General features: G+C 47.4%; 3 protein-coding genes across 7 annotated transcripts; 1 reads left to right on the top strand and 2 right to left on the bottom strand.

The window, feature by feature from the left end:
• Positions 1-17,754: 17,754 nt before the first annotated feature.
• THNSL2 (threonine synthase like 2) lies at positions 17,755-28,218 on the bottom strand. Of its 4 annotated transcripts, none has more exons than XM_051798584.1 (10): positions 28,061-28,218; positions 26,164-26,389; positions 25,364-25,591; positions 24,480-24,674; positions 24,061-24,213; positions 23,156-23,386; positions 22,158-22,306; positions 19,354-19,479; positions 18,346-18,485; positions 17,755-18,238 (listed from the first exon to the last, which is right to left on the bottom strand). In XM_051798584.1, the coding sequence occupies exons 1-10, from the start codon at positions 28,061-28,063 to the stop codon at positions 18,004-18,006; spliced, it is 1,686 nt and encodes a 561-aa protein (XP_051654544.1). In that variant the 5' UTR covers positions 28,064-28,218; the 3' UTR covers positions 17,755-18,003. The 4 variants fall into 4 exon arrangements, with proteins under 4 accessions (XP_051654544.1, XP_051654545.1, XP_051654546.1 ...); XM_051798585.1 differs by having other exon boundaries at positions 25,364-25,588; XM_051798586.1 differs by having other exon boundaries at positions 25,364-25,588; positions 26,279-26,389.
• A 7,822-nt stretch (positions 28,219-36,040) lies between these two features.
• On the top strand, positions 36,041-39,397 carry FABP1 (fatty acid binding protein 1). Its single transcript, XM_051798659.1, has 4 exons — positions 36,041-36,200; positions 37,220-37,392; positions 38,627-38,716; positions 39,279-39,397. The coding sequence occupies exons 1-4, from the start codon at positions 36,134-36,136 to the stop codon at positions 39,327-39,329; spliced, it is 381 nt and encodes a 126-aa protein (XP_051654619.1). The 5' UTR covers positions 36,041-36,133; the 3' UTR covers positions 39,330-39,397.
• Positions 39,398-41,489: 2,092 nt separating this feature from the next.
• SMYD1 (SET and MYND domain containing 1) lies at positions 41,490-66,523 on the bottom strand. 2 transcript variants are annotated; one of them, XM_051798595.1, is made up of 10 exons: positions 66,080-66,523; positions 56,477-56,653; positions 55,591-55,804; positions 53,951-54,081; positions 51,992-52,030; positions 49,129-49,321; positions 45,927-46,019; positions 44,617-44,780; positions 42,942-43,110; positions 41,490-41,881 (listed from the first exon to the last, which is right to left on the bottom strand). In XM_051798595.1, exons 1-10 carry the CDS (start codon positions 66,214-66,216, stop codon positions 41,723-41,725), a joined length of 1,476 nt encoding a protein of 491 aa, XP_051654555.1. In that variant the 5' UTR covers positions 66,217-66,523; the 3' UTR covers positions 41,490-41,722. The 2 variants fall into 2 exon arrangements, with proteins under 2 accessions (XP_051654555.1, XP_051654556.1); XM_051798596.1 differs by lacking the exon at positions 51,992-52,030.
• Positions 66,524-70,306: the final 3,783 nt, after the last annotated feature.

Raw genomic sequence — 70,306 nt, 5'->3', positions numbered from 1 at the left:
TGAGCTGGCAGGGGGGACACCCCCTCCCATCCCAGAGTCCTAGCAAGGGCCCTCCCTCCTCAACCAGAGCCCTGCACTAGAGCTCAAGCCGAAGATGCTGGGGGCAGGGGACTCATTTCCACCCCTTTGCTCTGGGTAAGCTGGAGCAGAAAGGAGCCACCCTGGCTCCTGGGAGCTGGATCCCTTGAGATGCCAATGGGCAGAGCCAGGAGCCCGGCCAGGGGCTGCGTGCTCCAGATGCACAATCCATCCCCTACCCTGGGCTCTGTGTCTGACTCGCCTCCCCCAGTTACAGCATCACCTGCCTGTTTATACGGGAGATTTGAAAGCTGTTACCTCCAACTCTTTTTATACCTTGGTCTAATCTAGATACTGTTAATGATATTTACTTTCAAGACGCTCACCTTAGATTGGCTTTTCAACATCTAAATTAAGCGTTCCATCCCAGTCTTTGATATCATGACGGCACTTCAGCTACCTTTGATCATATCTACTAAGTATTCTCATTAGTAATCAACATTACTTACTTAAAATAAACACATGTTTTCTTGAAGCTTTGTGGTTACGCTTAATCAGCCGCAAAAATTCCCCTTAAGATGGTTTGTATCATTCAAGGGCATTTGCGTCCACAACCCTGTAAATAGTTGTTGTTTTCCGTGAGCTCTCCCAAATGCCGTCTGCCTGAGATCTGACTTCACATTGAAAGGGTTTGATACCTGCAACATGCCCCCTGACTAAACCACTGTTCAATACTTCCATGTAAACTGAATCACAGGGAGAATCGCTGTTGGCGAACTCCGTCTTTCTCATCCCGGACCGCCGGCTTTGGCAGAGGGCAGGAAACGGCTCCCGTGGTGCTGAGCGAGATCCCTGACTTCCCAGCAGCGGCGAAACCACCCAAGTCATGGCAGAGCTTTTAAGAGAGATAACTGGTGGTGCTTTGGATGGCAGGCAGGTGCTGCTGGGTTTGTACGGTGCCTGTGCCCTCAGCCCACAGTGTGGGGTTTAGACAATACAGGTCCTTACAATAAAGGTCCCTCTGACATGCAGAAAACGGTGAGAAGTTTGTACGTTTTGGGTAGGGGGTGTGACTCAGCTGCTATTGCTGCACCCTGGGCACATAAACCCTGCCTGGCTCAGGGTCCTGCATTGACACACTTCATGTTGCTAATGAGCAGCTTGTGCATGAGCAGCCCTGACTCATCCCTGCCTGCATCTGAGGAAGCCTCCAGCAGAGGCAAACAGCTGCCTCCCTTCTTCGCCCACCTCTGAACATGTTATTGTGTCGCCTTCCACCTCCTTCTTCTTGTTCCCACCTTGTTCCTCCCATCCTCCCTTAGGAGCCTCATCCTGGTGTCCCACATCTTGGGGTGGCCCCAGATCCCCCAAACCCATCAGCAGTCACTCATGGTGGAGGATGGCAGAGAAGACAGTTATGGGACTGATGGACTTCCACCAGGATTTCTCCAGCTCAACTGTCTCCAATGGGAGAGGACCATGCCAGCTCCCTGCCCAATAGGCACAGAACGATTAGGGACACAAAACCCCCTGCTGGGCATGGATTTTGCAGGGTCTAAATCTTTCCTGCTGCTGATAACACTTCCTCTGGCTTCATCCCACCCCCTTCACCCTTTGATGTCAACTGGAGGCACCAGGTCTAAAACAGCCACTGCTGTTGATTAGACCTAATTAGTCCTTAATGCCCTCTTAAATCCCATTTTAAAAGGGGGCCATTCAGCACATCCAGGGCTGAGACAGCCCTGGCTGAAGGTAACAGTTAAGGGGTCTGTGATCAAAAGGGGAGAGAGCACTCACCAGGTAATTCAAGACAGATGGATTTGTGGGCTGCTACCAGCTCACACAGACTGGGTAGGAGGGCAGGCAGCATCCCTCACAGCTGGGGGCAACCCAAAACCATGGCTTCTTCTCCATGGAGCAGCCTCTGGTGTTTGGTACCACTTGTGTCTCCACTAAGATGTTGTTTCTGATGGGGGCAGGAGCCATCAGCAAGGTGAGGAAAAGGAAATGGTCTGAATGCTCCAACAGTCCAGAAACAATGTACCTGGTCTGACTCGCAGTTGCAATGTTTTTCTAACCAGATGATTTTCAAGACATGTGTTGAATCAGTTTGTTGAGTCAATGCCCCTTGGGGCCATCCCTTGGCTGGGGAAAGGAGAACATTACCCCCTTCACCCAAGTCATCTCCCAGCAAAACAAGAGGTATGAACACAGCCGGGGCTGAGTGATTAGGGCTTTGGTTTCAAAAGGCACAATGGGGATTAAATCCTGTTTATCATATGCTCCAGTGCCACTAAACTCCACTGCTCCTTGCCACTCCATCCCCATCCCATCTCCTTTGTGAGGCTCAAGAGCTGGAAACGGGATATTCCCCAGCCTGGGCCTTTGCCTCAGCCACACAACCAACCTCCCGCCTTTAGGTCCAACTTTCTCTAGAAACCAGGCCCATGTCCAAATTAATTTTCTGTATGTGTTGTTGGAGTGATTAGATCTGCAAATCAACATAGCCACAAACTGAATAATGCACCAGCGCCGAGCGCTGTCGGGGCAAAGCCCCAAGTTCCTCATCAAGTTCAGTCCTGCAGAGCCTGTAACTAATGATTTTTCTCACTTGGCCGGGAGTCAGAGCTCTGTCTCTCACATGCACACAAACATTGTACGTGTGCCTCGTTAGCATAGCGTGATCTGCAGATAAAGGGAGGGAGAGCCGCGCACCAGCAATGGGACAGTTGCGTGACACCTCACCCTCAGCTGAGAAGCTGAGACCAGGAGAAACAGCAGGATGTTGGGACAAGTACCCCCCCACCCCGTTCCACTTTTGTTGTGTCTCTTTCACCCTCTCTCTTGCTGGGATGGTCTGCAGGTGTCTTTTTTGTCCTGTTATTGAGGGCTGGCCCAAAGCCCACAGATATCAATGAAAGCCAAGGATGAGGTCAGTGGTCTGGCAGGTCCCATGTCTGGACACACCCCCCGGCCACTCAGTCATGGAAGTAGAAGGTGATGGTAGCTCTCAGAAACTCCCCAAGTGTCACCTGGTCGGATCCAGGAAGAAGAAACACAAGGGAGAACCAGCTAAAGATGTCTTCTACGAGCACGCGCTGGTCCCCAAGATTTCTTTGTTGGACCCTGATAGTAGCGTCCTGTCCTGACAAGTTAGGGTTTCCATCCATGTTCACACCCTTCTCCAGGCCACGGGCTTCATCTCTGCAGGTGGGCTGTCCCATGGCCCACAGCCTTGCAGTGCAGAGCTGTAGTCCCATTTGGGACATGCCGGCTCTGCTGGTGGGGCACAGGGATGCCCTGCAGTGGGGAAGCCAGCACACAGCTCTGGGCTCTCTGCCCTGCACTCATCCTTCTGCAGCCATAGAGAGGGGGCCTCATGCATGAGCTCTCCAGCAGCCTAGTGGGGGGTAGTGAGCTTAGGCTAAAGGAAGGGAGGATGCTCCTCTCCAAACTTACCTTCTAGAAGCCATTTCTGACACATCTACGCTTCACAGCAAGGGACAGGATGCCCCAGAGGGCCATCCTGCTCCATCTTCTGAGACGTTTAGGGCAGGTAGGCTGAATTACCCTATGGACATGGGTATTTTTCTCTATTATCTACTGAAGGAGCCCAGAGCCAAGTGCAACTGGGGTGACATTTGCATCACTCACCAGTCAGTCTCTGCAGCACTGACTTGGAGCTGAGCAGGTACTTCAGCTCCCTTTGTAGTCACCAAAGGCCCTCTGGAGGTAAAATTCACCCAGCCTGCTTGCAACTGCTTCAAGACAAGATGAACTGCACCTTCAACTCCCCTGGCTGTGCAGATTTGATCTCCATCAACTATAAAAGGAGAATAGCAAGACCTCTGGGCCTTTTACCTGTCTGCATTTAGTCATGTAGTTCCCACCCTTGGTGACTGAAGCTGGGAGAGATAAGGATTTGCTTTAATGGAGAAAAAAACAGGGTAGGTGGGACCCCCATGGCTAGAACAAGGAGAAAGATCATCAAAATGAACTTGTGGGTGAAGAAATTAGTCTGTCCCAGGGGGTTGTCCCTGCTTGGATGGTATCTGGTGACTGCTGAGGGCAGAGAGGACCTCAGCAGTAGATGCCAGTTCCCAGGACAGAAGTGTTTGTTTAGTATTAACTAAAGCCAAACTACGGGGTAAGTGGCAGTGGCACAGTGAGACAGGTCATCTCTGGCTTCAGCTTGACCCAGCTGACCTACCACTGCACCAACTCAACCCACCCTGCAGGTGCCAGCTCAAGGGAGATGTCATTTGACAGGACTACCACAGCATTTGCTGGAGAAGCATCTCTTGTGAGCAGCCTGGTCTTCCAGCTTGACATCTCTGTGCTCCAGGCACATTATGTTCAACATAAAGTAGAGCAGCAAAACCTTCCCACAGCTTTAGCTGTTATTGCCAGTTGTATTACCCCTTCTGTTACCCTGTTCATTCAATTTCCTTTTGATAAAACATTCATTTATCCACTTTATTCTTTATTCTTTGTTGTCAGTCAGGTGTGATAACTGTAGAGAAGGTTATTCTTTATGTTACACCTCCTAAAAAGACTAGGATGTCCTAATCTGACACCAGCAGGAGCAGCTCTGCCTCCATTAATCCTTCTTTCCCTCTTTCCATTCCATGACCTGGCTGCCACTGAAAAAGAGACTCTCAGTGCTACTATTTCTACTGTAGCATTTCTAAACACACTCCTTTAAGGTCCTTTCAAAGGATATTAGCATTTGCCTCGAGAAGGAGGTTGTATGTTTAACCCAAGTCCATCCATTCTCTGCTCTATCCATATATCCCTTGCCCCTCTCCTCATGACCAAGCAGTGGCTCATCCAGCTGAACACTAACCTGCAAGGGCTTGGTCCCAGCTGAGTCAAAAAAAGGTCATTTCTACAAGGTTGGGATCTTAGGGGGCAAAAAATGTGATCCATGCACCCATAGAATGTGCCACCTGTGCCAGATGATAGGAGAAGAGCAGCACCACCCTGAGGTGGATCTCCTGAGGTAGACCTCACTCACACCAACAGAAAGGGAAGGGAGACATGCAGGTGTAGCTTGTACCAGCTTGCCAGGCAAAGATCAGTGCAAAAGAATGTACCTACCAGTGTAACTTCATGGATTTACCTTGGGGCCCCTGTCATTGCAGACAATTGCCCCAGCTCACACCCCAAACAGATGTTGCCTCACAGCAAAGGTTTTGGGTGAAGTTACCCTCAGGAGAGGAGAAGGACTTTCACTCCAGCCTGCCCATGAGCTGTACACATGGCCACAGGAGCCACATCCTGGGCTCCCCAGCTAAACAACCAGCAGAGACCATCCACTGCTTCCCAGAGCATCCATCACCACCCACACAGACCATCTACCCATTCCCTGAGCATCCATCGGCCACCATTCTGCTGCAGGAACGTTTTGAGGACTTTTTCCTCTTTCCATGGTTTCCTATGGGAAGCAAAGCTATGGAGTTGGCCAGACAGAAGCAGGACATTCAGGAGCCAAGGAAGGGCACAGCTTGGACCCACTGCTCAGTTTGGGAGCCTTCAGGGACAACAGGTCCAAATAGGTGGGTGTCCTGCCAGTGGCAAATCTTGTAAAGACTTTCTGCAGGAGGCAGAGAGGGATGGTCATCCCTGGCAGACCCCAACTCCTCTCAAGTGTTAAGGATGTGCCCACAAGGCCCCAGTGTGCACCAGGAAGGCATGAGGGCGATGGTCCCCAGCTGGATCCTAACACAAGGGGCTTACTGTGGGAGATGCTGCCCGGGGCTGGTCTCTGCCACCCACTCACAGAGCATCTCCAGGTACCCCACCACACAGCTCCTCCTCACAACGCAGAGAGATCAAAAGGCATCCAACCCACTGATCGCTGGGTTTTGTGTCGAAAGGCTCCCTGATTACCTCACCATTAGCTGCACCCATTAAACAAAATCCTAAAGGTTTTACACAAAGCTGAGGTTTCAGATGAGAGGGCGAAGGAATGACTCAGTGCCTTTAAACGCCAAAGTCTTCTCCTCCGTCCTGTTTGTACAGCACCGAGCACGAGGGGTCCAGGTGCACGCCTAGGGCTCTGAAACACCGCCACAATTAAATAATAAGTGTAATAGCAGCTGTACTCCCACCAGCACGGTTTCGTTTCGTTATTTAAATATTCAGTTACACTGGGTAGCATCTCCTGGAGATAAGTTTACTCCAGTGAGGTGGGTAATGACCCCCCAGCTGGCCACTGGCAACCACGGGGTTGCAGCACCGGTACAGCCAGGAGCCCATCAGCATGTGCTGGCACTCACCTGAGCAGCCCCGGGGGTCGGTGAAATGAAGGATGGGGGAGAAGGCAGCAGCTCCAGGTCCCTGAGAGCCGAGACAGAGCTGGGCTAGGAGTTTTCAGCTGATATTACAAGCTTGGAGGACTGATAAAGGTGCTGAGATTCCCCTTGGGACTTGTCCGACTGAGACCCCCAGCATCTCTCCAGCTGACAGCCTCTGGGGACAGTGGTCATAGCAGTGTCACCTGGAACAGGGTACAGGTGAAGGGGAGCAGGGAGGAGCACAGAAACTGCCTTCTCCTCCCTTTCCACCTGGAGAATCAGCAACAAACACCGATTTTCAGCCCTAAAAAAAGGAGCTGATAAAAAACAAGCAGCACAGTGGTTTGGCAGCACGGCCTGAGGTTTGGGCTGATGATCACTGACTCGCTGCTGGGAACCGAACCCAGTGGGAAGGCAACCCCCAGGAGGAGAGGTCTCCACGGGGTCCTCGGAAATTCTCTGCCCAGCTCCCGGCATGGGCCGGCCGCCGCCCCCACGGAGCCCACCGCTGCTTCCCAGCGCTGATGGGGCTCCTGGAAAGCGGTTTGCCCTCAGCCCGGTGCTTCTCCTGCCAGGTCCAGCGCACGGCTCAGAGCTGTGGTGGGAACCACCTGCTTCTTTCGCAGAAGAAATAGTGCCATCTGCCGACATTCACAGCTCTGTTCCTCGAAAGCGAGGGGCGGGTGCTTATCTCCCTCGTGTGATGGGCGTTCGGGGTCGTGACAGCCTGAGGAACACCCACACGGGGCCGTTCTGGGAGGGACAACCCCACAGGTGACCCACGCATGGGGCTGGGACATGCAGGCAGCTCGAGACCCCTATGGACATCCAGGGTGGCCCTGTGGTCAAGACAGACTCAATACTAGGGATGCAGACCCTAAGCACCCCTGGGAGAAGAGCTGGAGGGGAAGGTGCTGATCACTGCCACACAACAGGGTTTAATTAACCTCTTATCCCCTTCACTGAACACAGGGAAACCCCTCCAACAGGCTTCTCTTCAAGCCACGTCCCCCACCCCATATAATTCCTTAGTACAGCTTTTTCCTTCCTGATCTCTGATCCTACCACCTCTGATCCTGTGGGGTGCTGGAGTTACTGGGACTTCCAAAGGAATTACTGGAAAACATCCCTTGGCTTGTATGGTGAGGGATGAGATTTTTTTATAATGGTCCTGCCAGGTCTCATGAAATCCTCAGCTCACATATGCATCCCTGGGAGGTAACTATATTCAAAAAAGTCTTTTTAAAAGACCTTTAAAAATCCTTTCCAGCCGGCACTATTCTATGACTCTATGATACATTTATATACACTATATAGATTGGATATGTGCTATGCAGGGACCAGGGCAGTAGATGCCACTGGTCTCAGGCACTGGCAAGAAAAAAGTCACTGCTTGTGTCCAAAACTGCTGGGAGAAACTCTTCCCTGGGAGCATCTTTTCGCACACAGGGAGGCACTGGGCCCCCAGAGGGGGAAACCCTGTGACAGGGAGATGATCCCACCCCACCACCTCCCCAGGCACATGAGCACCATGAGAAACCAGGTGGAAATGAGACAGCATGAGCTGCATCGAGTCACCAAACCTGATGGAGCTCGGCCTGGGAACAGCCTGTGGAAAGCAAAGCTGCTGATTTTCTGATTTTCCAAGCTGACCTACCAATAGCAAAACCATCAAAGTGAGAGACATTCCTGAGGTCTGACCCAGCATGGCAAAGTCAAGGAAAGATTCCCACTGAACTCAACAGACAGTGGACTGCGGCCACAACACTTACATATAGCCAAGATTTATTTAGTATTTTTCCCCATGGTTTTAATCAAGGCTTCATCCCAATGGGGCTCCATCTCATCCTGCAACAAGGAAGTCAAATTTATCCTACAGAGTCATTTTAACACAACAGATAATGAAATATACAAAGCTAGAAACATTACCGTGTATGTATATATATAAAAAACATGTATATATTTTATATACATACAAATAACCTCTTAAATGAGAGGCCAGCGTAAAAAACAATCAGAGTAAACATTGTAATAATTTAAATTATGCAACATATTCTGCCTAACATATTTATTTTTAATGGCAGTCATTTTAATAGCTCTAAGGCCCTGAATTAATCCAATATGTTCTTAACTGCGTTCACTTTAAATACAAATGCTAATGACTTTTCCAGAGGGTCCAGCACTCTGGATGAGCTTGCTGCACACCAGTATATTCTTCTTAACATGTTTACTTTTAATAACAGGCTTAATTATGCACTCGGGGCCTAATAACCACATTTAGTCACAAAGAGAAAAACCAGCTACAAAATACTTTCTCTAAAAACTAGGCTACAGGGGATTGCCGTGCCATTTCAAAGCCACACCATCCTTTAATGTGCCTACCTGTGTTTTGGCTCTGCCTGCATCCAGACTGGGGACCCTGGCCATGGATGAGCAGCCTTGATTGACTTTTGGAGCTGGTTTTGGGGTGACCTGGGGACCCTGTGCAGCAGCCGAGCCATTTGGGGTAAAGGACCACCGTTTAATTTTTCCTCACCTCCTCCCACCCTCAATGCTCAGCAGTGGATCTGGGGAGAAATACAGGGCAAGTTTCAAAGGAAGGTGTTCCTGGGCTTCAGCAGAGGCATCCTGGGCTCTCACTGACATTGCCGGCACAGACGTGCCAAAGGGAACGCGTTTGAAAAGAATCACACCCACCATCCATTAAAAAGAAAACACAACAAAACACCAAAAAAAACCCAAAAACCAACAAACCAATAACAACAACAAAAGCCTAACTCCTACCTTTGCCTTTATGAGAGCTAGAAACACAACCAAATGAAGAGGCAGGCGACCGCCGCTCTCTCCTTTCATGCCCAGATCAACCCATTGCCGTGGGCCTGCAGCCCAGGCGGCCCCACTTGTGCCTCAGCCCTCCTGGCTGGGGCTGGGGGCAGGCGGGACCCCCAGGCACATCCACCCCAGCAGAAAGGTGCTTTCAGCTCCCAAAAAGAGAGATTCACCCAGCGGTGCGGCTGGCAGGGCTTCTCTCCCTGGTTGTGTCCAGACTTGTCCAAGCCCAGACCTGTGTCCAGACCTGTGAAATCTCACGAGCTGGAGAGATGCCCAGGGCTGCCTCCATGACCTGTGGGTGAAGGACCAGCCCAACCCATCCCTTTCCATCCACAGTTTGGAGGGTCACCCCATGGGGTGTCACAGGTGTCCCCAACATGTGGCAGGCTCACAACAGCGTGTGCTGGCAGGGCTGGAGACACCCCAGGGGCAGCACGCTTCTCCCTCCCTGCAGGAGCATCCCGGGGCTGCATCTTGCACCAAAATACCTTATGGTTTATGTCCTAAATATAACCGTGGCAGACTTTGCCAGGCTTCAGCTCCACTTGCATGAAAAGCACTTGCAAGGCTTGAACCATCTCTGGTTTTTCTACCTTCTGCCCCAGGGCCCGAGCGAAACAGGGAGGGTGGAATCCAATAGCATGTTGTGCATAAAAAGATTATGCCAAAGATAACCTTATTGCTAATAATAACCCTGGAATCCGATCCTGTGAATAGGCCCTATTGAATGCTTGAACACAGGCATTCCTCGGTTAGGTTTTTCTGCCTACAAATATTTCGCTTCAGTCTTTAAATACTAATCACAGAATTCAGACGAAGGGTTTTTTATCTTCAAAGTGCTGCAGAAAAAAAAAAATTAAAATTAATTCATTAATCAGGCATAATTAAAGGGCATAAAATATGCCTTTCTCCAGCGCAGGAAAACAACCAACACAGCGTGAAGCCATCGCAGGGACTCCAAGCATCTTTCCCACCGCGAACGTGATTTTCCCGGAGCGGCGCCTGGGCAGTAGCCGTGCTTGTTCCCAGCAGCTCTGCTCAAGCTGTCTTCCTGACATGTGTCAGGCTGTATGTCTGCCACGCAGGAAATAGGGTTTGAAGCTCACAGCCAGGAGCAAAAGCTGAGATTGAGGCTTTAATGAAGCTGGGATTGAGTGGCTAGGGTGGTTCAGTGAAGCAGTAAATGCAAACACATTATCACCTGAGAACTTGCTCCAATTTCACACCAATTAACTAGGAATCAGAGAGGAGGGCTGGGGCTGGCTGCAGAGATGGCTGATAATCCTGTGAATGGGCAGAAATGGCTCGAACACCGACCCGCTTGTGCCAAAACGAGTTTGTTAGATAACGCCGGTCCCGGCAATTTTGTCTTGGGGAGGGAGCATGTCATTACTGGAGCTGCTTTTATTAGCAAATATTAAAAACATTTCCCGAAATGCAGATGCCCGTGAGGGAAGCACGGGTGGAAAAAGTAATAAAGCAATAGATGATTATTTTATTTCTCTGCCAATGCGTCACATCACAGGGGAAGGGAAGGGGCAAAGGGAAAGGGAAGGGGAGAAGAGGGGTGGGATGCAGAGGACTTTTGGGGAAAAGTCGGCAGCTCATGGAGGGGAATATCCCACCCTTCAGGAGACCCTCAAGATGCTCAGCTCTGGATTTGGGGTGGGTTTGATTTTTAATCAACAGCCAGCAGATGTAGGTCCAAACAGGACCCCAAAACTCACCTTGGCAGCAGTGATGGGGCCCATCCCTGTCCCCTCCATCTGCACTCAGGAGCCAGTTCATCTTCACTGCATTTTAATATCTGAGTTATTCCCAATCTTTTTGGCTGTTGGGATTATTTCCATTTTACGAGTTAGGATGGAAAAAAAGACAGCAGCTTAGAGGAAGTTCTATTAAATGGATATCTATGGATTAAATACTAAAACAAATCACATTCTCGGTGGGCCAGGCCCCACATTACCCCTTCAGTAACTGCAGGTTTTGATGTCTGTGAGCAACCAGACTGACCCTCCAAACTGCATCAGCCATGAGACATCCTGTAACCAGCAGGCTGAACCAGAATAATTTCTCGGATTTAGATGAAATCTTGTTTTCATTTTAAAATGCATGAGTAATAAAAAGGTTACTGCAAACGCAAAGGCAAGGACCCCTTGCTGAGTTCATGGTGACACAACAGGCTGGAGAAGACCTCAAGAGAAACCCTGTGTGCATGGTTAACCCTGGGGAGGGCCTGTGCCCCAAGAGGTGTCCTCAGTGCTGCCCCAGCTCTTCCAGCAAGGAAGCTTCCGGGAAGCCGTGTTGTCCCTGAGAGCCATCTGCCCCGCTCTTCAGCAGGGAGCTCCAACAAAATAATTGCAAGAAAGGTGCAAACAGAAGGAAAGAAGTCACTGTCCTCCTCTCACTCAATATTGAATTACTCCAGCCTACAGGAGGGATTGAGACATCTCCCTTTAAAGTGTTTTCACTGGTGATAGAGGATGGATAGGCAGCAAAGGACCAGGACAAGTATGGTTCACCTCACTAAAAGCCAAGGAGAGTGATGGGGCTGGCTGATGACAATGCCTCATTTCTGAGCAAGGAGGGCCCTGGGTGCTCCCTGTCCCAATGTGAGCCTGATTTTCAGAATCCTGTTCACTTCAGGTGTGAATTCCCCTCTGTACAGGCTTGGGAAGGTGGAAAAAGATGTGGCTTAAATGAGCAAGGCCAGCAACTGCCAAGCTGGATGCTGGGGGATTCTTTCCCCTGGGGCAGGTGGACTGGGGTGCAGGGGGACACCTTGTTCCAGCTGTTCCAGCCATGGGAAGTGGGGATTTGTGGTTCTTCCCTTCTTGTGGCATGCAAACCACTCTCCCAAGCAGGAAATCTCCCGTTCTGTACACAACGGTGCACCCAAGCCCTGGTGTAAATCCATAGGCTCTTCCTGTCCACGCTCTCCAGCCTGTAATTATCTTAAAGGCAACAATTAAAACTATTGAAACACATGTGATGGGTTTAGGGAGCATAGCTTGGCTAATCCCCACAAGCATCCCGGAGGAGCGGAAGCGAGGAGTTCCCAGGGTGCTGGTGCTTTGCTGGGCAGGTGAGGACCAAGTGGAGCTGCAGGGGACCAAACTCAGGGTGAGGAGTTGGCAGCAGCCTGGTCCCCAGACAGTGTGGGACACCTGGAGTCATCCACGTGGCAGTAACCAGGCTGGTGCCAGGGGCTGGGTGAGGTGCAGGAGGGTCCCCCAGCTCCTCACCCCATCTCGATGCTCCCCAGGGTCACACGGAAAGTCAGTGAGAGGAAAGACCCCCATCCCCAAAACCTGCTTTTTTGGTTAAAGCTCTGATTGTAAACTTCTGTGGCAAAAATGTCACCTTCCTTTTTCCATGTCGGACCAGGATTTGGACCTATGTCAGACACCAAAATAATACCATGTTCAGACACAGCCCCTTCTGCCTTCCCCATCATTTACTGCAGCATCCCACTGCTGTTTCATATTAATGTGCAAAAGTTTCTGCAAATATCTGTGATGTTCTGCTTATGGAGTCCCAAAGCAAGAGCAAAGAGATGCATAGTGGAAAATCGCACAAAATATCACTGTCCTCCTTTGCTCATCACTTCTTAATTTGTTTGTTTTGCAGGAATCATTCTTTTTGATGCTTTTCTGAAAGCACCATGCTCCTGGAGGGTGATTATATGTGATTTTCTACTCTGCTTTCTTTAAGAAATAGTTCTAACCTGTCCTAGAAATGTTAAAGCAGTTTTGGGAGCCTGAAAATGCAGCAAACTACGGAGCAAAAAAGAGAACACAAACTCTTTGTTCTCAGTATCTTGTGATCTTAAAGTGCTCGAGGTGATCTCAAGGGTGTCAGGGCAAGGACAGAGCCACTCAGGGCAGCCACTGGCTCCTCTCTTTTCCAGCCCTCCTGCTCCAGCGAGGCTTTTTATCACCTTTTTGTGATATGGTGTTCTAAAGATTTCTAAAATTTCCAAAATTTCTAAATTTTCTTCTTTTCCCAAAACTCACACAAAATTTAAACCATTTGGACTAAAAGTGAGTAATTTTGTTTTTGTTTAAGATTCTGCTCAAATTCCCTTTCAATTAAGTATTTAACTTCTGAAGGCTTACTTTCTCCTTTTTCTTTTTTTTTTGGCTTTTCTCTTCATGCTTCTCCTTCCTTTCTCACTTCTAAAATGCAATTAACTGGGGGAAATCCTCTTCTGAGCCACTTCTGGTGCTGCTAACATAGACAGCCCCAAGGATGCTCCCAGCCCTGCGCTCCCCTCACTAGGAAAGGAGCCTGCAGAGTGTCGCAGACCCCCTCCCATGTTCCTGGCTCCCTGTGGGTACCTGTCCAGCTGTATCAAAATCACAGGACAGACACAGTCACTGGGCCAGAAGGGATAGAAAAAAACATGGCAAATCCAGCCTCGGGTTGACAGGACCCCAAAAGGGCCCACAACTCATAAGTTGCACAGCAGATGGCCAATGTCTCTTCATGTATTTCTTGATTAACAGCAGCATTTTAGATAAGTGAAGACCAGTTGCCTTTGAGGGCAGAAATAACGTTGGGCTGAAGTGTCATTCGGCGTCGCGGGCACACGGCAAATTTTATTTGGGGGTTGCTTTCCATCACGTGAGCATCTGACATTTTATTTGCATTTCTAGAGGGCTTTAGCACTGAGTTCCTATTTTAAGCCGGGAAAGGGAGAGGGCAGCAGGGCTGGTGGTAGCTCAGGTTTCCCTGGGAAGCACACCCTGAGCTGGGAGATTAATATTGATGACAGGAGCAGCACACGGGTGGGGATTTACAGCAAGAGTGAAAAAACCTGGGGAAACCAAGAAGCAAGAGGGATGGACTCCTATCTCCAGACTCTCAGATCAAGATGTGCATAAGCCAACAAGTTTCTGGGCACGGTGAACACGGCAGTGTGTTGTTCAGCAGCCTGTGCAGCGCCCAGAGATCAAACAAAGTGATCTCCTCTGCCTTGAAAATGCATGAAGCTGCAAGATCTTAAGGGCAAATAAACTTACTTTGATTGCAGGGCTGGGATCTTGGAAGTTGCACTCCTTTAATTTCCTTGAGCTGGTTGCTTTCCCCGTGAAGGACATGTACAGGGAGGTGAGTTTTCAATGGAAACTGGTTTTGCCTCATTTTCCACCTCTCTCCTGTTACAATGAAAGAAGCGCCGAGCTCCGGAGGCCTGCCTGCCTCTTTCTATGCAGACAGAAAGGGCTGGGTGTCTGTGTTTAATTACAGCCTGAAATAACTGCATTTAAAAGACAACAGCAAGCTATTTAATTAATACTTATCATTAGCACACATACGAATGCCTAGCAGCAAATTGCAACAACAAAGCAAGTCCTTCTTTATTTTTTTTCCTTGCACATGGGATAAATTAATTTAAAAAAAAAAGTAAACAAATTATTTGCACTAGATTTGAAATTACTTTTATGGAGTGAGAGTACGGGGACAGTAGGTATCACTCCAGGAGAGCAGAGATGTCTGAGAGCAGAGATGTCTAAGGGCAGGCTTCTCAATCTCCAGTTTTTCAATCTCCAGCTCTCCTGGCCAAGAAGCTTATCTTCATCCATCCATCTATCTATCTTTCTATCTCAGCATTTACACTGGGCTCATACCCATGTCTGAGCGCCTACCTGTCTTCATACCTGTCCATAAATTACATGGCACCCCCAGGGCCTTATAAATAATAATTCAACTCCCAAACCTTCAGAACAGTGTTTTAAAGCATTGGCTTATAATTCACCACGTTGTGGACTCCTCCTCTTAGCTCATAAATGTGACACTGGAGCAGAGGGACGTGGCAGCCCAGTCAGTGGAGTAATTGCCTCCAAATCTGTTCCCTGGGTGGGAGGAGGGGAAGGGTGGACTGCTCTGCTCACAGGAAATAGCATCCTCACCTGCAGCCCGGGATTTTATATTCCTCTCAATTTTGTTTCAACCAGTGCTGCAGTCAGCCAGTCATCCCATGTACCCCGTTAATGAATAGCACTCTTAATGGCACTATTAATGATTGGAGTGATGAATCACAGCTTGGCTCTGCTCCTGAAGTCTCCATGGGACCCAACACCAGGTGACAACTGCAAGCTCGGAGGCAGATGGCTTAAAGGGTAGACCCCATGAGTATCCAGATAGATCCCAAGACATTACTTTCTCCTCAAGATACGTAGGAGTTAGGAACACATCCCAGCCACGCCCCTCAGTTTGAAGGGTGTCCTGACCTCTGGAGGAACATGGGATTCCTATGGAGTATGGCCACTGGTTCATTGGCATCACTGTCTCCTGGATCACATGTGTCAGATCTCCTTGCGGTGAGGGACCTGAAATTGGAATTTTTGCTGAAGAAAAGTGCGATCAGCTGATGTATGAGGTGAACTATTTGACAAGTCTGTCCTGGATTTGTGATCAGCTCTGGAAGGGGCAGAACTAATATATTGTTAACATTGGGAGCATGTCAGGCTGCCAGAGACTGCAGCCCCCCAGCAGTGTTGGGTGAGGAGAGACCACTTTTCTGCATGACTTTCCTCCCTCCATTTTCCATCTTTCCATCAAACCAACCTGACCTTCCCTCTCAGCCAGAGACCTGAGGATGAGTGAGCAGAGTCGCAAGCTCCTGTTCTAGGGACAGAGTGTGAGATCCCAGTGTGAGCAGCCACAGATGCTGTGGTCTCGAAGCAGGGTGGGACACAGCATGCCCAGGGGGCCAGGTTCATTCCCATATCCCAGGTACTGGCCTGGCACGTGCAGCTGTGCATTTCCCCCTGTGGGAGTGCAGCACCCCCTGCAAGCTGAGCTTGTCTGTGCTCCCTCTGCCTTGGCTCCAGGCATGGAACAGGCTTTTCCTGCTGTGCTTCTGGCCCAGAGATCGCAGAGAGAGTTTTCGTAGTGTCATTCCCCCCAAAAAATCTGATACCCCATAGGGGTATCCTCAGGGATAGTTGAGAATTAAACTCCTTTTCGCCCTTCCTGGGCATTGTCTGCAGCGAGGCCAGACCCTTTACCCATTCTACGGCTTCAGGGCATTGGGATGGGAGCATGGAATGTATTCATCAGGTTTTCTGCTTGCAAAACACACCAGGACCTTGGCAGGCTGTGAGTCCAGCCCCACTCACCCATCCTTCCCTGTGTTCCCCAGTGAGGGGTCCGGGTCTGGCCCCTTGCCCTCCTGTCTCCTCCTCCTACTCCAGTCCTGACCAGACAGCTGGGTTTGCAACCTCTTGCTTGGATGTGGAATTTCAGGCCTCTCCCCTCTCACAGGGTGTCTTAAGCTATGATTAAGAGCTAAATTACAACTGGGCAGCCGTCCCCGGCCGAGAGCCGCAAGATTTGGGGAGGCAGCTATTAAAGGTGGTGGAGTCCACTGAGCACAACATCTGCATCAACCAGAGGGGATCGTGGGGCCGAATGGGACCAGGGGGTTTCTCACTGGCACCCCCAGTGACATGCTGCACCCCCCCACCCTGTGCAAAGCCATCCTTCAGCCTCGTGAGGCTGAGGTTAAGGTGCTGCTTAAATAGGAGGTATTTTGCTGGATTGGCTCTTAAAGAAGGGTGAATGATGGCCTTGTGAAGCATCATTCCTGGACTCCACCACCATTTTCCTCCCAGCTCCTTGATCCATGCAAGTAGAGCCGTTAGCATTAAAAACATCCAAGTGCTGTGATTTTTTGCATAATTTTCAACTAAGCTGTTTCCCTCACCCACGTTAATTGGGATGGGGCAGCCTCAACCCCCCATCCTGGAGAAGGCACAGGTCCCTCCTCTCCTGCAGGGTTTCAGTGGGATGGAAGAAGGTGGCACGGGGCCGGTTGTGCTGGAGGGAGCCAAGGAAAAGTCTTCCTGGGTGCCAGCAAAGCAGCCCAGGCAAAGCTTCCCACTCTTCCCGCACATTCTGCAACATCCCAAGCTGAATCACTTCACAGAACTTACTTTTACCCTGTTAAATGCCACTAAACCTTCAAATTAATCCTCCCATTACAGGACTTCTTTTGATGTCAAAGGGGGAATTTTTTTTGATGGCAGAGGGGGATTTTTTCCCCCCGGTATAATTATTCCTATTTTTCTTTCCCCTTTTTTAGGCACAAGAGATTCCTGCCAGATGCATGACTTGTGGAGGCAGCTCCCACACAAGGTATTTATATATTTATATGTATATGATGGGAACGTGGTATTGAATGACCTGAAGTTTCAGGCAGAGGATAAGGGGAATTTCCCATTTCCTACTCGTTACAGTGGAAGTTGCCCGGGAAGAGTCTGAAGCAGGACTAGGACCAAAAGCCCTGAGATAAAGAACTGCTTTCCAGTGCTGTAAGATAAGCATGTCCAGGGAAAACATCTGCCATTTAACACTATAATTGAGCAAGTTTCAATGCCTGGGAATGATCCCTGCCACTGCCTAAATTACAGGGATGGGTAAGGTGGATTAGCTCCAGTCTTGCATGTGTTTCCCATTGAGCATCTTGGGTATTACTGGGATCACTGGGTTGAACATCCCAGCACGGAGCCAGAATCACTGGATAATGCTCATGAAGCAGTGGGTAGTGCTAACGAAGCTTTCTGTAACAGCCAGTAAAGATGGAACAGGTAGGTCAATCCAGAGTTTCAATCGGATTTTATGAATTATTAGGACAAAGGGGATACAATTGCAGAGGTCTTTACTAAAAGTGTTATGAAATAGTCCATATACTTCAATGGGGAAGTGCATTCTTGCTAATAAATCATCACATGGAGGCTCCCAGCATAACATGGGGCTTTCCTGGGAACAGAGAATGAGCCCTGGGAGGCATTGGCCAGCTGTGCCCAGTAGCTCAGGTCTGTGTGACTACCTGCCCCCCGATCCTCCACTACCCCAGGGGTGCAAACTGACTCCCACCCTCTGCCTCCCACCGCTGTGCCATGGCTCCAATCCACCCCCGGAGCACCTGTGCCCAGTCCTGTCCCCGCTCCAAGGGAGTGGACCTGGTCTCCATTGTTGTCAGGGCAGTGATTTCAGGGGGGATCTGGGGAACCAGGCCAGCTCGGAGCACGGCATCCTGAAATTTGGCTGAGGAGGCTGGAGCTAAGCAACACCGGGGAATGCTGCAAAGGGAAGAAAATCAAGGAAATTGGGATGTAAGCAAGGCCTGGGCTGGAGATACTGAAGGAACAGGGGGATAGTGATGCTCCAGTCCCCAACACTCCCTCACCTGTCTGGCTGAGAGTAGTGGTAGTGAGCAGCCACGGCAGAGTGGGGGCACAGCAGGTACTGGTTTTCCTCCCAGCAGCGCCGCATGGCTCCAACAATATCCTCGTCGGAGGCTGAGCGGGATCGCAGGGTCTCGGAAAGCTGTGGGAATCAGGGAGGCTTGTTTTGCACAGGGCATCAGCCACAAGCACTCAGCAAAGCAATTCAAAATAGGGAGGCTGGAGGATGGAGCTTCCCAAGGACCGAAGGAAGAGGGGTTGCTGCAGCACTGCTGGAAACAACCATGGGGACAGAGTGTGAGCCAGGGTTTTCCATCCACAGGTGCTGCAAGCGTGGGTGGAAAGGAGCTGAGACCCAGCTCAGCTCTTGGCTGCTATTTCCATGCTCTGAGGGACTTGTAAAACCCACCTCAGTGTAACAGCTCTTCTTGCTTTTAATAAAATCATTACTTAGTATTTATCTTGCTGTGCAAGCAGGAGTAGGCACCAGGCAAAGGATCCTCCTCCCTCCTAGTGAGGGACAGTGATTGGGAATTTGGATGGGAAGAGGCAAGGCTTTGCATCTGGCCCTCTCATAGTTCATATCTTCAGTTTTCTCTGGTATCCCTCTCTGTGTTGTGCTCCCATTTGCCATAAGAGTGAGGCTGAATTGCAGCACCCAAGTCATCAGACCCACTCCCAAACACTCAATTTGTGCCAGCATCTGCTGCACGATGCCTCGGTGCATGGCCAAGGATGGGGTGGTTTCAGATCCTAACTAAATAATTGTAGGCATTTATTAATTTAGTTTTGCAAAGAAGAAAGAGCTTTTTTAAAAAAAAAATAAAATTTAAAAGCGGTTTTTAACATCTCAGTGCACACACATTGATATAAAACTTCTGTTCTAGCCTCACACGTAAATTTTTGGTTGGAAGCTCTCCACTATGATTTTTTTATTCTGTAAATGAGTTGAAAATGGTAGTTCTCCTTACACACACACATACATAGCATTGTGTGTGTCAGGAACTGACCTTTCTGTGCAAATCCTCTGGCAGCTTTAGCCTTTTTGATACACTGAATCGCTCCATCAGTGTTTTTATCAGGCTGCTGTCAGAGCCTGAGAGCAGCCACAGGATCCTCTCCACATTGTAAGGCTCCTGGGAAAACAAAGCAATAGGTGAGCAGTGGAAATTCAAGCATTCGTCTCAGGGGAAGAGCACCTGTGTTGATTCTCTGATGTCTCCGTAGGGTTGAGGTCCTACTACTGAGTTTTTCTTGGTGGCAGCTGGTGTGGGCTTTTTGTCTTCCCTTTACTCACCTACATCCCAAGACAAGTCTTTGGGAACATGATGTCTTTTGGACCTTTGACCTGTTTGACAGTGACCATCAGATTAAAACAGAAAATGCAGGGATAACTGATGAATCAACAGTGTGACCACATCTGTACAATCACCGTGATGAACCCAGGCTAATAACACACTGTGCACTGGAGAACCAGAAATATCCAGCTGTTTACTCAGTGTTGCAGATGCTGAGTGACTCACAGTGACACCCAGCTCCCTGCAGGGCTGGCTGATAATCTTTGAGAACTTATAGGGCACATATAGGGCCTGACTGGCCTGTATGACTGCGTAGCAATCAGTGTTGCAACACCACAGCAGAGCTCTGTGCAAGACCATAGAGGAGGGTCACAAACCAATTTCTCTTCTCCCTGTCTCATCCCTGCATGTTTACAAGCACTAAGAAACATTCATCCAGTGGTTTGGCTGAGACACCTTGTAGAGACAGACAGAACAAGGGACACCAACTCACAGAGTACTCATCACATCTCCTGGGTTCAAGTGATGGGTTTGAATGAACTTTTCACATCTTTCTGCCTGTGACCTTTTGTCGCTCCATCCTGTTCTACCTTGGAGAGTCATCAGGTCCTACTCAGACTTTTGTGTCCTCATCTGGGTGTCTTATGGCCCCAGTTCTGTCCTTCATCTTCCCACCATCACCTCCCAGAGCCTCTAATCTTCAGCCTAGTCTGGGTGTTGCCTGCCCTTTGCTTTAGGTTGTCCCCTGTTTTAGGCTGTCCTCTGCTTCTCAACCTGGCTGTCCTGAGAAGCTACATGTCAGTGTGCCCTGGACTTCAACAACCTGCTCCCAGAAGCTCCTCCAGCACCATGCTCCCAACATCCCTTCTCCTGTCCTTCTTTCTGCGGCTCCCACATCCTTCACATATATTTCCCCTTCACCCTCCATTCATGCCAGCCTTTTGGTTTCCACTACAGATGTCTGTGTCGACACCAGTAAGCTGAACTGGGCCAGGACACTGATGCAAGTACTGGCCTTACCATCTAAGTAAGGCTTCTGCTTCTGTCCCAGGCCACCAGAACTGTCCAGGAGAACTTTGGGGTCCAATTTGGAGGACAGATCACACTGGGGACAAAGTTTTGGTGTGTGGACATGAGCTGTGTGGTGCTTCCTGACCTCAGGGCCAGAGAACATCCCCTGGTTGTCTTTAGGTGCTGCAAAGACACAGCACCTGCTGTGATTCTCCTGGGATTGCTCCTTACAAGGCTCATCCACACCAGACTTCCTGCTTCACCTGCAACTCTTTAGGTAGCATCTAATGAGAAAATTTTCTCTGCTGTACTTTAGGCTGCAGAAGAGGCAACCTAAAAAGGCTGTGCACTCTCCATCCTTAAAGGTTTCCAATACCCGAATGGAAAATCCCTGGGTAATTTGGTGTGACCTCAGGGCTGACCCTGCTTTAAACAGGCCCCAACTAGAGACCTCCTGAATTCCCCTCAAGAATGAATAGTCTCTTATGCTGTGGAAAAATTTGCATGGATGCTTCAGATGTGAGCTGAACAAAGATGTCCCACACAGGTGTGGAGAGGGATGTGTAGAGGGATACACCCATCCAGCTCCTCAGCAATCTCAGGATATCACCTTGCCTGACTGCCTGCTGCCATAATCCCAAAGGCTGGCACAAGCCTGGGTACCTCAGCAGAGCAGTACTACTGAAGGGACATGGGCCCAGAAAGGAGCCCAGATACCCCTGGAGCTCTGAGGAGCTCCCCAAGTTCATGGCTTGGGAGGAAAGCCACGCTGCAGAGCACAGCCTGGTGACAGGGGCACAGGGACTTAGTGACTGCAGAGCATGGCAGCCCCTCCAGGCTCCCGGGTGCTCCCAGGGTGTTTGAAAAGCTTTTGAAAAATCCAAGTAGCTTAAGGCCACAGAGACACAACACCAAGGGTTTCCCTCTGATCACTTATTTGGAAGCAGATCCAATCCCTGAGGATCACAGGGTAGGGATGAAACGGGAGGTATTTGCTTCCAGGTGTTTGGTTTCTGTACCTCTACGACTTTTCTTTCTGAGGCCTTTGCCTGCCTGTTGAGACTTGTTTTGCTCTGAGCAAGCTGCAGACAGCCATAAATGAGGCATTTCTTCTGGACTTCCCTACCTTCTTCCTGGTCTCTCCTCTTGCTCTTGGTGGAGCCTTTCAGAAGCATTGACAAAACCCCTGAGACATGGTGGCATTTATAGTTCTGTAGTTGTCACATGTGAAAGTGTCCCTCTCTTGCTAACCTTGCACAGGACAAAACCCCAGAAACACAGCACTTAACAATGAAGATCACAAAGTCAAGCCCTGAAAAGTGAGGAGGAGGGTGTTTGATCTACCTCAGCTCAGCAGTCTGCAGCATAAATGGTTAATAGGAGTCCCACCTCGTAATGCATCACTAAGAGGCGCTGCCAGTGGCAGAATTATGCAGGTAGATTGGAGTAAAAGAAAAAAAATTCAATATTTGCTATTTCCCCATTTTGGCCAAGTCACTACATACCTGAATATCCATGGCTGATGCTAATGTAGCCTTCACGCTCTCTGCCACTGAGAAATCTCCATGTTGGACAGTCCTATGAATTATGTCATTGCTGTTCACCACGGCAACAACTCGAATTGGGAGACCCATTTTCTGGGCAATGCAGCCAGCTGGGAAAAAACAGTGAAAAATAAATGTGTGCTTGGTGAAGAAACATCCAAAGGAAGTTTAGCAAAGGAGTCATTGTACAAATTGATTGAGCAACTGGCTCAGAAGCAGACACAAATGATTTTCCCTGGTGGGCTCTGAGATATCTGTCTCCAGGGGTTTGGTAGAGCACCAGATTATAAAATCCAGGGATGCAATGCTCCACCTGCCATTGAACACTGACCTTTGGGCATTTCCATATTTGATGATGGATGGTTAGGGGATGACAGGTCAGGCAGGTGCTGTGCAAGCAAGAGAGATGAAGATTTTGAGCTTGTTAATGCTGCCTCAGATGGGCAACCTGGAAGTGCAGTGAATATATCAAATCCTTTGTTGCTGTCATAAGACAGTTCTATGCCTATTTTGGGACAGAGGCAATCAAGGGCTCTCATTTAGAAGGTCAGATTATGCAATTATGAGTGGTTCTCTTGACCACACACTACCATGCAAACCAGAGTAGGACTAGGCAGGACTCCACACCTCTGTTAATGTCTCACTTAAGAAATCAGAGCCACAGTATTTTCCCTCTTTTCTTCATCAAACACGTTCTGTCCTCTCCTAATGTTCCCATCCTCAAGATAGCTACACTCATCATCAAAGGGTGGTTTGGGTTTTTCTGCACCTTGTAAATCATTAGTGACACCTAAATTGAGTAATAAGCATACATGAGTAATAAAATAAAAGCGGTTCTGAAGAAATCCTACCAGAGAGTGGGTGTTTTAATAAATAGCAATACCTAGTATCTGTGAAGTGCTTTTGGTCTATAGATCACAGCATTGTCTCTCTTACCTAACCTATCTTTTTCCCTTTACCTGTGATATTTCCTCCTCCTCCTGTTGGCACAACAATTTCCACCACTGGCAATGGGGTGGTATCCAGGGATGGGGCACACTGAAAGTAAGCATAGAAGAAGTGAGCAATCTGCACCATAATCCTAGACCAGTTGATGGAATTCAAGCTCATCAAATTGTATTTTCTGGCGAAATCGTCATCGGCGAACAGTTCCTTGATGGGCTCATCGATTTCATCGCTGTTCCCGTGAGCTGTCAAAAGGAGAAAGGAAAGATTAGATCTGCCAACAGCAGTGCATCAGGCACAAGGTATGTCTGCTCAGAAATAGGGGTTGGTCTCAAGCCCTGGGGTTTGCTGTGGCCCATCTGCCTCAGGGGCTGAGTGGCACCCTGTGGATGTCGGGTGGTTTCTGCAGACGTGGCACTCTGGGTTCCTGCTTATACCAAATATATATTTCCCAAATATGTATTTCCCCTTGTGAGATGCCAAGGTGAGACCTGGCTGAGCAGAAGAGTCCATGAGAACTCAAGCAGCTCAAGCACCCAGTGGTGATGCTGACCCATGGGGATGGCAAGGTGGTAGGGGATGGATCACACAGGAAGGTGAGAAGACAGAGGGCAGAGGTGACTCCAAATCCTTTTAGTGTCAAGAAATGGTGCTGAACTCAGTGTAGCCGAACACCAACCACCTGCATGGAGGCAGCTCTGATCTGTGGCCAGGAGACAAAGAAGCCTTGAACTACTTGGTCACCAAACTGGGTATGTCGTCTCCTGTTAGCAAGATGTCTGGGCATGGTGATGGCAATGACCCGACTGGCTACAGCTGCTAAAGCTGTAAATCCCACTGAGTATCTCCCTGAGACTTTAAGGGTCATGGTTTTGACACAGCAGGGCCATAGAGTGGACAGTCCAACAGCAGTGCCAACCAGCAAAGACGTGGACATTGTCTTCAATGACGGTGGTCATCTGAAGTTCCTGTATCTGAGTGCAGAGCCCCTTGGGCAGCAGAACAAAGATGTCCATGTTCTTCTGCCCTCTCACACTCTCGATGGCCGAGCTCCCTGTGTCCCCTGAAGTTCCTGTTTCAAAGTGAGGAAGCACCAAGAAAAGAAAAAAAATGATGCATCAGTCAAACCTGCATTGCTGCACTTCAAGAAAAGACACAGAGATGCTCCATGAGATGTTTTTGACTAGAGAAGCCACCCTGGCATTGTCTGGAGATCACTCACCAGCCACCCATAAGGCAATACCACCCTGGGGCATCTGTGGGGAGGGCTGTGGGATGGTGGCTCTCAAGGTAAAGGCCTGACCAGAAATGTCACCCCCCACAAAGAGACATACTCACCCACCAGAATAGTGACGTGCTTCTGCTTTTTCTCCAAGAAATATTGCAAAAACTGCCCTGTGCAGGACAAGGACAGATCCTTAAATGCAAAAGTAACCCCGTGCCACAGCTCCAAAACATTCAGCCCGTCTTTCAGCCTGGATAAATGGACAACATCCTTGTGCCTGAACCTGCTGAAGGCCCTGTCGATCAGGTCTAGAGGGAAAATGGTTAAAGGAGCTGTTAGATTGTTTTTCTGACCCATGGCTTCCTGCACCTGTGTTCTTCATGCTCCCGGTATCTTTCTGCACAACCAAAGACTCTCAGTTGCTGGAGCGGTGACAGACATCCAACAAGTTATTAGTAGTTACTAGGAATAAACCAGCCCAGCTTCATGGTGTTTGATAACTATGCCAAGTAACCCCAGGGGATACTCTACACAATCAGAGAAAACTGTGCTAAAATATAAAATACAGGAAACCTGAGTTTTATCACTATGTGCCATTGAGACAGAGGTTGCAGCTGCCCTCTGGTGGAGGTGACAGCTCTTAAATGTTGTAAAACATTCAAAATGTGATCTCAAGGAGAGCGTGGAGCAGCAGGAAGCCCTGGAGGGAGGGTAAGTCTGGAGCTCAGCAGAGCAGCCAGGTGACCCAGCAGCGAGTAGGGTAACAGCATCAGCCATCACTACTGAAGTCAACAGAATCCCTATTTGCACACAGGGAACACCTTTTCCTGCAAGGTGACAGAGGAGATCAGGGTACAGAAAGGAGCAGGCAATAGTGCAGCAGGCTCCATCCTCTGGGGGCCACGAGAGGGTGGGGTGTAGGCAGGCAGGTGCATCTGAACACCCTAAAATCCTCGCGCACATCCCCACGAGCAGCTCCCTGCGTGGCTGCACTCACCACTGAGTGTGTTCCGTGGGACCAGGTCGGCTGGGATGAAGAGGGAGCACAGCTCCTTGACCAGCCCACGGTAGCAGAGGCTACTCCAGCGCCACAGGGTGTCCCTGTCCAGCGAGGGGATGTTCTGGGGCATGAACAGGCCCCCGTCGGGTGCATAGCCGGAGAAAAGGGCTCCCTCGAAGTCAACGGCCCTCGTGCCGCCCCGTGTGCTGATGTACTCCATGGCTGCTGGGAGGGACTGCTGTCACTGCCAGGGACCCAGAGTAGACCCCTCAACTCCCTCAAAAACTTCCCCTATGGACACACAGAGCTCCTCAGGGAACAAACCACCTCCTCTCAGGAAAAGTCACAGAGAGCTGGAGCAGCGGGGGCCAGTGAGGGGCATGCGGCATTTTGCAGGGGATGGAAAGGCCATCTGGGATTTCTGCCAAGGTGGCCGGAGCCTCCTCGTCTTGCTTTCCCTTCACCCTTCCCACCCTGCCCCGGAGACACTTCCCGCCTGAGGAAAAGCCCTGACGGCGCAGAAGCCGCTGCACAAGCACGTCATGTCTCTTGTGGGCTGTTTGCCAAAGCTGCAGCTTTTTTTTTTTTTATTTTGAAGGAAAAAAAAAAGAAATAACTGTTTTTAGAGCAGGCTGATTCTGTTCAAAGGGGTTAAACTAAGGACAGGATTTGACACAGTGCAGGAAGGGCTGAGCTAAATCCTCCGTGTTCACGCAAATCCGACCGAGCAGCCACCGGTGCTGCTGGAAGAGGCCATTTCCCACCCAGATCCCGTGAACTCCCACGACTGTTCCCACCTCGGGCACTTGGGCCGATGCTGCAGCCCCTCGGCAAGGGATGGGCAGCAGGAGAGTGAACAAACAACCTGCTGCCACCGCTTCCAACCCCGTCACCCTTTGCACTTGTGCTCACGGAAAACGTGTCCCCGTTGCAACATGACGATGTTCCCTGCGGAGCAGCCAGCAGAGACAGCCTCCCTGCACCGAGCCTGGGAATGGGAGTATGCTGCAGCTCAGGAGAAACCTAATTAAATATTAGAAGAGGGCTTTTAGCATGAGGGTGATCAAGCACAGGACACAGACGGCTTGTTGTCTCCATTATAACCCCAGCTGAGGAAACACATTGATCTGGTGTAACTGTGAGCTTGGATTTCAATTTGAGATTGAACCTGCTTAAAGCAGGTTTTAGGTCAGAAACATCCTTGCAACGAAGATCAGTCTGTAAGTCAGCTGTGCAAAGGCAAGTGTTCAGCCTCCTAACAACCCTGTCCCACCAATGGGGAAACTGAGGCAGGAAGGGAGAGGGGACACATGTGGGATTGTGAAAAAGAAATCAGTTTTCCTTTGCAGGGAATGGCTGTGCATCCCTTTTCTACTTTTTATTTTAATACAATCAGTGTGTTTTGAAGGGAAAGGTTGACACAGGACCAGTGGCTGCACAAACCCAGGGTGCAGCTCAGTGTGTGCTGCTGGAGCTTGAGTGGGGACTTCAGTCCAGGCAGGTAAGGTGCAGAGGTACAAGGGATGGCTGATAACAGCCTGCCATGACCCAGAGAGCTCATGTCTGCAGCAGGGGACACATTGCCTGCCAAAGCACATATCTAACTCTGGGGAGTAACTGGAGCCATGAGAAAAGTTTCCAGAAGAGGGTTGTCCAGTCCTTGCCCTGAGCACTGACATAGAAACAGGCTTTTCTACACCCAGCATTCCAAAGGGCTGCTTCTGCAAGCTCCTCAGCAGGAGGCAGAAGCAAAACTTCAGGCTGCGGGCAAAGTTGCCCCTGATGGTGTTCTGCAGAGCAGGAAATAAACAGAAGCTTTTAAATAATTTATCTGAGCTCACACAGTGGGCAGAGCAGAGCAAATCTCTAGGAAATCAGCTAGGCAGGGAGCTACTTATCTATAATTATATACATTATATCACCCAACCAGTCCATATCTCTCCACCATCAGGAGACCTCTGTGCTCAACGTTCCCCATGACATTGCAAAAATGAAACCTGCTGTGACCTCCCTGTACCCGCAGACACCACGTCCTCATGCCACACTGGCATGTTGTGGGATGCTGACCCTGCAATGGGGGTCTGTGCACATCCCAGATGTGCATCCAGGTCCTTTCAGAAGGTGCTAGAAAAAAACAGGTACAGGGCTGGACCTTGTTCATCAGGGATGGCTCAAGTTTAAATTGATGGTTAAACCCCCCCAGCATCATCCCTGAAGTCATCGAAAGTTCCCAAGGTCATCTGGCCATCTGATGTCTCCAGACCAGAGCCTCAGCTCCTCATCATGCTCCAGTGATAGCTGACACAAAAACCTGCAAGTAGCACCTCTGGACAAAAACAGTGAAATATTGGAAATAAAGGAAATATTAAAAGCTGCAGGATACATGGTTTGTCTCCTCTACTCTGACCTCTCCCCTCTCCCACAACAGTATGCCAAGGTGAATTTAGGCTTTTCCTTCCTTGCCCACACAGAGACAGAGCACACTTCGAGCTCAGCTCAGATTTAGGCTAGAACAAGGAAAGAATCAAATCCATAGGAAAAGCTGCACAATCTGATAGTTCTTATTTCCAGAGTAATAATTTAATATCACCAATGTGTGTCTGATCATCTCTGCAAGGGTCACCCAGCACATTTCAATGAGACCTCACCTACTCCCACCACCATGCGACATTATGCCCCAGGGCATTTACTTACCATATGTCTAGTTCTTCTAATGTGTGCTTTAGCACAGCCAAAGAGATGACTTCACTGATTCAGCTAATTTTTTTTTTCTAAGTGAAGAGTTTACAATGAGACTGATGATCCCTTCAGCATTACATCCCTCTGAGATGCAGGAACCCTGCAAAAAATGGGTTATACCAGGATACCTGCTGTCTGCATTTGCAGCAGGGCTGTTGCCACAAGCCTGTCTATGCCCTGGGCCTATCAGCAGTGATAACTCTCACTAACAGGGTCAGTGGTTCATGCTGGGATGCAGGGACTGCTGATGTGGCAGCCACAGGCAAACACAGAGGAAGTGCCTGGGACACTCACTGGGATGACAGTAGAATTTAGTGGGAGGGCTTTTCCCATGCTCAGCCCTGAAATTTTCATGCATTCAGGTTTAGAGTGGCATTTCATTTTAGATGGAGCTCTGAGCAATCTGGTCTAGTGAAAGGTAGTTGTAACAAGATGATCTTTAAGTTTGCTCCAACCCAGGCCATTCTATGATTCTGTGATTCATTCTATGATTCTTTAACATTATTTTGAACTTTAGAAGAAAGGAGGAGAAGAGGGTGCCCGTGCACACCAGCCTGTCAGGACTCATCTACCGCAGCAACAGATCAAGGGCTGGAAAATGTAATAGCCTTTAATTAACCTGGTCTTACTCAGTGCCTCCATATTCCTGCTGGTATTAGCACTCCCACTTTGGACCTTGTCTGTTCCTGAGAAGTTCATGCTCTTTGGACTCATATGTCAGGAATCAGCTGTATTTGCAAATCCCAGCTAAGGCTGCTGTCAGACTTTTCCAACCTTTTCTTTTGTAGTGCATCAGTTTTCATCCCTCCAGACAGAATTTTCTCAGCCTCTTCACCTTCCAAAAGCGTGATGAGGACTGAGGAAGCAGAAAGGCACATATAACAGCAAGGAGAAAATTTTTTTCCTGCACAAATTCCCATAAAATTTCAGGTCTCAGGCCCAAGTGTTGCAGCACTCAAAGACAAGCACGGCAACACTCTCAGCTTCGTGTTTGTTGAGCCGCTTTTCCGTCCTCTCCAGCAATGGGGCCCCCTACCTGTCCCAGGCACAAGCAGCGCTTTGGGTTGGGGTGCCCTGTCCATTCCCCCCGCGGAGCATCCCCAGGAGCTCTCAGGAACACGGTGAATCTCATGTCACTAGATGGCGACAATGCCTTGTGTCCACGGAGGAGATGCAGAACTGCTGCCTCCCGAGTCTTTCCCTGTTCCCCACCCAGCCTTTCCCACCCTCCCACACCTGCCTCCACCTTTCGGGCCACGGACATCCAGCAATCCCAAAAACAGCTGGGAAACATCTCCCCAAAGAGCCCTATTTTGGAGCTGAAGAAGAGGAGGCAAGGGTGAAGTTCTGGGGCAGGAGGTCAGGCTATGAAGCTGAGAGGCCTGAGCCAACAGAACAGCTTTTATCACCCTCCTTTCAGCAGGATCTCTCCTACCCCCAGGGAGACATTCAGAAAGAGGAACACAGAAAGGACCCCACCTTTCAACTGGGTCCAGAATGCACCAATTTTTATAAAAAAGCATCTCATAACCCTGAGCAGCACAAAAATCTCCCCATATCTCCCAGTCCTGTCTCTGCCCACAAGCTGTTTGGGGCCTGAAAACCACACACAAATAAAAGCCTTCGGACCTATAAGTGACCCAGGCGACACCAGGCAGGTTCAGTAAGGGGGTGATCAGCATATCTGGGGTTTTGCAATGCCATTTACTACCCCATAGAGAGTACATCCCAGTGGAAAGTGCATTATGTTGGCTGAGAAAAATATATAAGCTCATTACGGGGGCTTGTTGAAGAAGTTGAATGTCCCGTGCTCTCTCAGGCGCAGAAGTGTGAACTTTCACAGAGAAAACAGGGAGATTCTAGATTTAAAAAAAAAAAAAAAAAAAAAAGTAAGGGTTTGGAAGAAACCAAACTATTTCAGCTCTGCCTATCTCAGGAGCAGACACACACGTTGGTCAGCTTTGGAGATCCACGGCATGAGAAGGGGGGCGAAGGAGGTTTGCAGAGTGTCTGCAGCTGCACAGGTAAATGCACACCCAGAATCATTTGTTTGAGCTTCATGTCAAGGAGATGTAAGGCAGAAATGCTCAACTGTAGATGAATTAAAGTGTTCAAAGATGCACCTGATATAAATTGTCAGCATTTCAGCTGCCATGAAGCAGAACTGCCACGTGGGTCACCTCCTCTCATTATCAATGTAAACATAGAGACTTTTCCACGTCCACCTCTGGTGATTTTGCAGGGCAAGGAGCTGCCAACACGGCAGCCCTTTCCCCACAGAGGGGTGCAACTCTTTCCTCAGAGGGAGGTGTTTCACAACCAACTCAAGGACATCTGTGTTGTGGCTTGGATCTTGTAGATCAAAGTGTAGGAGCCGCTCATAAAGACAGAGCAGAAAGGGAGCCCAGGGAATTGTGCAGTGCTGGCTCCTGTGGTGGGGTATTGGAGACGCTGTTACCTGGAAAAGGTTGTGCAATCTGGTCCTACTATACCAAGGTTTACAATATACCCCTGTGCCTAATTTCATCTCAAAATCTGCTGTCCCATAGGATATGGGCCCTGTGACAGCCCTCTAGGGACTTGACAGAAGAGATGCTGTGGAGGCAAAGCAGTCACAGCATGTTTGTTTTATCAGCTTCTCCAGGTGACTTTGGGAAAGTCAGGCAGTCTCTGTCTGTTCTATAATATGAAAAATGGGGATATCTATGCTCAGGGCAGCACTTTGATTACAGCAAACACGACAGGACAAAGCGGGACATGGACAGTAGCAATCCTGGGCTTTGTCCACAGCTCTGGTCTTGCTGGCACTGTGGTTGTTTCCCATGGAGTATCTCTATGGTCCTGAACCTGGTGAAAACTCAGGTGTTCTCAGATCCCATGTAACCTTTCTGCCCTCCTCACTGCAGTGTCCTGCCTCAGCACTGACCCTCTGGCTGGTGCATCATTCTTGTTTTGTTGCTTTCCCCGGCCAAGGAACACCATCTGCTAGGGAAGGTCTTGGGGGTTACTGCTTGAACTTTCCCTTATTTTATATATAAACTGTGGTTATATATTTGCCTCAGAGAGAGACAGGAACAGGCTCCTTCTCATGCCTGTATGGGCCTGAGAAGCTCTCCTTGACTAATTAGCTGCAATCCCCTGTGAGCAGCATTGACTGAGCCACTGAGTTCAACAAATCAGGATGAAGGAGAGCACAGGCCAGCTGGAGAGGTGAGCACTGGCCCACAGCAACAGCCAGGTGTCCCTCCAGGACTGGAATTCATCTGACCACTGGAGGCTGCTGTCCTTTACATCCCAATATCCCAGGTTCCTCCACTTGTGCAGACGAAGATTTACTTATCCCCACCATGTCTCAGGGGCTCTTCATGTGTCTAGATCAGATGGGGACATCTGCACTGCAAACATGGTGGGATGAGATGAATCATCTGCATTGGCTAAATGTTCACTGGCTCTGCCTTAGGGGACTCTTTCAGACCTTCCTCACTCAAGAACATTAACTGCTAACGATGGCTCCATTTATTTCCCAACATTTTCTTTCCTTGCCCTGGCATGAACAAGCTCCATAAGTAAAGAGCACCATTTTCAGTCCATATACTCTGCCTCTGTGAGCTGGACAGTGGGATGGACAATACATGGCCTCTGAGGGCATAAGCAGAGGGGTCCATATGCCCAGAGAGAGGCTGTGGCACTACGCCGCAGATGTTTGAGGCAAGAGAGTGGGAGGTGAATGGCACAGCCAGCAACTTTATTCCTACTCTAAGGCAAGACCCCAGCAGCAACAGCAAGGTCTTCTGTAAGCTCTGCTCCTCAGGTGATCATAGGCAAGCAAAGCTAAGGCTTTGATAGGTCTCAAGCTATCACTGGTAGACCTCCTGTGCCCTTGGAGATGCAATACTAACCCTTTGCTCCCTTTGGTCCCTTTGTAATAAGATGACAAGGGCTGAGGGCTGCCCTTTGCTGAATATCAGCGTCGATGGAAAGGTTTATCAAGCAGCAGTTCTCTCCAATCTACCGCTTTTGTCAGCCTTATCAGGGCTCTGATAGTGGCATATCTAATCTAAACCAATACAAACTGGCGCTTGCATGTCTGCAGCTTGGAAGTTACAGCTCGGAGGCAGGAGACTGTCAAGGCTGTTTCTAAAAGAGAAAAATCTAGGAAAGGTGCTGTATTTCATCTCAGTGCTGTCTTGGTAATGCAGCACAAAGAAAACTTGGTGGAAACCAACAGCGACAGAGAGCTCACAGCAGCAGTGGCATCTTTTCCCATCCCATCCAACCTTTCAAAGCAGTGCAGCTATGTGGCCTGCCAAAGAAACCTTTGTTCCTCAAGGTTTAAAATAATCAGATCAAAGATGTGAAAACTGGGCAGCAGACCAAGTTCCCAAGTTCAAGGGCAGCAGAAATAGGGATTACCTAAGCAATACTATAGGTTGAGACAGAGGGAAGCCCACCTGGGGATCTGTGACTGGCAAGCTTGTGACCAAGCTTCCAAAAAAATGGCTTTTGGGGTGTCCAGCTGGATCTGCACTAGAAGAATCCAGGACTGAATCAACAAAAGCCCCAGCTTGTAGCCTTTCACATTTGGACCAAGAAAATACTAGTGAAGAACTCAGCCCCAGCTTCCCAAAGAACTGAGGGGAAATCAAAGGCTTCACGAAGACTGGGGACTCACTGGTGGGATAGACAAGAGGAGCAAGAGAGGTGATAGAGGTGAGGTGCATGAAGACATTCTCAGACCTCCACAAGGCTGCCAGCTGAGCAAAGTGCCTGTCCCCAGACAGTGCTTTGGCTGTAAAGTCATTTTCATAGTTCAGATCTTAAGTAAGAGTTTAGTTCAAACTGGAGGAGGCAGAGGGAGGTTTTTTCTGTAGGAGCCCTAAAACTCAAAATCCAGTTTCCCAGCATAATGTCCAAATCATCAAGAAGCAGTGCACATAAGAGGGTGATTTCCCACTGCCTTGGCAGACACTGAATGAATGGGAGCCAAGATGAGGAATCCCAGGAAAAGGCTGAGGGAAGGTGGTAAAAGGATGCAACTGCTCCAAGGGCAGCTACAGAGGTGACAGAGCCAAGCTCTTCTTGAGGTTATAACATGAGGCACTGGCCACAAATTGTACTTTGGGAGGTTTGGGTTGAGCACCTTTACTTCAAGAGGTGGGTGTTGCAGGCCCAGGGTGAGTACCCAGAGAGGCAAAAGAGGTGGGTTTTGAGATTTGGCTCAAACCATGGGTTATCCACTGGTCATATTCTTGCTTTAAGCAGGAAGTTGAACCAGAGACCTTCAAAGGTCCCTCCAATGGGCATTTTTCTGGTTCATCACCTTAGGACGCAGAGCATTTGGGTGTCTAAATCGGAGTTTAGACGTTCTGCACATCCATATATTTGATTCAGGTGCAAAAAGCAGAAATGAAACACCTGTGTCCATTTTTCTGACAAGCTTCTAAGATCTGTGCTTTATTTTCAAATCAACTTAAATGTAGAAGTACCTGCTGGCTTCCCCTAACACGTAGCTTCCTCAGTAATTTTTGAAAATGAACCTTTCTACAAACCAGGCTTAGGTTTTAGGGTATGGATTTAGTTTAATCAAATTCTCACATACTTGGCCTTGTGTTAATGCAAATCAGGGGCATTTTCTTGGCCCTGGAAAGTTAAAGTGATATCTTATTTTAAAAGACCCCATATTCTGGTGGGGAGATGTACAAGTATTCTGAACTTTGCTATTGAGATTAGGTTTATCTCACCTGCCGTTTGCTCAGCAGGCCTGGCTAGATAATAATTAGCTTGGCCAAATTTCATTCAATATGCATTCTTCTTTTTTTTATAATAACTTCTGCATTTCTTTGCTAAAAGAAATAATAGAACCCCAGTCCAACAGAATACAAAGAGTTTTTATTTTTGATCAGTGATCAAAAATCAGTTGGTTGCATTTCCAAACTTTCCAGCAGTGATCATAGTTCACATTTATTCAATACACCAGGTCTGGGAGCATAAATGTGTTACAGGTATTTACAGTAAGTAGAAGAGGAGAGGATACCTGCAGAAAACAATATGGGTCCCAAATGGGGCAAATTCTCTCATGAGTTGTCCATTTCTCTGAACTACTCAAACAATTTCTGCCCAATTACCAAGAGAGTCCTGGACAATTATATTCCCCTTTCAACATTTGATGGGCAACATCCAGACCTCAGGAGCTTGGCCTGGGAACTCTGCAGTTTTTTCAAGTCTGAATCTCTCTCCCCATCATGCAGAGAGAGGGGACCTGGAGAAGCAGCCAGAGGTCTAAGGCATGAATGTATGGGAGGCACATATGTGCTTCCAGGTGGCCCATCGCAGGAGGCAGGGAGCTACCAGCTCCAGCTGCTGCCAGGATCTGGCCAGAAAGCTCAGTCACCACTGTCACCACAGAGGAGACACTAAAAAGGGACTTGTGTCAGTGCAGCCCCGTGTGACACTGAGGTATTCACCCAGGCAGGGAAAAAAGTGAAAGGCAATTCCTAAGGTGACGTCATTCCCAAGGGGATAAAAGGGAAAAAAGCCAAAAAAAGCTGTTTGGAGAAATTGCTGAATCAACCCACCTGCCACAAGTGCTCTCTGAATCAGCCTGGCTCCCCCCATGGTGCACAGGGGTGACATCCCCTACAGATTCCTCCACCCAGACAACTTCATCCACCGCCCACCCCACCGGCTGAGCTTTTCCCCCTCTTGCCTTGTCCAGCAGACAATGCCTATACTAATTAACCAGAAACCAAGGCTGATCTGGCCTGGGCAGTGTCACTGAGCACCACTGCAGCACAGAGAGGCCAAGCTGAGCCGGCAGGAGCAGGACAGACAGCTGCAGAAGGCTCTGACAACATCTCCAAATTGCAAAGAGACAGGTCTTTTACATTCTTATACATGACTTCCCTTCAAAAAAGGACAAAGGTGCTGTGAGAAGGCAAAATGGAAGAATTACAAAGAGAAGGCATGTGAGTAAAAAGGGGGAAAATCCCTGGGCTGACTTTGGGAGGGAGATGGAATTCATTGGGGCAGTGGATGAAACAGGAGCAAGAAGCTGAGCCTGGGAGTCCAGACCCAGAGAATGGATGCTCAGATGCCATGCAACAATCTGGGATGCTCAGGTAAAGGGACTGGACTGGAAGAGGAGCCCAGCTCTGATTCCCACTTTAGAGGGAGGAATCTGGCTCAGCTTGGAGGCTGCCACTGGATCTACTTCTGACGTGGTATTTGGGAGAAATGCAGCTTTGAGGGCCACAACACTCCTTCAGTGTAGGAGTGACTGTGGCTCCTCTGGGGAAAGAAGAGGACAGGGTGTTTTAGCACTGGTAGATCACTAATGGCACCGGTGCGTCTATCCATACAAAAACCCTTTCTTGGAGGCAGGGCCATAGTGATGGAGCCTGAATCAAACTGCAGTCTTCAGATGGGCCCATGAAAGCCCAGGAATTCATTTTGAGTTGTGTTTTTTCTCACGGGACAATGATGGTTTTGTGACTACTGATGTATCTGAGGCCTGTGTCTGTGAGTCTGTGAGTAAGGCAGTCCCTGTCAGTGTGCAGCCACTCTTCATGCCTGTGCTAAAGACCCTGTGTGCACACAACAGCAAGAAGAAACCCCCCTGGAGTCAGCTCCAGGGAACACACAATCCTTCACCACTTTCTCCTCCTCCAGGTATGTGCTTCCATACTGCAAGCTCTTTAGATGATTTGGCTCGTTCCTCTGATAATTAATCTCTTTGCACAATTATCATTTTTTTTTATCATTTGTTTATCAATGCCACATCACAACCTCCATAAACTTGATTTGATGGGATTTTCCTGCCCCCACACTGTAAATTGTGGTCTGTAAAATGTAGAGCAATTTATCACTGACCATTGCCCAGTTTTACGTTAATGTTTGAACATGACCATAAAACAATTACATCATCTCACCTCTGGCCAACTTTGAAGGCAAAAGGACCATATAAAACCAGGCTCTGCTTGCAAGCAAGGCACCTTCTCTTGTGTTGGGAGCACAGAGAGCCTTTCCACCATGAGCTTCACTGGAAAGTATGAACTCCAGTCCCAGGAAAACTTTGAGCCCTTTATGAAAGCCCTCGGTAAGTGCCTGCATGTGCTATGTGCTGCTTTGCCTCTACAGATCCCACTAGTTTTTGGGAGCCAACTGTGTTTATGTGCTGATGACATAGACTGAAATCTCTCAGATTTCCTATTTCTATCTGTCATTTTGAAGCTGTTGGGGTTTTTAAATGTATGTGTGTGGGCATGTGATATCAAAATAGAAGAGGAAGCAACTCCCTGGCTGGGGGCTGGATATCAAGAGATGACGGGTGAAATTTTATGGCCTGCAAGAAAACAATCCTGACAGGCTCTGCAGCCACTGGCCAAGTGCTGCACACACATGACAAACCAGTGGGACCTCGGTGGCTTAGGGGGACTGCACATCTGCTCCATCAGGCTGTGAAATTTGAGGGCAAGCAGGACATGGCTCAACCCCTGTGCTGCTGCTCGGCGATGCTGCAAAGCCCCAAATTCAACCATTGATCAGAAAAATAGCAGGAGTTGTTTAAATGCTTAATGATGAATGGGGCTAGAGAGATTTCCATCAAGGGAATTTGCTCCAGTGGGGATTCAGGAGGACTTGGCACTGTTTCTGCACAGCTATGTGTCAGGGGGGCTCTACCTGCCAGATCAGCTTCAGTTTTTGGGAGAAGATTTTAGTTAACTGGTTCTGAGGAACCCTGAATCTCATAAAAAACCCACTTGGTTCCTTCTTTTTACCTTGATTTATTCCATTTTTTCTTGCCTTTCAGTGACGAAAAGAAAGCAGGATTTTTTTCTTAGTCAGGGAGGTACCTATTGTGCTGCCACCAGGTCAGTGAGACAAGGAATATGTCTAGTTCCCACACAAAATCCAGGATGACAGTATTATTCTTCCTCCCCAGCAGACTTAGGGATATGTAGCTCTTGGGGAAGCATCATCATTGAAAGTTTTTTCCACGCTGCAATAGAAATTTCCCAGCTGTAGGTCCACAAATCCCGCCCCATTCATTCATTCAGCAGCAATCTGCCCACAGTTGGTTCCATGGTTCACCTAATGTCTCTTGTTCCTGGGCAGGGCTTCCTGATGACCAGATCCAGAAGGGCAAGGACATCAAGAGCACCACAGAAATTGTGCAGAATGGGAAAAAGTTCAAGATCACCACGACCACTGGCTCCAAAGTGCTGACAAATGAGTTCACCGTTGGGGAGGAGTCTGAGATTGAGCTGCCGACAGGACAGAAAGCAAAGGTGAGTGATCAGGCACTCCTCTGCCAGGGCTGTATGGGCACAGTGACATTAACTTTCCCTTCCAGCCACTCCCTCCACATTTGAGCAAAGGGACTGAGGTGTGAAAGCACTTCTGCGCTTCTTGCATTTGTAAAGCTATTTTAATACCTGGTCTGGAAAACACTGGAAGCCAGTGTTTTAATATCCCATTTGGAAAAAGAGGATAGAGATGCTTTGGTAAATTTTTCTGACAGCAATAGTTTTGAAAGATTTGAAGTGGAAGGGATTGACTTTTTTGTCATATTGCAGCACAAAACATAACTCCACCTTCTTTTTGTTGACTCAAAGGTAGTGCAGGAAGGTCAGACAATGAATCATAAACCAATAAATCTCTCCTTTAAAGCCCTAGTAGCTGTTAACTTCTCTGCTACCCTTTTCCACTGCTTCTGTTTACACTGGGTGAGATGATTTGGCAAGGTGAGGAGTTATCACCCTTGAAACTGTGTCAGCTCCCGTTCCTGGACATTAATTTCTAATGGTTCAGAAAATGTCAAGGCAGCACCACTGGCAAATATTGCCTCTCACCTCTACCTCAGGAGAAGATGATATTTCAGGGACTTTTGAAAGTAAGAGGGATGATCACCAAAAAAATGCCCCAGTGAATCAGGCTCTGGAACTGTACTGGCTGTATCATGATTTCCAGCATCATTGAAGTCCCTTTGGCATAAAGCAGGGGGAAACAGCTATTAGAAGAGTGTTATCCTCCATAAACCAGCAGTTCAAGGACAGATGAACACATCTTATAGCTGGGCAAGACAGATAAACAGAGTTGGTCTTTGCTGGGTTATTTATTTGAGTGATTTCAGTGATCAGTGATAGCTGCCCCAGGGGTGCTGGTGCTGTCTGTAGCCTTTTAAGATGTGCAGCATCTGAGGGGCAGAGACTCAGCAGATGTGCCTGTCCCTTGGAGATCTTTCCAGCTGTGACTGAGTTTCTGAAAGCTCCTTTAATAGTTTCCCGCCTTGGTTGAGAGTTCCCTCAGGCCCCATGCTCTCACCCAGCTCCAGTCACCTCACCCCAAAGGTTTCTGCAGCAGTGTTCAATAGGTGGGTGGTGGAGAGAAGATGACATGGCATGCCCTGGCCCAGCCCATGTGGCTCTGCAGTCCTCTCCTACTGCAGAAGGGAGAGGACAAAATGCAGGGGTTGAGGTGGCCTCCAGCAATAACATGAATGCCTCTGTGTCCTCCTACCAGGCTACTGTGCAGCTGGAGGGTAACAAACTGATCACAGACGTGAAAGGGATGAAATCCATCACCGAGCTCAATGGAGACACCATCACCCATGTAAGTATGGAAGGGCAATGGCTGGGGTAATGGTGCTTAGAGCTGCCTTCAGGGTTTGGCTCTAGAAAGCTACAGAGATGCTGGGGACCTTGGGGAGGTGCTGGAGAAGAGCATGTGCCTGCATGCAGGCTCTGCAGCGAGGCACTGAGGGCAGATTCTCATTAGAGTCTGATCCAGAAAGTATTTATAAGACCCGAGTTTAGGCACTGCTGGTCAAGGTTTCAGGTAATGAGGGCATGTTCTCACCCATCCAGAGGTAAAGGTGTGTGTCTGGGCTTGGCACCCTTAAAGAAGACAGACTCAGCAAACTGATCCCAGCTGGGGGATGCCAGATTAACCCCACCTGCTTTGGGGTATTCATGAAGAAATCCAAAGCTTTAAAAATTCAGTTTATAGGAGATAGAGTGGGGATCAGTCCTGTTTTGATTTGCAAGACCAGATCCTTTCTACGTATGAGTTTGGAGCTAAGCACCATGATGATCCTTATGGGTCTCTTCCAACTTGGGATATCCTATGATTCTACAAATCCATAAAAAGCTAACACTCTCCATCTGTTTTTCAGACAATGGTGATGGGTGACCTCACCTACAAGAGAATCAGCAAGAGAGTCTAGAAACCTCGCACATACCAATCATTTTACTGTGTAAAATGCATCCATTAAAATAAAATTTTTATGGAAAACTTCATTGTCATCAGTCTCTTCACTGCTACTATAAAGAGACTCTAACCTCCAAAATTCATGCAAGCACTGGTAGAAATTGGGCAACAGGCTGAGCTAAGGCTGTGCCAATGTTGTGGGATGGAGTTGAGCCAGGGTGCAGGCTCAGAGCCATTGATTGATCCTCTGAGTTGTGCCCCATGCTGATGAGTGCTCTTCCAGCTCCTTCTTGGGGACAGGTGCCAGCATCCTGCTGGGAATGTCCCAGTGGGTCCTGCACCCATAGCTGCCCTGGCTGGGTGGATGCAGGAGTAGGAAAAGGGTTCTGTTCCCTTTCCTTACAAGCACGGCCAAAGTGATCACAAGGTGGCCATCAGGGCCAAATGATGAGTGCTTTAGGTGGACTCAAGGAAATGTCAGTGATTCTGCTTGGGAAGCTGCCTTGGAGAAGCAACCAACATGGGAGCAGTCTGTGTGTGTACCGACTGCCATCTACATCCTCACCCCTCTGCAGCAGGATACAGCCCTACAGGCTCTGGCCATGCCATCTCCTCCCCAACCCTTCCACTTTAGGAGGGCCCTAAACTGTCTTCAGGTGTCCAGTGTGTGTTTCACCCCAAACTGCACCCAATAAATTGGGTTGAACTGGAACTGAACACTTCTTCCAGGGTGAAATACAGGTTTTATCTCCTGGCAGGAGATGGGCTGGTTGTTCCCACTGTAGACACAGAGGGAGCCCCAAAGTCATCTCCCATGCTCTTGCTTGGTGCTGCAGGCAGATGGAGATGTGGTTTTCTGATGCACACAGGAAAGGAAACTCTTTACCTTCTTATCTGCCTTTTCCAAGCCCTGTGCTTGGATGATAATTGGGAACTCCCAATTCCCACTGGGAAATGGGTATATGGCTGGTGTGATATATCTACCTGGCATGATGTACTTAGAGCCACTCAAAGCTGATCAGGATGTTAGGAAAACACTACAGGTGCTTCTCCACCTCCTTCTGCAACCTCAACACATCGCTAAAGGACCAATTTGTTCTCATATGCATCTCTCTCAGGACTCCTCCCTCCCCAGGAAAGGTTTTCATATTACAGATCTATAATAACCCTCATGCTAAGAGTTGAACAAATATGGATTGTCACACTGGGAACAGGCAGGCACCTCAAGGACAAATGGAAGGGCTTAGCTCAACAGTGCCTAAAAAGCAGATGATGGTCTCCAGTGAACTCAGATCTCAAGAAACATCAGCAAAATCACTTAGAAATGTCAAACAGGAAAAGCCCTGACTTTGTTTTCTTGCTCTTCTTCTGAGGAGCAGGCATGGGATTCCTGAAAAACCTTTCCATCTCCTGACTGCCACTGAGGGTCTGGAGCAAACCAGTTGTATTTTGAGACAGATGGGCAGACAGCAAAGACCTTTTTTAAGCTAGAAATCCAACCGTTGCCTTCAGACTTTTCCTTAGCTCTGTTGGATGTCCACTGGCAGCTGATCCATGAGCCATGCCTTTTTTTATCAATGCAAAATTGATTAAGCACCTGTCTAATCAAAAGCCAGGTGCCTAAAGGCATCAGGTAAGCAAAGGTGGATACCCCTTCTTGGAAACTGTTCAGTTACAACAACCCACACAGCCAGTGCACCATACCAGAGCAACTGGCTTCTGGCAGGGACCCATCTCATGCTCATCTGCTGCCATCACTGCAGACATTTACTGATTTTTAACTAAGGAGACTAATTTGCCCTAATTAACTTATGTTGATGTAGGAATTCCACTTAATCTCACTTGCAAAGTGCCCACAATTTGATGTTGCACCTGTGCCAGCTGTAGAATCATTTTTCAGCAGCTTTTCATCAAAAATATACCTCTGAACACGAACACCATCTCTGAGTCTTACTGAATTTGCACTCAGTGCTCACAGACATACATGACACTTTTTGGAACCAGCTTCCCACTTCTACCATCCCATGGACATCACTGGAAAGAAATTATGTCGTCTCAAGGAAGTAACAGAACCACTTAGGAAAAATCATTTAAAACTTAACAAAGGACTTCATAGTCAGGACTTGTGTAGAGAGAAACAGGTTTCCAATAAAAATGTAAATAATTTTATAACATATTGTTCTGCTTTGATTTTTAATGCCAGTGGTAGAAAAGGGATGTTGTTTCTGCCAACACCTCTTCTGCTTTAAGCCCTCAGAATATTTTTCAGGATTTCCCCCCAGCAGGTCCATGCTGTCAGACTGGTGCCACTGGAGACAATCCTTATGGATACAGTACATTCCTATAACACATTCCCAATGTTTGGAAGTGCCACAGGTGATGTCATCCTACAGGCGTGAATTCGTGTCATTATTCCTTTTTGTGGAAGAGGCTTGGTGCGTTCTCATTGCTGGGTTCAGGCATGACTTGGATCTTCTGGTTTTTGAGGGCAGCTTCCCTCATCTTGTAATACATGAACTCGTTCTGCTGGAACAGGCGCAGCTCCATCTCCGTCTGGACACGCATGGCCTGAGGGACACAGAGTGTTACAGAGCCTGTGATGCAGGGAATCTCGAAGCAAGTGAATAAAACACTGCCAAAAAGCAGGCACTCTCCTCCAGGGATGTCCTAGGCCATGTAATGACCTAGGATATATTTTTACACCGGCCTGTGAGTTTATTTAATGCTTGGCTTTGCAGCACAGAGATAAGCATGAGCCGTATATCCACTATTTTCCTCCTAAAGTAAGTGCGATGGGAAACACAGAAATGGAGGTGCTGGGATCTCACCCTTTGCTACATAGAAACAGTCAACAGTCAGATTGGCTTTGTGTAGAAGATATTAATTTTTCTGAGGATATAAAATTGCATTAATAAAGATTATAACTCTGCCGTATCAGGGACTAAGACATCAATAAAGGATTCCATTTGGTATCCTGTAATTTTTTGAGGGCAATAAAGGAGAATGCTACAAAGCCAACAGGTTGCATTAAGTGAGTTAAAGGCTAAATAAATGACAGATTCCCCAGCTGCAATTGTAAATAGTTCCTCATATCTGAACAGATGTAATTCCCTGGGATCTGCAGCTCTTCAACTCTAAACTAGGAAATACCTATCAGTCACCTGAGGAAAAAAATGCTCTGGTGCTTAGAAAAAGTGAGGAGTCCTAAATAAAGAAGAATGAACACCAATAAAGAAAATCAGATGGTAAACAGGGAACAACCACCATAGATAATTTGATGTAGTTAAATTACAATGCCAAGCCTCTGAGAGCAGCAAAATCAGACTTGGTAGAAAGGGAGGCTCTGTCCTTGGGCACAGCAGTTTCAAAGAAGATTCAGGGGCTCCACTGCCATTTTAAATGTGTGTTCTGGTGCGGGATAAAAGCTATTTTTCAGGATGAAAATTTCCAATAGGAAGGGAGATGCATTTCCCAGCAGACTGTAAGAATCCCCATGAAAGCACAGCATTAGTAAGAAGCAGTCAGTACTTAGTACATCTCTCAGCTCTTACGGATGGGTTGTTTCTACAGCTTGAAATGTAACTTTGCCCAGACAGAGAGCAAAGACGACACAGGATATGACACCTACCTCCAGATCTTTGGTAATTGGGTGGGATGGTCCGTGGGTTATCAGGAGAATGGCGTAGGCTTTACAGATCAAGCCATGCCCAGCTTCAATGAGACCAGCATGCCAGTGAGTGACTCCTGCCCGCATCACGGCCATCCCCAGCTGCGCGTTGTTGGGATGATATATTTTCCTGGAAGCACATTGAGTAATCAGGTCAGAAAAAAATCTGGCTTCCCAAAAGTTTGTCAGTGATGTGGTATGTTTGCCAAAGAGCAGGTTGTTTACTCAGGTAAAGAGCCTACTGCACCCAGTGCCACCGAAATGTGCAGCCCCGCTTAGAAAGAGCAGGAACAGGTTACGCAAGGACAGAGCTATACAGGGACATGAGTTGTGAAAGATGAACAACCTGTGAACAGGGTTCATTCCGCATTATTTTGGCACAAATAAAGCCCAGATCTGACCCTACTACTCAGATGGCACCAACTTGGTGCTTAGTGAAATGAGAATGGAACAACTATCAGATTCTCAATCAAAGTGGGAAGAGAAACAAGTGGTTCCAGAAACTTCAGAAATATTCACATCACCCCCTGCAGATGCACCCCTGCCTCTGGGGACTGTCAGCACCTGAGGTGGGAAAAACGAAACTTCTCCCCTGCATCCAACTTTAGAAGCTGAAGCGGAGTTAAAAATGCTTGGACCCACCTGAAAACCTGCCCTCAAGGGCTTATTTGGCATATTGAATTGGCAGATCTTAAATCAAGCAAGGAAACTACCATAGTCCTCACTGTGGTCTGAAAAACTGAGGAACACAGAGGGGAAGGAATTTCCTCTGTATGATTCAATCAGCTCAGTGCCAAGGCTGGGGCAACTAAAATTGCTTGTCAGGCCTGCAAGCCGGGAAAGTGACTCTGTCACCCTACTGCAAAAGAAAAAAATACCATAGGCCTTTTGGGCTAAAACTGACCAAGAAGACAAGTGAAGAGGGTGAATAAGGTGATGAACTGGGCTTTTCTCTCTTCTCTATGGTTTCCATTATTTTTCTTTTCTTTTTTTTTTCTTTTCTCTCTCTCTCTTTTTTACTTTTCTCTCTCTTTTTTTTTTTTCTGTTAACTACTCATCAGTCCTGTCACAAAACCTCAGTAACAGTAAAGCACACCATTTTTACTGTGAGATTTACCCTGGATCTATGTGAACTAAGCCTGAATTTCTTTATTCTCACTGAGCATTTACTCCAGGACTAAACTAATTAGCCAAGATAAAAGCCACAATCTATTCAAGAGTGAAGGGATATCTTGAGTGACAGCCATTTGACACGAGTTCTCTTTTCTCTGCAAGTTCTCCTTCCTGCAGGGTGCAGGGGAACAGACCATCACCTGCAGTGACAGCCTCTCTGTCCTGCACCCAGGCTCTGTGTCTTGCTGTCAGGGCAGCCCTGAGATGCTTCGGAAACGAAACAGAAAGGCTAATGAAAGATGTACCCAAACCAATTGCCAGGTCCAGTTTAGTAAATTAAGGTGTTTGGGAGCTCTTGTGCATTTAAGAAGGGGTCCCTCTCTATCTCGTGATATATTTACAGGTTCCCATCTGAATTCCAGCACCGTTGCCCTGATGGGAACAGACTAAGAAAATTGTTCCTGTAACACTGCTTAACATTATATAAGCACAAAGAGCTGCCAAAAACAGGGCACAGACATACAGGTAGCCATCCACCATCCTCTTGGCATAGTCAGCTGCTTCCTCAAACATCTGGAGGTAGGAGAGCACCTCGGAGGCAATGCTGAGGATCCTCAGGAGGTAGATGTTCGTGTCCCCCAGCACAGGCTCCTGTTTCTTCAGGCAGTCACGGCACAGCTTCACAACCTGCACGTGAGGGAAGCAGGGGGAAGAAGGGTAAGTCCGAGCACCTTTGGTCCTGAAGCTGCCACACCAAAGCACTGTGGGCTGCATGGTCCACACCAGTCCCAGATGCTGAGTCAGCCTCTGTGAAGACTGGGGAAGGTAAGACATGCTTTGATTTGCTGACAAACAGCAGCCGAGGAAAGTGACTGGTGCTCAGATCTTTCTCTCCCAGGGTTACATTCATAAAACTGGTGAGGAAAAAGTGATATCTACTGCTCAGGAGAAGATTCCAGGAGCTTGGGTTTTGTTGGATACCAAGTGACTTACAGGACTCTTACACCCCAGTGCCACCCACCCAACCTCCTGCAAGCACTTGATGCAAGGAACACTCTAAATGACCCCACAGGGCAGGAGACATGGAGCTGTACTGCACCCAGCTCTGATCCAGTGTCCAGATTTCTGCTCTGGGGGGCTTCACCCTTTTCCCAAAGGAAGTTAAAACACAGAGGTTGCTACTCAACCTGGAGTACTCTCTGAAGAGAGCAATTACATATTTCCTGGGTGAGCAAAAGAAGGAGAAAGAAAGAAGTGACTTGCACTCTCTCACCCTTTGCCCTTGTAGCCCATATTCCAGGTGGGATATGAGTGTCCCACACCTCTCCTCAGCGCCTGACAGATGAGCAGCATGAGGAGTCAGGAGGTGAAGAGAAGATCAACATAGGCAAAGATAGCTCACAGCTTGATGTGCCAAGTCTCCTGACTGTCCTGTCCCTTTCCCAGATCCCTTGTTTTCCTTTTTATGAGGCTACCTGGCAGAGCTGATTTGTTACACTTGCCCTGTAACTCATGTTTTTCACTCAGGAGGCCCTTGGTTCAACACCTGTGTCAGTCAGAGGTGCTGAAAGTCACCTGAATCTCCTTATATCATCTTCACAACAGAAACTAGTCTGGGATGTTGTATGAGACAGAGTTGTGGGCTAAAGAGGGCAGAAACCAATATCAGCTTTTGCAATTTGAGCTGCCAAGAGGGCAGGAAGCACAAGAGGATATTCAGGTTACAGCAGTGGGGAGATTGTTTCATCCTTAAATCATGGAGGTACAGAGGGACAAGGCCTGTTTTCCTGGGCAGTGTGTTTACAGCAAGAGAGCAAAAGTACCAGGACTCACTTCATGGTAAAGTCCTTCCATGCGGGCCTTGTTGATCTTCTCCAGCGTGTCCTTGGAGAACTGGATGACCTCCTTCACCATGTCTGCAGAGGGCTGGGAACAATGTTAGGAAAAACCAGTGAGGAAAATGCACAGCCTGACACATGCCAAAGTACACTGGTCGAAAGGATGCTTGGTCCACAGTTTGGGAACCCAAATTAGCTCATTGGGGTGCTTCCCACATCCCCCCTTACCTTCCTACTGCTGTCTGTGTGTACCAGAGTGCCCCTCAGACCTGCCCAAGACTGAAATGGGCTGAAATGGACCCACTACCAAGTTAAGAGATGAAGCTCCTGCTGACTTCAGCAAGAGTGATGCTCATGAGGGTAGTGGCCATGTACCTCCACCATGCATAACTGGATTCCTTGACTCTCCCCACCACTTCTCCCCTCTGGAAAAGGGACACAATTGACCCTGCAACTGAGAGGTCTCACAAGACGTCAAAGAGGCTGTGAAAGCCACCAGCTGGTGTGTATCAGGTGTTCGTAGTGCAGCTGCTTGAGATAAACAAGGCTCTTGAAGGAGGGATGGGTGGAATAGGAAAGGTCACTGAATTTTACCCACCCTGAGAAATGCTGTCATTACATCCAAACACCCTAAAGTGGTTGAGCTCAGATTTCAGCTGCACCCAGAGAGGGAAATGTGTTTTCCCACACCTCAAAGAACTTTGCATTTCATTGTGCATTTGGAGACCTGGTGCACATCTAGACACACCTGGAAACACACTAACGAGCTCATAATTAGCTGCCTCCTCTTTCTTCATTTAATGCTGAAATACAACATTAAGTTATCCAGCACCATCATTCATCTTCTGCCTTTCTGAGCCTTTCAAATTTGCACTTTCCAACTGTTCTATCTATCGTGACCTTTCTTTTCCTAAATGGGAAATCTGAAATCAGCCCACAATCGCATGACTGCAGGAGTTTGTGAGAAGAGCTTGGTCTGGAGACACACAACAGAGCCAGCAGCCAGAAGGACCTCAGGGTGTGGATCAAAAGAAGAGAAACAACATTGCAAAGAAAGATGCAAAGGCTGGGAGTCAGGACCATATCACTGTCCTGTTGTCTTTTTCCCATACCTGGCCAATCAGATTTTTGAGGAATCTGAAATTCAGCTAGTTAGGAGAAGCTATTGAAAGTTTAGGATGGAAGGAAAACCAGTAGTTTTCAGAGCCATATACCCCTCATCTATTTATGGATACATATGTGTGTGTTATGATTTATTATCCTATATTATTAGACTGAAGCTATCATAGCTCATCAGATTTGGGCAGCTGTCTGAGCAGCACACAGAGTGTCCTGGGGCACAGAGCACATTCAAAGGCCATGCTAATGTCAGTGCAAACCACATGGACTTGCTGCCTGAGTAAAGACGCCCAGAATAGGTACTTTAAACAGCATTTCCACCGTGGCTTTGTCTAACAAAAATCCTCCCTTGCCTTTACTAGACTTCTAAGTCTGTTGCCATTATAAACAATGGTAACTTTGCTACTCTTTGGAAGGGGTGAAGGACTGGAGGTCATAGCAGCTGTTGGGGATGTAAGCTGCCAATCTTGCACATATTCCTAGCACTTTTTCCAGGCAGCTGTGAGTGCTGCTGCTCTCAGGCAAGTGTGTCTGAATTCAGAAAATGTGATACAGCCGTCGGCGAGCAGCCGAGCTCTGAGGGTGAGGTCAGCCTGGATACCTATTGTCTGTGGATGGAGTATATTTTTAACAGCTGAAATCATGCACCTTGCATACTTAACAGCCTTTTTCTACGCAGGCACTTCAGATTGTGGAGGGCATTCACCCAAAAGTGCATGTTTTCCTGCTCTGTGCTCCACAGCACCTTTAATGTCACAAAAAGGGGATGGTGCATCTCTGGTGGGAGGTGTCCCTTCCCATGGCAGGGGGGTTGGAGTGAGATGCCAACTCAAACCCTTCTGTGATTGATGCTCTCAGTGCTCACTTGATAGCAGGTGTTGAATGACAGTTGAGGGTTTTTTATGCTGTCTACTGGAGAAGGCGTTAAAAAATATTTCTGCAGAAAGCCAGATAAAAATCCTTCTGCATCAGAGAACTGAGCTCTGGAGCAGCTTTATACTATAAGTAGGGAAGTACAGTAGTCAGGATTAGCTTTAAGATGAAGCTCAATAATTTAAAATGGGATTTTGGAGTAGGGTGTTTTGCACTAGAGGAGAACTTGACCCAGCAAGCAACGGGTCTCCTCTGGTCCCATGTTCTGTTTCACATGGGAACTCCCTCGTATCAGCTTTCCACTTCTCTAAACCTTTCTCAAGAAGAGATATATACTCTGCAATATCCAGCCTTTCATGATTGCCGCCTATATGAAAGAAGAGTTACAGGGCTGAGCTTGGTTTCCTGGTAACTTCTGAGCTGGAGGCTCTGAGCTGGAGGGTTCTTTCCTCCTTCTCAGGAAAGTGCATCTTGCTGAGCCTCTCCTGGTGGCACCGTTGGTCTGAAGCCACAGCTCCTCATTCCACCTTTACTTTTTGGTCCTGCCTTACATCAGTCCCTGACCTGTACTGTCTGATTCATTATGTGACTGCTCAACAGTGCAGATCAATGACTTGATGATACATTAAATTGCCTTGCTTTGCCTTGCCTTCCCTTATACACTTTATAGAGCTTGCAGGAGTAGAAACCCCCTAAGCTAATGCTGCCATGGAAGACAAAATCTTGTGAACAATTATATCCTTGGGCAGAGGAACTAAAAAGAAACTCTTAGAGCCGCCAGCACACTCACAAATTGGAGCTGCTGGCCAAACAACACATGCCACTGCCAACAGCAAGACACAGCCTTACACTCTCCCACTTGATGACTTGTGAGACCTCCAAGGAAAACACAGATTACTTAAAAATGAGCAGTCAAATGTTAATTCTTCACAGTCAGTCTGCCCACAGCAACCACGCACAAATGTCAAGTGATGGTGCAAAATCCATGTGACAGGGCTTTGAAAAGAGGGACTGGAAGTTCAGTCAAGGTTCAGTTCTGTTCTCATTTTTTCACCTTGGCACTAGTCATGTTTTTGCCAAAATCGGACTGTGTTCTTATTAAGAGTGTCCTCGTGCTGAGAAACCACAATCCTAGAGACACTCAGATGCCTTAGTGGAGGAGACACAGCCACCACTGGGTTTGCACACAGCAGGACCAACCATACCTTGCTTTCCCCCCCCTTCACCGCCAGCATCAGGTCGTCCTTGAGCTGTTTCTTGCAGTGCTCGCAGGCGCAGTCGAAGTAGTACTGCTTCTTCAGCTGCTTCCGCCGCTCCTCGCTCAGGTTGAGGAAATCCACGTAGGAAACTGTCAGCTCATCCCCTGGAGAAATCTTGCTCAGAGCCCGCAGCTCAATCCTGAGTGCACAGGAGATGAGATGTGCGCTTGGAGGAGCAGCAGAAGCAAAGGTGGGGCCACAGAGCCATCAGGGACAAATCCTGTGACCTGCCCCTGCCTTGCAGAGCTGAGCCCTCGCCCTAAGGCCCTGCTTTAGGTCTTCAGGGAGCAATGCAGAGATGAACAGCAGTCTGGTTAACTGAATACAGAGCAAGAATACAGTCACACCAGTTTTTCCTGCCCCTCTGCAAGTCCCTGGCGTGGATATGTGAAGTTCTGATCTACAAACAGATTATGGCTCAATTACTTTATCCAGATGGGGGTTGAACCTAGACATCAACTTTTATTACGTTGCAGGAGGCATCACCAGGAAACACACCCCCCCCCGCAAGTTCAGAAATACCCAACAAAATGCTGAGTTTGGACTTTAAGTCTTTTTTTAAATACTGCTTTGCATGCTACCCTGGCTAGACTCCCAGATCCCAAGCTGTGCTGCCTTCGGTGTCATTTTCACTTTGAAAAGTTAAGACAAATTCCCTCTGGGTCCTGGGTCAGGGATGCCCTCTCCCTGTTCACACACCTTTACATAAAGGCTTAGAAATGGTTATCTGCAAAGAGTCTATCTTTTAATAGATCTTTTGACCTGATGCCTATTGCTATTACAACCACAATTCAACTGCCAGCCTGTGTTAGAAAAACCCATGGAAAGCCCTTGATGACAGGCTTTTGGAAAGCACCTGCCTTTCTCTCACGTCATTCCCTGCAAAACCTCTTAAATAAGATGGACATTCAAAACTAGTCCCTTGCTGTTTCACTCTGTACACTGAATCTCCCAGTTACTCCGGGCCATCTCTCAGTTGCAGGGGCTGGACAGGTACAAGTGGCTGAAGAATTTGGCCAGAATGGGGAAAAAAACCCTATCAAATACCAACTGTGAGGTGGAGCTCCTGTATCCATCTCCTCTCCCAACTACTAGTGAGCTGAACAGCCTGTTTGATGTACATACCTGTTATGAGATGGACCTGGGGGGGATGTGCTGCCCCCATCTGAACATGAGGTGCTTTAGGTGGAACCCAACAAGGGCCTCACCAAAGGCACAGGTGGCAGAGGACTCACAGGTCCATTAAAAGTAGGTCCTTTGGGGAAGACATGACTTATTCTGTGTGATCATATTTTTGCGAATGATTGTAAATCTACTGCAGTTCCCTTTTAATTCCCTTGTAATTCCTGTTACAAGCTCTCAGCACCAAGGGCGTAGCTCTGAGCCTTTCAGCTGTGCTAAAGCTGCTGTAAAAATTACTCTCTGAGGCTGGTCTTGACCTTCTCTGGCTGTTCAGTCATACCAACAGCATATTTCATACAAAATTTGTCACTAAACATGCCATTGTCACAAAGGGCAGGAATTAGTTATGTCTCAACCACAGGAAAATGCCAGCTAGAGAAAAATGCAACCTGCTACTCCAGGAGAAAGTGCATGAAAAGGAGCAATTCCCATCAGAAAGGTTTACACATAAACATTCCTGTACACACCTATCAGGATTCTCGTTAAAGTGAGTCATGCAACCAGAAAAGCCTCTGACTTTCATGATGCCCCCCATAGCTCAAGCACTATAGGTATATTTTAAGCAGCCATCCCTTGATGGGATTGATAGTCTTTGGGATAAGCCAGGAAACACATGGCATATTTTAAAAGCTGTAGTTAAAGAGACACTGTCAGCCAGGAGCACACCACTGAGCTTGTCCAAAGTTCTTTTCCCCAGTGTCTGCCACGAGCAGCAAGGGCCTTGATAGCTGCATGCACAGGCACAGCGAGTGCCTGATAGATCAAAACTCAAATTGCTCCAAAATAGCAACTCTAAACAGAAGTGAAACACATGTGCCCCTTTTTATGGTCCTATCTATAATGTCCTGAGTAAGAATCAATGGTGAAGAAGGGCACTTCCAACGCATTTCACAACTTGTTTGAGGAAATTGTAGCCTGATTGAAATTAAAGTTTAAAGACAACAGTGGGGACTTAATAGGACTGAATATAATATACCAAGTGCCATGAGCTAAGCAGAGACTTTTTTTTTTTGCACATATTTTTATGATTTATTTAGTTGGGATCAGCTAACAGTGGCATCATAGAAAGGTGAAACATTAATCAAGTATTATGATAAAAAAGGATTGAAACCTACATCTCACGGAACTGCTATTGTAGGCAGAGCATTCATCGGGCACTGTTTGTTGCAGAAGAAACGTGGACCATTTAGTATGTCAGTAACACAATCATTTCTCATCTCCTAATATGCAAGGGTTTATTTTGGGCTGTACAAGATTAGCAAGACCTTGTTCTGACTTTCACGTTCTTGCCATGGTCAGGGGAGGAGAAATGAGAAGTGCAGAGGGGAAATACTGACAGGGAGGAAGACAAGGGAGAGGGTGGGAAGGCAGAGAGGGAATTAACCCTGGGGGAGATAGTCACAGTATTACCACTATCATCTTAATTTACTACAAAATGCAGAGTTAAGTGAGGTTTGGGTTTAGTGGGGCTTTACAGGGGGAAGGAAGAGAAGTTTAGAAAACAAGGGAAGTGAAATTTGCTGCAAACAGAGAAAGACCCTTGGGGTGTTTGCATCTTTTCCATTAAATATGGGGCATGAGGGGTACAGGGCAACAGAGGGGAACGATGCTTTCAAGACTGACCCACCTCATCTGTGTGTGGAACATTGATCTTACAGCCTCATGACTGAAAGACAAAACAAATATCTGCAGTTTACACACATAAAAGTACAACAAAAAAAAAAATGGTACATGGCATAGCGCATTGGGACGTTGTACTGACAGGAGACAAGGGGGTTCCCTGTGCCTCGCTCCTGATGCACTGCATTGAGAGCCTCCCTTTTGCTATGCAGCTGCCAGAACTGAAGTGCCCATCACTGGGCCATGGAGGATTTCGTGGAGAACTGCCCTGGCACTGTGATTTTAGCACTGTGATGTGCAAAACCTTCTTCTGACATATTTGGCAGGTGCAAGGGGACTAGTTCTCCTGTACAGTAATGTCTCCACTGACATCAGCAGTTGTAGTCCCTAAAACACAGTCTGAAATGGAAACCAGACTGAGATATCAGCCCCAAGGACTGTGCTCTGTATGATGAGTTTGTGGGTCCTCAAGTCTAGTATTGTGCCTTGAGCGCTGATAGAGAGCTCACTTCTCACAACAGGGACTTATCATCAGGTTTACACATAAAGACAAGAAACCTTCATAATTTACCTGGGAAATAACCAGATGGTCAAGTTTCAAGCCAGTAAAAAGATACATGTGGGAGCTTTGAGAAGCTATCAGGTAAATAAAATGCCAGTCTTCTACTTACTGCCCAGGAGGTCAGACTTCAGGGCTGCTGTCACTGCTGGTTACCTCCTCCACTGCTGGAAGCTGGTTGGAGAGGCTCTCCATCACCCCACTATGGATCTAATCCAGGACAACTGGATACCATACCACAGACTCCAACCTGGCTTTGGATCAGACCCTATTTCCCACCAAGGTAATCATCCTAATGCAGTTTTATTTTCTCTTTGCATGTTTACAAGGTGCTTGATAAATGCTGGTGTAGTTTTATCAGGGAAAACCAGCAATGATAACTGGAGTGCAGAAGCAATGTGTTAGTTGAAGAAAGGGAGGCTAGGGAGGGGGTTAACTTATAGCACTAAAGTTTGGTGAAGACAGGAAGCTGTAAAATCATAGCGGAAAAGTTCGGAGGAAATACTGTGGCTGTGCAGTTTTTGAGGAGAAATTTCCCACAGTAAATGTCTTGAACACACTGCAACCTGCTGGATCAGCAGCAGTTTATACCTGTCACGGCTGGAAGGCTGGGAAGAGCAGAGCATCCTTCCTGTGGGCTGTCCCAAGCCTTGAGAGCAGCAGCCTCCTCTCCCAGCTCTGATGAAATGTCCCTGCATTTCCCACTGAATCTCTTCCCGTTTCACTTTTCTCTCAAAAGTTTTCTTACAGGACTTGGGTGGGAATGGGGAATGCTCATTGGTTTTAGAGCATCCTGCACTCGGGCATGACACTGCTTGGAGATAACAGTCACAATTGTCATTAAGGTCCCATTGCTAAAGTGTTAATCAGTGATTAATGGAGATGGAACACTCTCACCAGATGAGGGTTGTGTTAGAAATGGTTATAAACACCTCAGCAGATAGTGATACACAGCTGATTGCAATCTTGAGAAACTTGGACTGTGGACTCAGCATAATCCTTAGTAAATTACTAACTGGAATTACTCCATAGTTATGAAGCCTCAATATAAGGGGGAGCTAAATAGCTACTTACTACTTCATCTACCTATTTTGAGTCTAGTTACAAAACTCAAGAAAAAAAAAAGGAAAAAATTCTTTTCTGGTTGCTGGATTTGGGGTCAAATCTTGTGTTTTAGTGCATCAGATGACAAGTTTTAAAATAACAATGACAGAGAAAACAGTTCCTCTTGAGAAAGAAAATACTGATTTTTTTCTTTTTTTTTTTTTCTCAGCTATAGAAGGAAATAAGAATTAATAGATTTTCTGAGACAGGGATCTGACACCAGGGTTGGCAGAGTCTGCAGACTTGGCAGAGTTGCCCCTTAGGATTCATCCCTTTTGTGCCCAAGGAAAGAAATCCACTCACTTGCCATTGTTGAAGACGACCGTACAGTTGGGCCAGCAGTCATGGTTGGCCTGGCAGAGGTTGGGGAAGATTCCCACACCAACAGCCTGCAGTCCTCTTTGGTCACTGAGGGTAAAGCCATTGCAGCTGATCTAGTCACAAAACACAGGCAGGAAGAAGTGTTAAAGAAGAAAAAGTTGAAAACCTTCCAGCTGGGACAAAACATCAAGAGAAGCAGTGCAGGACTCATGCACAGGGACCAACCCAGAGCAGAGCTGAGTAAATGTTGCAGAATATTTGCTGTTAATATTTGGTTGGGATGCCTAAGATAAGCTTGGTTTGACCATGTACTGGTTTCCTTATATTATTTGCTTCCTAGAAATAATTCAGGAAAAGGTCAAAGGAAAATTAATTTGAAGCAATACAAGCAGAAAGCAAAGTTCACACTTATTAAAACAGGTATCAGTTAGAAATTAACCTTGAGAGCTGTGTTCAACCAGGTCATGTTTGCTGGGTTGCCCTCAAAGCTTATAAAAATGAGTTAATTACTACTGTTTACTATGAATTTTCAGAATGGTTTTTCCATGACAAATCTACCAAGAATGAATCATTTTACTTGCCTATATGATACATTATTATCACATATGAATGGAATAGTTTATAGTCACAAACATAAAAAAAGGAAATATTTGCAAAGAGAATATGTGGTAGGACTGACCAAAGGAATTCAGCTGCTAATTGTTTTACCTTGTTAATAGTTTTATTTCCTCTCTGAACTGATTCTGTACGTTTTCTGTACTTCCTTACTTCTCCACTGACAAACTATGCCAGTCATTAGCACATATGTCTCCCTGAGTCCAATGGACTGGATTTCGTTTGTGGGGTGCCACCAAAGGATGCTGTGTCCTCTCCCTGTGACAGGACTGGCAAACCCAGCTTCTCTGCCACAACAGTCACTGGCAGAGGTGCAAGCAGAGCGTGTCTCCTCCCAGATCACCCTGGCCCCTTTGGCTCTGTTGGGAGCCGAGGGGTTGGTGTGTCACTAACCAACTGGTACCAGAGCTGGGGGCAGAGCAACTCAGCCTGAAATGGCTTCTAGGAATTTGCCTCTCTGCTACACTGAGAACAAAAATTTGTAGTTAACAAGGTGGTAATGGATATTATCAAATATAGTTAGTATCTTTTACCAGTTTTATTATATCTATTAAAAATTTATCATATAAGCAATATCTATATATAAATATGTATTAGCTATTATAAATAAATAATCCAATGCATACAATATCAATAGACAGTAATGTATCTACTAAAAAGATTTGTTATATTTAAATATATTCTAAGTATATTTACTAAGAATACGTTTAGATTTTCTCAGCTCTCCTGGGTGCAGAGAGATGCCCAGTGGGACTTGTGATGACAATGCAGCACCTACCACTGAGCAAACCACTTGTCTGCATGTTTAGACAGACAAAATGCTTCAGACCTTGCCCTTGCCATGCCTCAGTTTCCCAGTGTCAGTGCAGAAGAGATGGTACTGGGGAACAGGCAGTCCACAGAGGGATGAAATCAGCCATCCTCAACTCAGGCCAGCTGGAGACTTTCTCTGGAAAGCTGGCATTAAAGACACTGCCCCCTTTGCTCCCCCAACCCCTCCAACATACCACTCCAAATATGTGGGAGATGAACTGCATGCCGAACTGCTGGCAGTGGGGCGGCCAGAACTCGAGGAAGCTCTCCACGTCAGTGCGGAGATCCTTCTTCTCCTCCTCCCCAAAGCTGTCCACGTGGTTCTGCAGCTCATCAATGGAGACCAGGCAGCCCTCAGACAGCCCACTGCCTTCCCTCTCGATCTTCCACAGGATCCGGGCAGCCAGCCTGGCCGGGACACAGCCACAGGAGTCAGCACCACCACCCCCCCCCCACCACAAGGAGAGGGAATGAAGGTCCATCAAAATTCATTTCATAGGTGGGAAATTGTGTGCAGACAGACAGACTGAGACTGGCTCAGCTTCAGATGGCTGGTCACCATCTGTGGGCTTTTAAAGGAAAGGGAGAAGCAAGGTTTTGCCCCTGCATTTGTGTTCTCATCTGGAGAAGTGCTAAGGACGCCCAGGTCCCCAGCCCTCCATGAGTACTCCCATTTCCCTGGGGACTCCTCTCATTTTCGTATGACAGAGCAGGGATGTGAAGCCAAATTAATGTATCTTATAGACAAATTTGGGAAAAGCCCATCTCCTATTTCACTTTTCCACCTACTCCCCACTTTCCCACACCTCCTAAACCATCCAGGGTGAGTTTTCCTCACCACACTCAGCTGCAGTAGAATTTTTGGGGCCCAGCACCAAAAAAATAAAAGCAGGGGCACATCCCTTGTACCCCAGATGCTCTTCCAAGTCCCCATCCTCTCAGCACAAGGATAGTCTTGGCACTTCCTAAATTTTCTCCCACCTCCACCCTGTCCAAATCATGCCACCCAGTTCTGCCTTGCCATGGGATGCACCGTCCTCTCCCAGGCTGGCAGCTCAGCTCCCAGGGGTCGGCTCTCACCTGACGTTTTCAGAGGGTGCCTTGCCATGCCTCTTGATGGCAGAGCACTCGTTTTTGTGGTTGAGCCAAGCCGCCCTCTGGCAGGTCCGGTCGCAGTAATAGGCAAACTTGCACTGGCCACAGCGGTGCAGCCTCTCCTGCCGCTTGAAGCAGGTGTGACAGATGACGTGTGTCAGGCTGGAAAGACAGAAGGACACATTGGCTCGTACCTCAGTGAGGGCCGGCTCAGCCCAGCTCTGCCAGCTTTGCATCCCTGGGCTCCCCACAGTCACTAAGGATGGACCCCTCAAGATTTTCTGGGAAAGTGAAGAAACATCCCACCCAGCTTAATCCTTGTGTGCTTGCCAGGTGCTGTTCCTTTTCTGTTTGGCTACTTCAAAGAGACAAAGAGTTTGTTTAAAGGAGGACAGCAATAAAGCATTCCCCAGCTTTCAGCCCTCTTGTATGAAGCTCATCTGTTCCTCCTCAGCACTGCTGCCATCAAGAGGATTTTCAGTCTGGTTTTGGTTTCTGTCTGGCCTGTGCTGAAGCACCAGTCACCCATTGCTGAGCAGAAAGCAGATGCCTGATGTGTCTGTGGCTCAGGTGAGCACAAAGAAGAATATCAAGGCAAAGAACAAGCCCAAGAGCTTTGCCTGCCTGCAAAGCCTCTGAATATGGCTGAAGTGAGCACTCCTCCGAACACGAAGGTTTTCCTGGGCCCCACGTGGACCAGGTCACAAAATGGTGCAGTGGCCACCACTGTGCTCAAGAGATTTAGGAAAACGTTGGGTGAGAGGGACCAAGCAGGAACATGGCTCTGAGCTGTCCTAACTACTATCCTAAGCTGTCCTAAGGCACATGCACACCGTAAGGATAAAAACATACATCAGCAATGCTCTGCTAGGGACCAGACCAGAGGAGCACCACAACGAAGAAGACCGATAGAGTGAAGTGGTTACATGGGGAAACCCTGGTTTTGTGCTGCTTGAAACCAAGACACGTTTCCAAGGATTGAAAGGCAGTTTTCTTTGTCCCTTCTTTTTGCCACCAGGCCATAGGTGTAGCTGTTCTGGAGGCACTGCACTTGGTGATTGTGGCTTTGTGTTGGAAATGACATGAGAGAGCCAACAAAACAACCTCCTTCAAGGTAGGTCTTCTCACCAAAGTGTTTCATGTCTTCTCCTTCCTTTGGTTGTGTCATGTATGTTCTGGTTGTCCACCCCAGGCTGGGTGGGTTTGGGGCTCTCCTGGTCCCAGTGACTCCAGGGAGATGCTCAGCATGGATTAGTGAAGGTCTGAGGGACTAGGACAGGCTTCCAGCAGATCCCCAGGTATGACTGCCGAAGGAAGAGAGGATTTCCAGCTGCTCAGGGATGGACAAAAAACACCAAGAAGCTGAAGACAGAGGAAAGGTGAGCTCACAGGAGCACTGGGTAGAGTAGGACATGGGGCCCTCAGGGCATGAAGTCCTCCCTGTTTAGTCTGACATCAGCTTTAGCACTGGGCTCTTCAGGCCACTTAAAACCTTCCTTCAGAGGGGCTAGTGATGCAAATTTCTCCTGCAAATCCAAAGAGCCTGACGTGTCTTTCTCTGATGCCAGCAGCAGTAAGTGCTGCTCACCAGCTATTCCTGCCCCTGGCTCTGTGGTTCAACTGCTGAGAGGTTACTGTGAGTCAGATGGTGATGAAATACCCTCCAAAAGGGACAAACTTCTTTGGGGGGTTCAAAACTAGATTTCCAAGAAGGATCCTACCATTGTATGCACATACCTAAAAACAAGGCTGCAAGAGGAACACATCAGAGGATACTGGTGAAGAAGTCTAACCTCGCATCCTCCCTCATAGAGTGTCCAGGGTCCCAGACCAAGGGGAAACCTTCACCATGTGCCCCTTCCAAGTGTCCAGCTGCTTGCTCCTAGGACTTAATTCACTGAGAAGGAGGGGGACACACTTTGGTCTCCTGCCCAAACAACTTTGGAACTTTCCCCTTGCTGCTAGAGAAGGCTTTTCACTGCCTGATTTGGTGTCTCCAGCTGTCTGCTTCTCCAGGCAACCACCCACTTTATCTGGGCCTCCAGCCAGGCTCCACAGTACAGGAGAGTTTTAATTCCCATCACTCAGACACTGCTGGTGCCAGAGAGGAGGTTTTCCTCATTGCAAAAAGCTCACAGACCACAGAGGCTTCATGATCAAGGGGAGGTTATCATTGTCCACAGCCCAGAGTGGGGAAACTGAGGTACGAGGAAATTTTAAAAATTCTTGATGATCCCATGAGGAGGACGTGGCACAGGCAGGAATCAGACCCACAGCTCCAGAGAGTTCAGCCCAAAGACTGTCCTGCTTCTCCACTATACATACATACATATATATATATATATATATATGCATATTTATGTCCATCACAGTACATTTAACAATTCTCTTTCCTCTGGCAGTGCTGTGTGAGGGTCTGAAAAAAAATCAACTCAGTGCCTTGGCTTTTGCAGGATGAAGAGGGCCATTGATTTAAAAGCAGGATGACCCACAGCAGACAAAACCACTGGGTTTGCAAAAATGAGGTTTGGAAAAGGAGGTTTAGAAAAATGAGCAGTGCCAGAGAGAGCCCAAATGCAAGACAAGCACCCAGAATGGGGCAGGGGGAAGCATGTGTCCGGGAAGGGGGATGGAACCAGCTCCACTGTGTCAAGTGGAAGAGCTGGGAGCTGATGAGAAATGTGAGGCTGTGCTCTGTCAGCTGTCAAGTCAGTGGGGCAGAGAGGTGCAAGAGAGATTACACTCCTTGTAAGGCAAAGGAGAGCCAGAGAGCTGATAAAACCTGCATGGTTACAATTGTGCCGGGAGATACCTCGGGGAATAGGGCTCCCTCCTGCTGCCTGGGTGTTCTGAGGGCAGCCAGAAAGCATAAAAAAGAAGTTTCTTTGTAGAGAGGAATGACAGGTTGGAAGGGAACACAGTGCAGCAAATCCCAAGTTCTCAAACAGGTGCTTCTCTCCCCCCAGCTTGCTCCCTCAGAACAGAAAAATACTGAAATGTTGACTTTGCATTTTGCTGTTTATCACATAGAGTGTCCAGATTTTCCAAAGCAAATCCAGCCTGCAGAACCAGCTCTAGAAACTCCCCATTTCTGAGGAGATGCAGCACAAAAAAAGTTATACAAGATTTTCCAAGAAAGCAAAGGAACAGTCCAGCCACAATTACTCACAGGTAATCTGACTGGCAGGCTTAAGGAATACTGTGCCTCTCACAAAACCTTTGCAGGATTCTCCATGCCCAGAAATGTTTTAAAAGAAGACTGGGTTTATTGATAATGTGTGCTACCATGTCTCCAGTGGCCTGGGCTCAACTCTGGGCACAGTAAAAAAACAGGAGACACAAATATTTGAGATCTACTACCTAAATCTTCAACTAATACTGGTCAAGTACTGCCTGTAAGCACCTAAATCCCCCAGGTGCCCCTTGGCAGTTGTACAAACTCCTGCTGTCCCAGAGGAGCTCAGAGCTGGGTGCCCCAAAAGGGATTGCCAAAGTGGGGCTCTCCCTTGGCCCCAGGGCTGGACCTTATGCCAGGCTCTGATACCACCTGGAGACAAACAACACCAAGAACACAAAAGGCTTGCAGTGATCCACAGGCTACTCTCTCACTCCTTTTGCAATGATTAAGGTCCCCCAAGGACAGGTGGAGCGGCCCAAGATTAAACCTGAGTCTCTCAGCCTGTGGAAATCATTAGTCTAAAAAACCTTCTCTATCTGGTCTAGAAAGTGTTTAACTTTCTAGAAATGGCTCCAGGTAGCCCAGATCTCCCCTCTCAGTACAGAGTTCAGTACAGAGCAGCCCAATCCGATGTGGGATGGTCAGGTATCTACAAAAGTTTCTGGAGAGTACCCTGGGTAGGTGAATTCTAGTGTGGTATCTGCCCAGGAGCCCTGAGGGTTTCAGCCCTCAGAGTCTTGGTGCTCAGCTTCCCTTGCTTTAACACATGGACAACACAACTGCTTTCTGCTGTGTCTATGTACACCATGGCCTCTGAGATGATCTCTGGCCACTCATTCACTGCCATCTTCCACACTGTGAGCCTTTTTCCCACCCTGCCCAAAAGCAGGATCTTCATAAGTACAGTGATACCTCCAGCCTGCCAAACCTTGCCACGTCAGTGATTTAGGGCTGACTTGGAGGGCAGATACCACTGACTGACTCACTAAATGACTTTCTCAGGTTTCCTTGGCCTCTCATCCAAGAGTCAACCAAGCTGAACTCTGAAGAACTCATGTGCTCTGGCGTTACGTAGATGAGACGCACAACTACAAACTACTAATCCTGGATGTAGCTGCTGTGACAAAAGCAATGATTCAATGTGACAGCCAGAGGTGACAGAGCACTGACAACTAAACCATGGCTCCTGCAAGCACAGCCCTCAGTGAAAGCAGAAGAAACAAATAACTCTTGTGACTGCTTGGATTGGATTCAGATGGATTAAGAACTATTGGACCTGCCAGGACAGAGGGCTAAGCACTGTCACACAAAATGTATTAACCTCATCTCTGAGACATTCACAACCAAACATCTGCCATCCAGCACACACAGCACCCCATTCACTGGCCTGGAAAAGCCAGGTGAGATGGCTTTAGTGCAAAGAACAGAGGAGGATTTCATTGAGTAGCTGATGGACATAGTGAGGAGCTCACAAACTGTTTAACACAGGTTTGTTCTACTCTGTACATCATAGGAGATACACATGGATGAACTTATACCCAAATCCTATTTATTACTGGCTGGTTGTCCTCAAGCTGCTACAGATGACAGCAGAAGAACAGCTTAAGATGTACACAAAGTCTCCTTGGCTTTCAAAGCAGAGTGTGTAACACTTCAATAAAGACAAAAGTCTAAGGAAATGCACCTTCTGTTCCAGCAGTGAAAGGACAGGGGGAGGTGATCAACAGCTGACCTCTATTGAGACTACCTAATGATGAATTATTAGCACAAGAATGGGTTTGCTCCTTTAAAAAGGGGTTGGAGCTTAGTTGTTTTCATCTTTAAAATGTCAGGGATGACATATCCCAGTTTGTCTTATTTGAGTGGAGGATTTGTTTTAGACTAATGTTTGACTATTTTATTTTTAGTCTTTCTTTATGAAATTTCCCAGCCTCTTTTTAGAGGTGTGGGTGTGGTTTTCTTTTAAAAAGCTAGGTTTTCTTCCAGGTTTTATCTAAGCTTTTCAACAAATGAGACAATAATAAAAAATCAAACCCCAGAATGTTCCAAGCAGTGTGAATGTGATCACATTAGCTCACAGTATTTACTGGCATCAACTCAAGGAATTCGTTTCTATAATCTTTTCAGAATCACGCTGTTATGGAAAATTTTGGGTTTCTTATACTCCTAGCTACAATAACAGCTACAATTCCACATTTCCTTGGAAAACGTTTCAGGCCTGTTTCATACATCAAAAAGAACGATCTCATTTTTTTAGCCATTTGTAGATCACTCATCAAGCAGATCCTCAGGCAATCCTGGCTTTCTACTACATGACACTGTTTCCCTTGACTACTGTATCTCAAACCCCACTGGTTAAAGAGCAAACCTTCTCTTGATGAAGGCTGACAGAGACATACGAGGCACCCCCATGCTCATAGGAAATGTAAACTCTTATAGGCTTGAGAGCCAACTGATGTGCCAGAGGAGAAGGTCACATACAGTACATTGAGCCCAGGCCCTGGGAATGCCATCGTCCTGAAGATGTCAGTGAGGGAAGGAGAGCTGGGATCTTCAAAAAGAAAGCAAATAGGGAGGAAGGACTGAACCCCAGCACGTAAGCAGAGCACTAGAGAAAGCTTCAGTGGGAATGAGAAATGCAGAGGGGTTTTGCAAATTGAAAAATTACCCCAACAAAAGCAATTAATCCCTTGAAAGGATAAATTTCCAGCCTTCTGCATCTACTATAGGGCAAAGCAGGCCTGACACTGGTATTTTCTGAGAGATATTTAGCTGATAACAGCAGGGCTGAATCAAACACAGATCAGACTGTGCCTGCACTTTATCCAAAGAGTAAAATACTGGAGATCACACTGAGTTCTGCACCCTCTTTCAATCCATATTCACCATCTCTCTAGGCAGCCTGTTGTCATTCAGGTAGAAGTAACAGGCTTGATACAAGAGTCAACACCAGGTAAACACTGTGTTAAGCAAAAAGGTTATAGAATCACAGAATCAGAATGGTTCGGGTTGGAAGGGACCTTTAAAGGTCATCTGGTCCAATCCCCCTGCCATGAGCAGAGTTAGCCTGGTGACTCATACCCTGGCCTTAAAATCTAAGAAACTATGAGCTGGCAAATGTTTATAGGAACCTTCTTTGAGTTTTATGTACTTCTGGACTAAAAGTGTCTGGCACTGTGTAAGAAACTGCTGCTCAGATGACCATCACTGGGCTGAAGAGTGCTGGCCCTCACCAGCCTTAATGACTGTAGGGGACTGCAGGGGTTTCCAAGGTGGGATGCAGGCTGTAGATTTAGACACCTAGGTGTGCTCATCTCTACCCTCCTGTGTCCATCACAACACTCACTGGGGTCTGGAAAGTCATTTAGCTCAAGGGTGTCTGTTTTCAGTGCACATTATGGTGTTCCACTGATTACATGGGCACTTGGGACTGGATTCACTTGTCTGGATGCAGGAATCCAGTGCTATTTTAGGCTCTGCAGGGACACCCAGCCAGCCTGAGAAGAGGCCTGATTGTCATAAATCCTGGTTTTTACCTGTCACCCTTAAGAGGATGTCTCAGACACCCTGGGGCATCTCAAATTCTTTAAAAAGACCTTGGCTTTGGGTGTCTTCATCTGCAAGCTGAGTCTCAAAGCATATCGCTGGACAAGTGAAGTAAAGACCAACTCTGCTCTCTAGTGCTTTTGTGGTTGTCTTTATGCACAAAGAAAGCTGAGATCTGTGGAAAGTCTGATGACATATTTGGTAAGACCTCACCCAAAAAATTAAACCCACTAATCACACCCATTTCAGTCCCCTTTCCCTAGGACACAAACAGAGTGCTTTCAGCAAGAGATTAAAGTGCTGAGTTGAATTAGGATGAGGGACTGTGGACTTTGGGTTTCCCTGTGCAGGCTGAGATCCTTTTTAATAGCATAGACTCAACACCAATTTCAGGACCTATACAGGTGTGTTTGTGGGCAAGGAAAACCACATGCCTCTTCACTGGACTTCTGCATCATCCATGCAGAGGCAACAGCAGTTCTTTCAGGGCAAAACCAGCCACCACGGCCTAGTGTGAATTTACTCTTGCAGGTCCTACAAGGATTCAGGCTGCCCTTCTCTGACAGCAATCAATTCAATGGGTTTTGGTGCAACTGAATACTCTGGGATAGCAGTAGAAGATGCCTTCAAAACCAAAGCCTGGGGTGTGTAAGAAAAGCATCAGGGTAATTTCCATGACAAAAACGTGTTTTTCCATTATATCTCAGGCCCAGCTTATCCCCTGTCAAACACTAACCAACAGGCATTTAGTTGGCACTGCCTGTTTCAAATTTGGGGACTGCATTTCCCCACTGACCTATATGAAGTGCTTTGAGATGAAATGTGTCACAGGAGGGTAAGAGTCCATTATTATTTCACAACAAGAAGAAGAAGAAGATCAGAATGCCTTGAAGCCATCCCCATCCTCTCCCCTCACAGAGAAGTGATGCACTTGCCTCCTTGCTGCTCAACTTCTGGACCTGCCCTCTGGAAACTAAACAAACCCAGTGTGGGGAGGGACTGAAGCACATCTCTCCCCATCCGAGGTTTTCTGTTGGAAACCTAAGCCTGAGACACAGCCTGCAGTCTAAGAGCTGATGTAGTGATAGTTTCTCCCCTTATCTCACATTACACAAGTGACATTTGAAAATGCAGCAAAGCTGTAGCTCTTCAACACAGGAAGCTCTGCTCTATGCATGATGCTTGCAACATTTCACATACAAGAAAAAAAACTCTCTACCAGCCATCAAAAGCCAAAATGTTTTCAATGTTTTTTAATTCTTTTTTTAAAAAATTATTGTTAATAAGGCATATGGGAAAAATAACTGTCCATAGGCATTTCTGAAGCAAATATTACCAGAAGATTCCAGCTAGTGACACAAGTGGAACTGAAGCAGAAGAGCTAAAACGACACATCAAGGAGAGATGATTTTGTCCCCAACTACTCTAATTGAGCTCAGGGTTAAGACTTCATGAATTCAGCATTTTAAAATGAACGATGACATTTTTAATGTGATCTCTTGCAATGACAGATTAAAATAAAAACTACAGGTGTCATTGCTGCTATTGCAAAGATTCATAATCATGTTCACCCACTGACAGTTAAAGGGCAAGGAAACAGTGAAAGACACACAAAAAAAAATTATTTCTTGCCCTGTCCATTTAATCCCCAGTCCTCTGCTACTACAAGATCACACAGTAGCACTGATCAGCTTCAGGTACAAAATGTCTGGGATTAAAACAGCAGCACGACCTCTGCTTGTGCCCCGACTTCATTAGCAGAGCCTGTTCAATCAGGGAAAGCTCAGCTAGGCAGGACTGCTCACAGACCTGTTTAATATGCAGAGTATTTACTAAAGTCATTGGTTTGGGGCAAAAAAATCAGTCTTGGGACTGACCATGATGTCCTTGAAGAACACTCACAACTTTCCTAAGCCCAGAATGAAACCTTCAACCGACATCTAACTCTGCAGTTTAAAAATTAGGGCCACATTTGTTCTCAGTTATTCTCTTTCTTATAAGCCTGAACAAGTTCCATTCATGTCTGAGGTTTTGTTCTAGATTTAGCCCCATGGACATTAACACAGAAATTGGTTCTTTGTGTCTTTTAGCTTCCATGTTATTTAAGTGAATCTTCCTCTGATTCAAAGGGCAGAAGTGGGGACCTACCAGCCACACGGGAAGGGCAAGTTAAACAAATGTTGTTTATGCTTAAAACAAGCAGCAGAAAAGAAAAACGTCCTTGCACCAGAACTTAATTTCTGGTTACATCAGTGTGGACATAAATTTAAATCCAGCCTCGTGCAAGAGCAAAAGCAGACACTTGTCTCCAGTTGACTCAGCTATGTGTAAATATAAAATCACTTTAACACAAACAATGTCAGCTGCTGATCCCCACCAGCTCCTAGTCCGAGGGCAGCGGGTGATGAAGCTGCGAGTACAGATGGAGGTGGTACATGTGAGCAGAGCACAATGGAACTCACTTTTATCGTGCATTACACACCAGAGGCTTCAGCAAAGTCAGTCCAAGATCGCTGTGCCTGGATCACACCAACTCCTGGCAGTTCGCTGGGGCATACGGGGCTGGTTTTGTGAGGCACAGAATATATGCAACTTTCACTGCATTTGTAAAAGCTGATGACACCAAGCACCTTGCAAGGTCACATCCTGGAAATACATTGCATCATATTAAAAGTAAAAAAGATGACCTAAGCCCTGGGAAGCACATGCACTGTAAGCTGTGAATGTACCTACAGAAGTGCTTCTGACTTCCCTTCGCTCTGTTTTCCGCCGTTGTCCACTTTCAAACTTCTGTGCAACCAGGCAGATGAAATTTTGCATCGAGATTACTTTTGGTCTGTGTGTTACAAGTGCTTTCCTCTTACCTGTCAAAAACCACGGCTGCATAGGCTGGCTCCGCAAAGATGACATCCCCAGGCAAGAACTCCTTCTGGGCTTTCAAGCCCCTGCCTTTGCCTTCAGTTGTGAACACTTCAACTGACTCCATTCCTCCTTTGGTCATCCCAGGGACCCCGAGGCTTGGGAGGTGGGTATCTCGGAGCAAGTCAAATCTCCTGCCACTCCTATCAACTTGGACTTGCTGCAATACCACGCTTATAAAAGGGCTGGCCTCCCCCCACCCCTGGCCGCATCGCTTCCCATAGGAGGGGAAGGGGGTGGGAGCAGGAGAGGCAGGAGCCGGAGATCCTCTCTCTGCACAATATCGCCGACCTACGCAGGGAAGGGACAGGGGTGGGATTTCTGCTTCATTAGGAAAACCCTCCGCGAAAATGACGTTTGAATTGTTTCTCCCACTCCCAAGAAGTTGTATATATTACAACTTCAGCTTAATTTATACTCTCCCATTGGAGAGAGAATGTATTCTCTTTGCAAGATATTTTTAGCAACCACATGCTTCTGTCTCTCAGGAAGCAACAGCTGAGACAGTGGGATGGGCAGGGCTGGGATGCCTATTTCTGACCCCTGCACTGTCTGGCTTTTTCTAGAAATCAAACAAAGCTGCTTTATTTTTACCCTCAAGGAGATGGACAGCATGTTTAGAGGCAGGGAGAACACTGAAACACGTGCCTGGAAATTCTCGGCATCCTGTCACCACCAGAGCTTGGAAGAGAGGATTCATTTCCCAAATGCCAGTGGCAAAGTGTGTACAGAGCCGTGAGGAAGGAGCTGGAAGGGCAGCAGCAGTTCAGCATGGGCTGAGGGAACAAGCAGGACATCTCAGATACCCATACAGTTTTGAATGCATTAAAACTCTTTGAAAGATGGTGTTGCACCTGAGAGCTCTCCCTATCTCCAATGCTTGGTTGTGGATGAGAATCTGAGCCACTTGAGTGGAAAAGAAGTCCACAACTCCTCAAAAACTCACAAACTCATGAGCAGCCAGGTCCTGGCTTTACCCTCTGCCCCAGTGCAAGTTCAGGGAAACAAAAGGAAAGGCCTCCCAGAGTAAGAGTGAACCTCTGTGGAAATTGAGCCCAGCCCAGATTGCTGTTCAACATTCTTTTATCATTTAATAGCATTTCACAAGGGCTGGTTCCTGCTAATCTTACCCTCCCACCCCTAGGAAACCTGATGCTGTTTGCTCTCTAAGCACTGTGCAGATAACAATGATTGCAAACCTCTTCCCACACTTCTGTGCTGCACAGAAAAATCTGTCTGATTAACAGGGAAAGTGAGATGCAGAGAAATAAAGAGGGTGATTCCTGTGCATCCCATGGCGGTAAATGAAACACTTTACATTTCCAAGGCACTGGAAATTATCATTGGGCTCCTCAAGACACAGAACTGCTCAGCATCTTCTGCTAAAAGATTCTGGCAACGTTCCTTGCCTGTGAATGAAGCCTGGTATCATACCTCAGCACAAACACCCTGTGCCAAGCACAAACAATATCAATCCACAGCTCCATAAATCCAGGGTGATCCAGCTGCTCATGTGATTATGAGCTGTATCTTCCCCAAACAGCCAGACACCTCCACTCCTCCTGAGGAGGGCCAGACCCGTCCCAGAGCCATCAGCACAAGCTCTTGTAGAAACACTGAGCAGTGCAGAAAAATCACTACAGGCAATTAAGCCTTACAAGCAATTACAATTTTAATTGCAATGCTCTACGTGTGTGATAGGTGAAGTCAGGGTGCTCTGGTCTCACGGGTAATTCCCTTGGCTGCACATGTCTTTTAGAAACTGCCAGAAGTACTTTAGCACCTCAAAATTATGCTGATTTTTTTTCCCCCCAAACCACACAATCTGGAGTGTGGCTATATTGAACCCAGTCATTAATCACACTAAACACTGTCTCTGATTCCCAGATAACAAATAATACAGAATAGAATAGAACATAATAAGAGAACAAATAATACATTTACAACAATGAATCTACCTTTCTAGAGTAGATACTGGATAATGTGTGTTCTTTCTTTTTAAATACCAATTTGGAGGAGTGAACCTACTTTGATCCCCTTGGAAACACATTGAATTTCAAAGCCAGCTGGAGAGAAACACCAGTTCTGGAGCGCTGAGCAAGGATGACCCTTCAACAGGAGATTATTATTCTGTACTGTGGGTCTGTCTGGATTCTGGGCCGGAGGGGTGAGTGGCCCCATCCTCCTAAGAGAAGAAGTAACAGCACCCTCTGCTGCCCTCTAAAAATTATCCAAAGCACAATTTTATCAAATTTAATCACAGCAGCTTTGGACTGTGGTGAGCAAAGCTCAGGCAAGTCATGAATTGGAAAGAAAAAAGGAAGAAAGAGGGGTAAAAAAATACCCATGCTAGGCAGGTGTTCCTCAGACTCATCTCATCACTGTAATTCAGCTTTAAGCATTCCATGTAAACACCTGCTGGGTGAAGGGGGAGGCTGACCTGGATGAACCCCCTTTTGGGGGTGACAGCAGGGAAAAGTGGGGGGAAATGAGTCTGCTTATTCTCCCAGGGGTGGGCACAATGGGGACTGAGGGGAATTCGGCTCTGAAGAGGAATGGATCAGGGGGGTGATGAAGGGAGGGCCAGCTGGTGGTTCAGCAGCAATCTGTGGCATTTGGGGGTGTTTTGGGTGCTGGGGGGCAGAGAGGTGAGGGGGGAGGCTTGCAGTTACTAGTAGTCATTATGCAGGTATTAGGCAGTCCCTAGTATTTACCAGGCAGTTACAAGGCAGTTACTAGTAGTTGTTACATAGAAATTAGACAGCTGCAAAGCCATTACTAGTAGTTGCTAGGCAGACACTAAGACATTACAAGTGGTTACCACACAGTTAATGCAACAATAGTAGACTCTTACTAATAGTTTTTGAGAGACTTTTATTGTTGCTATTGAGCAGTTACTAGGGAGTTACTATGCTCTTACTAGGAGTTACTGGGCAGTTATTAGACAGGTACTAATAGTTCTGAGGCAGCCACTATACTAGCAGTTCTGAAGCAATTATGAGGCAGGTACTAGTAGTTGTGAGGCAGACATGAGGCTGATACTGACAGTTAGTAGAAGCTAATGGGCGGTTCTGAGGCAGTTGCCAAGAGTTAGTAGCAGTCACTACAGTTTCTAGCAGTCACTATACAGTTACTGGGAGTCACTATACATTTACTAGGAGTCACTAGGCAGTTAGTAGTCACTGTACAGTCACTAGCAGTCACTATACAGTTACTGGCAGTCACTATACAGTCACTAGTAGTCACTGTACAGTCACTATACAGTTCCTAGTCGTCACTATACAGTCACTAGCAGTCACTATACAGTGACTAGCAATCACTATATAGTCTCTACCAGTCACTGACACTCACTATACCATCACTAATAGTCACTATACAGACACTATACAGTCCCTAGTAGCCACTATACCATCACTAGTAGTCACTATACAGACATTATACAGTTCATAGTAGTCACTATACCATCACTAGTAGTCACTATACAGACACTATACAGTTCCTAGTGGTCACCATACATTCACTAGCAGTCAGTATACAGTCACAGCAGTCACTATGCCTTCCTTGTAGTCACCATACTGTTTCCAGCAGCCACTAGCAGTCACTATACAGTCACTGGCAGTCACTAGCCATCACTATATAGTTACTGGCAGTCAGTATATAGTGACTGCCGGCCCCTGACAGCTGGAAGGCCATGGGCTCTGACAGGGAGATGTGGTTGGGGCAGCGAGGTGGGGACCAACAGGGCCAGAGGGGGGTCATGGCAGCCCTGGGTACTATAGGTGGCAGTGAGGGGGTATCTGGCCCACAGGAGGAGCTGGTAGCTGGGCCACTTAAGAGCTCCGGGCTCTGAAGGGGGACTGGCTCCTGTTCCTCACCATGGCCAGAGCGGGACTGTGGCGGAGGAGGAGGAGGAGGAGGAGGAGGAGGAGCAGGATGGGGAGGCAGAGTCCTGACTGCATTTGCATGTGGAAGCAGCAGGCAGGGTTGTCAGCAATAAAAGCAATGTTGCGTTTTATTCTTCAGCGCAAAGAGGTGTTGCTCTATTGTCATAAACTCATCTCACGCTTATGGGACAGTAAAATGACAAACAGGTTCCTTTTCTACACATGTGATGTAGAGCTCTGTAGCTGCATCTTCAGGCTGTGGCTCAGAAGCTATGGGAGCTTCCTACA

This window comes from Manacus candei, unplaced genomic scaffold, assembly GCF_025592945.1.
Source record: "Manacus candei isolate 608988 ecotype Guabito, Panama unplaced genomic scaffold, ASM2559294v1 h1tg000048l, whole genome shotgun sequence".
In the NCBI taxonomy this organism is placed as follows: domain Eukaryota; kingdom Metazoa; phylum Chordata; class Aves; order Passeriformes; family Pipridae; genus Manacus; species Manacus candei.
This window is presented reverse-complemented; position numbering and strand designations above follow the sequence as displayed.

Coding starts and splice junctions, on each gene's coding strand:
- FABP1 (XM_051798659.1), top strand. CDS start 36,134: ATGAGCTTCACTGGAAAGTATGAACTCCAGTCCCAGGAAAACTTTGAG. Junction 37,393..38,626: donor CGACAGGACAGAAAGCAAAG/GTGAGTGATCAG, acceptor TCCTCCTACCAG/GCTACTGTGCAGCTGGAGGG. Junction 38,717..39,278: donor ATGGAGACACCATCACCCAT/GTAAGTATGGAA, acceptor TCTGTTTTTCAG/ACAATGGTGATGGGTGACCT.
- SMYD1 (XM_051798595.1), bottom strand. CDS start 66,216: ATGACCAAAGGAGGAATGGAGTCAGTTGAAGTGTTCACAACTGAAGGC. Junction 56,654..66,079: donor GCAGCCGTGGTTTTTGACAG/GTAAGAGGAAAG, acceptor CTGTCTTTCCAG/CCTGACACACGTCATCTGTC. Junction 44,781..45,926: donor TGGAAGGACTTTACCATGAA/GTGAGTCCTGGT, acceptor CCTCACGTGCAG/GTTGTGAAGCTGTGCCGTGA.
- THNSL2 (XM_051798584.1), bottom strand. Junction 23,387..24,060: donor CAATGTCCACGTCTTTGCTG/GTTGGCACTGCT, acceptor TCCTTTTGACAG/CTCACGGGAACAGCGATGAA. Junction 19,480..22,157: donor CATCAGCCATGGATATTCAG/GTATGTAGTGAC, acceptor TTGTTTTCCCAG/GAGCCTTACAATGTGGAGAG.